Genomic DNA, 71,384 nt, shown 5'->3' with positions numbered 1-71,384 from the left:
AAAACATTGACATAAAAATCTTTTGCCTTTCCAACTGTGTTTAAGCGATGTCTTTGCCCAGCGTATGTCACTATTATCCCAAATGGGACATCCCATCTATACTGGAGCTGCTGGTTTCTTAGTTCATTCACCAAAAAACCAAACTGCTTTCTGTCTCTTAACATTTTAGGAGGAAGCTCTTTCAGGACCACCAGGCATTCCAGGCATTGAGCACTCTGTTGCTGAAGTCGTATTTTCTGCAATTGAGTTTGGAGTGGTTTACCTTGAGTTTGTATCTATTGTGTGCTCGTGTATTATTGTGGTTGAAGCTGAAGTAGTCATTGACAGGTAGGACATTGTAGCAGATAATTTTGTATACTACACTTAGGTCAGACTGAAGGCGGCGTAGTTCTAAATTGTCTAATCCCAAGATTTCGAGCCTGGTAGCATAAGGTATTCTGTTGTGAGCAGAGGAGTGGAGTACTCTTCTCGTGAAATATCTCTGGACTCGCTCAATTGTATTAATGTCTGAAATAAAGTGCGGAGTCCAGGCAGATGAGCTGTATTGAAGAATTGGTCTAGCAAAGGTTTTGTATGCCCTAGATTGCAGTATAACATTACCAGAAATGAAGCTTTGCAAGATTAGATTAACAACTCTTAATGCCTTTTTGGCAATGTTGTTACAGTGAGCTCTGGTGCTTAGATCATTTGAGATGAGTACTCCAAGGTCCTTGACAGAGTGAGGGTTGTCTATGAGGTCGTATATGGTTTTCCTCCTGTAATACTTGATTACATGTAGTTTTAAATATGTACTTTGTCCTGGGGTCTTGTAACCAATAACTTCACTTTAGCAACAATGAAATAATTTGTATGAGAACAGAGTACAATTCCTCTGATTTTCTCTGTCTGAGAATTGAACAGAGCAAGAACGATGTCTGATGAAATGGACATCAAGGAAAAGGAAGGGCTTGCCCTGTTTTTTCTCTTCGCTGTCCAGAGAAGTTCAATGTCTATCCATTAATGCAGAAAAGTCTGATGTGTTTGAGACAAACAGCTCATTAAGACTATTTTGAGTCCTGCTTTATGTGCTCAGGTGAACCAAGATTTGCTGCATTCACACTACAACCTGAGCAGTACGATAAATGTAAAACTGGACAAATTGGGTGGGGTCAAACAGGATGTTAACTGATAGAAACATAAACCAAGGGTAAAAGGAATTGAGTGTCTTTCTACAAGTTGGATTTGGGTTATATGCTGAGGGAAACGGAGGTTGTTATGCAACTGTCTCAAGTAGGACTTCTACTGACTTCTGGAAGCTTCTTTCTCAAACACAGCCAGATTGTTCTTTTGCTCTCAGCTGACATCTACTCCCTGTCATGGTTACCTCCTGAAACTCTGGCAAACATTGAAGCCTCTCAGGACTTTATGAAGGTCTTTCTTCTATGGATCTTATGGACAGCTTATTTGGTTTATATTTCTTCTCCCCCCACCCCCAAACTCTTCCAACAAAACATTATTCTTATTTCATCTCTTTCTAATAATTGCTTTTAATATGTTTTCCTTTCTAAGGAAGCCACAGAAATTACCTGCCATGATTGGACAATTGAGATCCTCTTTCCAAGCTTCATCATGGTCACTTGGGCTCTGGATGCAAACATTGTATGTAAAGTGTGTGCCACAGCAAAAATGGCATTGTAGATATTGTAACTTTCACCTGTCATGCTGGTTTCAAAAGTGTAATTTGGCAGATTCTGCAGATTCTCCTTTCCTGTACATTGTTTTTTCCCCTTTGGAAGGATCTTGCCTGGTTGGTGAATCTTGCAGCCAAGGACTATTTCCCACCATGGAGAGAGAAATACATCCCCTTGTGGGCTCAAGGGGTCTAAAGACAGGAGGAAATGATTGAATTCTGAGACATCCCCGGTGTTGTCCCTGAAATGCAAGACTCCATGGAAAGACTTTAGAAACAGCAAGGTCTCTTCAGATTCCTCCACACTCAGTTTCCAATGGGAGGTTAAGATCCAAACATTCTGAAATGTTGTCTTGCTCAATTTTTCCTGGACAGACAAAAATGCCTGTACACCGGTACTGCAATCAAAGTCTCCAAACAGAATAATCACTTCAGTTTTTCACCAAGTCTGTAAATTGAGAAGTAATTTTTTCATTATAATCCGAATACTATCTAATTTCAACCTTTCAGTGAACGCCAGGCAGATCTCCTTCTCCTGGAGCATTGGCGTCAGAGTTGAGATGAAATGTTCTCCTCTGTCATCTTCAGGGGCCATAAGACCAACCCAGTTCCACTGGAAATACAGGAACAGCTGCACTAAACCCACATACTGAGGAGATTCCTTGGGATTAATCCGGATGAAGGAAGGATACAGTCTTCTCTCCCCCTGAGAAAACTCAAAGCCAACACCGAGCTGGAGAAAAAGAGATTCTTTTTTCAAAAACAAAGTTAGATATTTGACTTTAGGGGTCACCATTGTGTGGTTTGTGGCCCCAGCAGTCAGGTTGTCTCATTTTGAGTGGCAAGATTAATCTCCTCCCCTTTTTAGGAAGATCTCCCAGCAACACTTTTTGATGTCAAGTGTTCGTTATATGCCCCCTCCCAGAAAAATCTCCCTCTGTCGCTTCTGAGTATGCTTCTGGTGTTTGTGTCGAGCCCAGCCATGGCTTGCCACAAGAACGTTCACACACACAATGCTCCTGCAATGATTCCAGGAGGGGATGTGCACTGGGTGGCTAGGTTTCGGTTGTGGTGGAGGCACTAATGGACTACTGGTGATGGTTGAACAGGTGCGAGATGAGGGGATATGTGGCCGACGAATCAACATCATTGTAGCTTTGGGAGTGTCATGATCCCATATCCTGGTTAGAGTGAGAAGGAAGTGGCTGCCAAACAGCTGAGACGCATTACAAGGGTGGGGTGTGGGCGGTGCAGCTTGTTTAAATTGTGCTGAGGTGATTGCTCTCAGTGCCGACATTGTATGGAGCATACTCGTGAACCTGCTTTGATTGTTTCGGTGTTCACATAGATGGGGATTGGAAAGTTGAGAGTTTGTCTACTCCATACTGTATCCAAGAGAGCTCCCTTACCTGTGGGACCTTAAAGATGCTGAAGATGGAGGCCATCTGCCTCGAGGATTTGGCACTGAGACCACCAATGACGGAGAACAGAGTGTCCTGCAGGTCACATTTGTACCCTGGAACCACTTGGCCTCGTGAGGAGAGCATGGAGAGGCTGTTTAAGGAAATAGACCTCTCCCTCTGGAAATGGCCATAGATGTGGAAGCCAAGGGTGATGTTGGGGAGCAGAAGAAAATCCTTATTGACCTGGGAGACAGCAAACATCAATGCAAGGAACTGCTGGTAGTTACCGAGGATGAGGCTGTAGTGAGAAAAACATTGGAGAACATTACAGGAAAGCTTGTGCATGGCTTTAGAATTTGCTTCACTGTTTGGGGGAAAATTTGGGAGCAGAAACTCCCAAATTTTACTGGGTTTGGGTTTTTTTCAAAGGATTTCCCTTGGCTAAACTTGGATGACTTTGGGAGAAATGAGACAAGCCTTTCCATCAATATCATGGACTGTTTTATACTCTCTATCATCCCTGCCATATTCACTTTGCTTCGGTAGCTGAAATCCTTTACAACTGCTCCCATTTCAATGTAATTATTTAAGGTCTCTCTTGGAGCAGCTTCTTCAGGTGGGGTAAGGATTGCTGAGCACAGGACTACAGTGTGGGTCACCTCATAGGTTTCCTGAAGGCCATTGTTCATGAGCAATGCTGATTCCAACACTGAGAGGCATTTTTGTATCCTGGACACTTGAAGAGTGCTGAGCTTTTATTTGAATTTTCTACCTGAAGTTATTGGTCAGATTAATATTATAATTCAACTTCTTCACTAGGCCAGCACAGCTTCCCTCTTCATTTTTGTTGTTTATCATCTTCTTGATGAAGAGATTGAGAATTCTAGCATATTTCAACAGCTTGCTATTTTATTGAGAAAAGCATAAAATGTGCACTGCACCAGGACAGTACAGACTCTAGAAGTATTTCTGATAAAACTCCCTGAATTTAAAGCAAAGAAAACAATTATCTGCATATTTCCCCTCCAGTTGAAACTTACCCACTTTTAATAGGAAAATTCATTGTATCAAAGGCAGGGACAACAGATGTTACAATGGTTCCTAAGGGCAAATTCCCACCAATAATGAGATCACCAGGCCTATAGTAACTTTCCTTTAAGTCGATATAACCCCTGAACACACAGATGGTTTTCAGACTCTTTGCTGTAGTTGGAGCCAGGAGCCAGAAAAGCATCAGCAACAGCAGTAGCATGACTGTCAGTCTCGTCTCCTTCCCTCCTCGAACAGAAATCAAGGTTTATGCAGAAACTGATTTGAAGGTTGCTCCTGAAATCTCACTGGACCTTTAACAGATCAGACACCACCTGTGCCTCCTGGATGGCACTAGGACAAATTTATGTCAACAATGCTTCCTCTTACCTATGTTTGGGCTGTGACCAAAGAGGAAACAAAGGCATGTCAGTCTCTTCAAACCCAGGAGTGAGCTCTTTGCAAGGCAGGCTAACGTGACACGTTCTGCCCCCCAGCTGGTGAATTCAGAGATATTTTTAAAAGCAGGTTTTATCCTTTGTGTCTGGAAATCCACAGGGGATAAATGAAGAATGACTGTTCTTCGGATAATTGCAGGGAAGAGCCATTGTCCTGTCCCCTTAGCAACAGCTTCTCTTCATGCAAGAGAATGGAAAACATCTTTGTGTCTCTTGTAATTCACAGAGCAGATGGAGTCATGGAGAAGTTGGGTTGTTGACCTACATGAAAGTGACCCCTGCAGAGAAGATAATAGGAGTGCTACTTGAGAATAGTGGCACAAGGCATAAATGGAATTTGAGGAAGAATCTCAGGATATTAACTGCATTTTTGGGGGCAAGATTTGTAAAAAAAAATTTTTTTGAAAAAGTTTTATTTTAGATTAAAAATTAAATAAAAAAAATAAAAAAATAAAACACAACAACAATAACATAAAAATATCATCCTTACAAACGATTATAGACAGCATCTCAATTGGTTAAAATCATTTCGTGCTTACAATTCTACAAATCTCCTCATATAACAATTATTCTTTATTTAAACTACAAATACATATTTAAACATTTCATATATGCTATCTCATCTCCATACTTTTTTATCAAACTATTGATAAAATATCTCCCATATCAAATAGTATTGTTTATCTTCCTGTTCTCTTATTTCAAATGTCAATCTACTCATTTCAGCACAGTCCAATATTTTCATAATAATTTCTTCATCGGTAATTATCTTCTCTCCTTTCCAGTTTTTGGCAAATACAATTCTGGCCGCTGTTAAAATGTTCACAATTAAGTATTGTAATTCTTTATTAAATGTCTCTGGTAAAATTCCTAGTAAAAATATTTCTGGTTTAAAGTCAATATGTCTCTTTGTCATTTTTTCTAACCATGTATGTATTTTAGTCCAAAATCTTCTTGCTTCCACGCATGTCCACCACATATGGTAATACGATCCTGGAGTTTGATGACACTTCCAACATTTCTCCGATTTATTCTTAAACATCCTGGCTATTCTCGTCGGGGGTAGATGCCACCTGTAAAACATCTTATACAAATTCTCTTTATATGCTGTTGACATTGTCATTTCATAATTAAGTGACCACAATTTTTGCCATTTCTCTAATTCAATACTATAACCAAAAATTTTTCCCCATGCTATCATTGATTCTTTAACTTGTTCTTCTTCCAGTTTTGCTTCAAGTAAATATCCATATAGCTTTTTAATTATATGGTCATCTGAACCCATTAATATCTTGTCTAAACCAGTCAAAACACTATAAATACCTTCTTGCTTAAAGTCTTCTCGATATCTGGAAAGTATTTGCATGTATGAAAACCAATCTATCTTAATTCCCTGATCTTCTAAGTTTTGTTTCAATTTAAGTTCACCCTTTTCATCCAATAATTCATTATATCTAACAATTTGTTCCCCTTCAAATACCACTGGATAAGAAAAAGCTTCAATTGTAGATACCCAGACTGGAATCTTCAGATAATGGTACTTTTTAATCTTCTCCCATGTCAAAAACAAAGCTTCACGTATCTGGTGCCTTCTAAAATCCTCCTGAATTTTACTTCCTTTATACCATAAGAAAGCATGCCATCCCATCAGCAAATCATGTCCCTCCAAATTTAATAATCTAGTATTTTTCAATATCACCCATTTTTTAATCCACATTAAACAAACCGCTTGATAGTATAATTCAAAATCCGGTAATCCAAAACCACCCCTCATCTTAGCATCTTGTAACAGTTTAAGTTTTATCCTTGCCTTCTTTCCCTGCCAAACATATTTCAAAACCATTTTATTTAAATCTGTAAAGGATTTGTAAATTTCTGTTGCTGTATGCCTAGGGTAGGAATTGTCATCCGGGTGTCTCTTTTGGTCTTTTGGGGTGCTGCTCCCCAAATTTCCATGTCTGAAATTCTTTTTGGAAGATTCCTTCACAGGACCAGTTGGAATCAATACTACTGTACCAGCCTTCTTGCTGCACAGCAACCTCCATGTCTGAGCCTCTGTAGGGCATTTCTCAGTTGACTGTGGGGTTCCTCAGACTTATGGTCTTGAGAGATGTCCATTTGCCATCCCCAGGGCAGGTCTTAGAGGCACTTCAACATGGCCACCATCATTCATGGCTCAACTCAAAACAGACCACTTCCAATGGGATCTGAGGAGGAGCTATCCTTGTCCCCTTTGTCCTGGCCAGATCATGAATTTGAGATTCTATTTTGCTGCCCCTCTCTGCAGGGAGGCTGGATCTCTTTGACCAGTCCATTCTTAGTGACTGATGGGGTTCCAAAGGGAACTGAGGATTATACCCCAGGCTCTGCTGTGTGATCCCTCTGAGGCCTTGGCCACTACCTGGAATAAGACAGCTACTGAGGCCATGTATAAAATCACTTGCATGCAACCTCTCTTGGTCCATTATTCCCAACAGGCCCCAGGATTCAATTGAGGGAGCTGAAAAGGGTCAAGAGACATCCAGAGCTCTGCTGAAGGAACATGACAGATGAAGCTGATTGAACATGACCTGGAGCAGGGGTGTCAAACTCCATTTCACTGAGGGCCAGGATTGTTGTTGCCCTTAGGGGAGCTGGGAGTGGCATGGCTGTGTGGTTGTGGGTGGATGGGTGGGTGTGGACAGGGTGGACATGGCGAGCTAGATGTCCCTCATGTTGGGGGGTGGGACCAGGCTGATCCACCAGAGGAGACTCACTGACCCTCTTGGGCTATGTGAGGGGTACAGATGGCAGCATGAGTCATCTGACCTTTGAGCTCCCAGGGCACCAGGACTCCACAGCCGTGCCCTACTTCCCTGAGGGGCTGCCTGGGCTCACTTGCCTCCTGCTCCAGGCTCACTCTCCTTGCCCAGTCTGGGCTTCCTGGATTGGGAAGAGGGGCTGAGGGACAGTGGGGCTCCTGCTGGAGGGCTCTGCTACTGCTGGTGCCACTGCTTGAAGGCGAGGCAGGGGGTGAGGCCGTGTGGCATGGCTGAGGGGTTCCAAAGTACGCTGGTGTAGGGCATGTAAGTCAGCTCTGGGGCTGGGCTCAGGCAAGGCAGAGTAGGGAGGGGAGTCCTGGCTGCCTCTTGGGGATTGTCTTCCTGCCCTTCCCATATACTGGGGCCATTCCAGGTGGGGAGGTGGGTGGGAGTCTCATCCCACTTGTCTGGTGGAGCTGGAGGAAGAGGTTTGGACAGCAACAGGAGCAGGTGGAAGCAGATGCCTGGGGGGAAGGCATGAGGTTTGTTCTGCAAGGGGGCCACGCAGCTGCCTGCCCTGTTCCAGCTGGGATGGCCGTGGGCAAGAGAAAACAAATGGTGGGACAGAGTGGGTGAATGAGTGGGCAGCCACCTGGTGCATTCAGCAGGCCTGATCACGTGCTGCCCCCCCATGGCTCTGCCTCCCCCTTTTGCTTGGAGGGCCGGCCTAGCAGTCCCAGTGCTTGGACCCACCTGCCCAGCATGGGCTGTGACTACTGCCAGACACTGCTGGACCCTGTGCACTCGTCCCCTCCTGTGTGTGGACTGGGGTGGGAGGGGCCTTGTGTTTGACATATCTGAGCTAGAGCTTCTATTAAGGCCCACCTCATGGCACTACAAGCCTCAAAATGTCAATATTTCTCCATTCTTTTTGCATTTCTTATAACACTGAGTGACACCCGTGGCCTTTTTAAAGATGATCTGGAACCTTCTGGGTAAGGGTCATGTGTAGGTTTTCCTTCAGGCCTCACAGGATGTTATAAAGATGGTGGACCGTAACTTTATATGTTTACAATCTATGAAATAAATGAGCCTCACAAAGATTTTTAAACTAAACTGTTTTATTTACGAAAATAAACAAAGCCTATTCAACAGAATATCCGTTGTCAGTCTCTTCCTTAAGTATCTTGTCAGCTCTTTCTCCAATCGCCCTGCACGATTGGAGTTTGGGCCTTTCTTCCTCAGAAGGGAGAGGCTTTGGTGACTTCAGCTCTGCCTCTGATCCCGAACTGGGTTAGCCTGCTGGCAAGCAGCTCCTTATATGCTGACAGTTAGTGACAGTTAGTGACAGTTAGGGAAGGCATAGGAAAAGCCCCGGAGATTCAAAATCAGGAGCTGCACTCTGATTGGCCTATTCAATTATCTAAGCCAAAGGCCATTAATAGGCACAGCAACTGTGAGGGAATTTTTTTTTCTCACACTCACAGAGGAATTCTGGTTGATAAAATTGCTTGGATCTCTTCCCAGTTGGAGGCCAAGCATGGTGTGGATCCTATGGAGAAGGCTGGGGAAAGGACTTTTGCAGTAATTTAGGAACAGTTTGATCCGGCTGATCCCAAGGATGTCGACAGAGTCCATGGGATGTAGTTGTGACCACCTGTGAACTAGATCCATGCCCCCCTGTTAATGACATGGTTGTTAAATGAATCTGGCTTCCCCATTGACCTGGCTTGTTGGAAGGTCAGAAAAGAGGACCCTGGGACACTGCAACCGTCATAAATATGAGCCAGTTGCCAAGGGCCCAAAATTTGACCACATGCCCATGGGAATGCTGCAATGGTCATAAGTGTGAAAAACGGTCATAAGTCACTTTTTTCAGTGCCTTTGTAACTTTGAACGAGGATGGCCTGTATAATGTCACATACAGTTTTTAAATTCCTTCTGTGTTTAATTTTTATATTGATTGTATAGTTTTTGGTTTTTGGTTTATTTAGATCAATAGGCCAATTTTAAATAGCACATTTTCTCCTTTTATTGTAAGATGTTCTGCACTCGGAAAATAAAATAAATAAATGAAATCACCATTGTTGACCCCCACCTGAAACTTCACCTTCGCTGGAGCTCCAGAGTTTTCTGCAATGCTGCACAAACAGCCAGAGGGAATCAGAAAGAATCACTTTGTCACAAGGCCACATGGTGCAATGACAGAAGCGGCCACCATATTCCAAGAGACCACAACTGAATGAGGCCACTGGTGGCTGCTACCAAAATCATGCTGGAAGTGCTTGCTAAGTGAATCTGTCCCATCACTTATGGAACTACATCATTTTTTATGCTTTATAGACCTGTGAACATTGTCAATGTGTAGTCTAGGACAATTGGCTACATCCACTTCATCCCAGCCCCCTCACACCAGCTGACCCATGGCATTCACCCCTCCCTAGCTGCTATGGTTCATGCAACCCCCTTTGCAAAGTAGACAACCCAGCCAGGCCATGGCAGGAGTGATCATGATGGCCTTTTGACTCCCTGTGAGCTGCTCAACTTTGGTGGAAGTGCATAAAATGAGCATGTAGGCCAGACAGCTCTGCCCCCACCATGCAGCAGCCAATCCAGTACTTCAGTTTGGTGACCAATTCTATGGCCAGGGGTGTCCAGTTTGCAAAGAGAGGCACATAAGATGTAGGCTGCTGTCAATGCAGGGCAGGACTGTGTTCTCTGTATAATTATCTGGGAGGGAAAAAAAATCAATCTCTCCTGGAGTGACAGAGCCTCTAATTTAGGAAGCATCATCTATGGCTCTCCAGTTGGGACCACCGGTTGCATAATGCCTTTGTTGGCCTTGCTGGTGGACAGAATGTCAGGCCTGTCCCAGCTTAGACATTTAGGAAAGAAAAATCCTTGACTCTATCTGTAGAGTTGGGTATATTTTTACTAAAAGTCAAGTGGTTGCAGTGTAAGCAAAGCCAGATCTGAAGATTCCCGCATAAACCATGTGATTTTCCCTTCTCCCAGGACCTTCCCCATATGTCATCTTGTTAGTGTCCAATGAGGTTAAAATGAGCTGTTTTGGTTTCTAAAGTTTGGAGCCTGTTTGGTGGCCCTTTGCATTCTGTTCCCATGCCTCTGTCCTTGGATCGTTCAGTCATTGTCTCTGGGTGCCTCTTCTGCTTCCTATCATTCCCGCCTTCCCTATCTCCCTCCTCTCATCCTTGATGGCAGATCTGACCTAGAGCCTGTCTGCAACCCACATGGCCCCGATCCCTCTTTGCTGAGAGTGATTCTCATGTGGGGGGCAATGAAAAAAATGGGGAATGGGCCCCAATTCCAGGAATCAATAGAGGAAGAGGAGGTTGGTGCAGTGGGAAGGACCTTCTGAGAATGGTTTTTTTCTGGGAACAGTTGAGACACACAGGGCTAATTGTCCGATGTTGCAAATCTGCCAGGGCAATTTGTACTACAATGTATCACCCAGGGTGAGGCAGTGGGGGAGAGTGGCTGGGGAGAATCAGTTGGGGGGCTAATAGGGAGGGGATAGCAGCGAGGGACTGATGGGGAGGGGTGGCCATGGTTGGTTACCTGAAATGGGGAGGCTGGGTGAGGTGGCCGGGGCAAGGTGACTTCAGCCAATTGTCCCATTTCCATCAGTGTGTTGGGTTGCAAAGTTACTATTTCATCATTGTTGCTAAACAAGCACAATCTGTCATGTTTATGCAGCTATTACAACTGCTTAAGCCTTCAGGCTTCAAATGCAGGACCAAAAACCAATAATCAAGTCTCAGAGCAGAATTGCTTGTTAAGGGTATGCCCAGGATACATTTTCTCCAGAGAATAGTGGGAGGAACTCTTGAAGAGCAAAGATTGCACTCATATTATACATTTGAGAAAGAAGGAGAAAATGATTTATGCATAAGATGATGTAAGCCTACCTATTCATAATTAACAAACTATCAATTATGTTGCCACTCTTCTATTGTTATTATCTTCAACAGAGAAATATTGTCTTAATAAAAAAAGTATGTCAGTTAGGTTGCCATAGAAATTTTGATAAAGCTTATTGAAAATCAGAGAATTTGAGTTTGCTATTTTATGGGACAATTTGCACACATTCCTCCACTCTTTCAATTTCCCACATGAGAGACCATTTTATGGAAAGGGAGATGTTATTAAAAAATAACTGAATACTGGTAGAGAACTCTATAAAGCCTCAGGAATCTAAGGAAACAACCATATAGGCCTAAAAGCTCTGATAACAACTCTTTAAAAGACTATTTTAAAACATAATTAAATTAAAAAGAATGGAATGAGAAAATGTCCTCCTTGAAATAATGAATACATCTTTAATAACTAGTTTTCCATCAACATCAGGCACTGGATAACACGAGGATATTTTGAAGACATGATAAACAAAAGGCTGGGTGATTGCTGTTGACCACAGGTAAATTCTAACCAGTTGCAGCATTTGATAAGGAATTTTTTAATGGAGAAATTACTCTTTGATGACATCATATTCTAAACATGCCACAAAGAAAAATATAAATGAGGCAACTCCTTGCATGAGTTAGACATTTTTGTTTCTTACTATATTTTCTCTACAATTCAGATCGGGCCTCAGCAGAATAATGTAGCATTTGGGGAAAAAGATACAAGCCAAGAGAGCAGCTCCAGAGGCCAAAATTGAGAAAATCTCCACAGCCACCATGGACTTCCCTTTGGTGCTCAGATAGGTAGGGAGGAAGGAGATCCAAACACTGCAAAAGACCAGCATGCTAAAAGTAATGAACTTGGCTTCATTAAAACTATCAGGCAGTTTCCTAGCTAGAAATGCCACTGTGAAACTGACTAGGGCCAAAAGTCCTAGGTAAGAAAGGACACCATAAAACATTAAAGTTGAGCCTTGCTTACATTCCAAGATGATCTCTCCAAACAAGGAGTGGAAGTCCAGGTTAAGAAATGGAGGAGAGGTTCCCAGCCAGGTGGCACAAAGAAAGGCTTGGATCAAGGGACAGGCTAGGACAATGGAGTTGGTCAGTGGTTTTCCTAAGAGTTTCCTTGTCTTGTTCCCTGGTTTGGTAGCCATGAAGGCAAGAACTACCATGACAGTTTTTGCCAAGACAGAGGAAACTGCAAGGGAAAAGAGAATGGCAAAGGCAGATTGTTGGAAGAGACAGGTGACCTTCCCAGGTCGACCAATGAAGAGGAAGGAACAGAGGAAGCAGAGCAGGAGGGAGACCAGGAGAATGTAAGTGAGATCTCGGTTGTTGGCCTTGACTATTGGTGTGTCATGATGTTTATAGAAAATCACCAGGACTGCAGAAGTGATCAGAGAGAAAAAGAGAGCAAGAAAAACTAAAATGTATCCCAGGGTGTCCTGATAGGAAAGGAAGTGGATCTTCTTGGCAATGCATTGGTCCTTGTCCTTGTTGGGAAATTGGTCTTCTGGGCAAGGTTCACAGTGAGCAGCATCTGAAATCAAACGTTTTTGTCTAAGGATTTCTTGAGCAACTGCCATGCATATTATCCCTCCCACATAAATCATATGACTTTCTACTGTTGACCTACCCACAAAGGGAGTAGTGAAAGAACTCACTGTGCAATTTATGGGCCATCATAAAGAGCAAATCATCATTCATTTATCATGATCCTGATTAGCCAGAGACAAGGATTCATTCAGTTCCAGCTATCCATTCATTGTGCACCTCCATGAGTAATGTGGCTTTTAGTTTGAGATTCCTGCCTGTTTTCTCCCTCACTTTATAATGGAACTCACACAAGACTGACAGATCTGTTACCCAGGAATGCTTGTTTGTGTGCATATTATCCGTGCCTTAACCTCTCTGCTTTGTACTTCAAATCTGTTCATTCAGACAGTTTTCCTCCCTCCTGCTCCACAAAGAGACATAGATAGATGAATTACCTCTTTCTCTGACAGGTCAATTTCCTCAGACTTTAATAGTCCTGACGGAAGGAACATATTCTGAATAATAAAATTTAAAGCTTGGACCGCAAGCCCCACTTCCTCAGGAAAAGATTAGAAGTAGGTTTTCCCAATTGGATGTTAGAGCGTTCATAAATTCTGTCCTAAATCTATCCTACAAGCAATTACTGAGGATTAGGAAAGGTAGTTTATTTATTTGTTTGTTTGTTTGTTTGTTTGTTTGTTTCCATTTCTATACCGCCCTTCTCCAAATAGGACTCAGGGCGGTGAACAGCCAAAGTAAAAAACAGAGCATATAAAATTTAAAAACAGTATTAAAATAATTAAATATTTTGGCCGTGAATTAAAACAACCCAATTTAAAATCAATTTAAAATTTAACTCAAGCCAGCCCAGCTAGTTGAAATAAATAGGTTTTGGGGGCCCGATGAAAAATCCAGAGGTCTGTTATTGTACGTAACTCTGGGGGGAGGTTGTTCCAGAGGGTGGGCGCCGTCACAGAGAAGGCTCTCCCCCTGGGGGTCGCCAGCCAACATTGTCTGGCGGACGGCACCCTGAGGAGGCCCACTCTGTCCGAGCGTACTGGCCGGTGGGAGGCTATTGGTGGCAGAAGGCGGTCTCGTAAGTACCCCGGCCCTAAGCCATGGAGCACTTTAAAGGTGGTCACCAACACCTTGAAGCGCACCCGGAAGACCACCGGGAGCCAGTGCAGCTCGCGCAGGAGAGGTGTCACATGGGAGAGCCTCGTCGCCCCCATAATCCCCCGCGCGGCCGCGTTCTGGACCAGCTGGAGCCTCCGGGTGCACCCCAGGGGGAGCCCCATGTAGAGAGCATTGCAGTAGTCCAGGTGGGAAAGGTTTACTGAAAGGTTCTGCTGAAATGTTTGAGTGGATGTCTATCTCATCAGAAATGACAACAATTACAAAAATATATTGATTTGACTTCCGGTTTCTCTGCCTTCGGCGACGGCGGTGCCTTTCGGAGCTCCGCCAGCCCGTCGCCCGTAGAGCCGCTTCGTTACTTAGAAGCGGCTTGAAAGCTTCAAAATCCTGAGGATTGAAGAAGTAGAGACCGCAGGGAACAGGTTGAGCCCCCGTTGTCCCCCAGGGAATCGTTTCTGGGGAGAGAACGGGTGTGGCTCCCTTCCACCCCGCGGAAACTCCGGGCGACGTGGGACGATTTTGCCTTCGCAAAACAAGCCGGCCGCAGGAAACGTAATTTGAAAAGAATCAGCTTTAACAAACAGCGAACCTATCTGAACCCTGAAACTTGGAAACGCAAGTATTAGCGCTTTGTTGACTTTTCAAACCGAGACAAATTTGAGTGAGTGAAAGTGCTTTGAAAAAAAAAAAAAAACATGGCGCTTAGCCTCAAAGTTAATGAGCCAATGAATGTGGATTGGTGAAGTTATTTTGTGTTACAAGTTTCCAAGTTGTTGCAAAGTTACTTTGTTTGCTATAAGAGAAGAGAAGCAAGTGGAAAATTTCTCCCTTTTTAATACTGGACTTTGTTTTACTTTAGCTTTTAACTGATTAAATCTGGGGGACTTTTTTAGAAGTCTTTGTGCAGGAGGGAAAGGAAAAGGAACTTCCCCTTTTAGAAAATCCAGACTACGTGGCAAGATGGCTTCAAAGAAGCAGGAAGGGAAGGCAGCAGGGGGGGGGGGTCCCCCACACATAAACAAGAAACGCAGCCTCCCTCTGCACAGCAGTTACAGACCCAGAAAAAAGAATTTGATGTGGGAGATTTAAAACAATTTATTTCTAAAACTCTGGATGATAAATTTTTAAAATGTCAACAGGAGATAGATGATAAACTTCAAAAATCACATCAGGAATTTATGCAGGAAATTAATGAAGTTAAAGATATGGTGAAACAGAATCAAAATAAGGTGACCAAAAAAATTTCAGAAGTGGTGTCTGGCCTGGCAGAATTTATTGGGAAAGTTGATTTTAAAGTTGAAGAATTTAAATCAGAAGTTAATGTCAAGATGAAAGACAATGATTACAAAATTGATGAAGTTGACAATAAAATGCAGAGAATTGAAGATGAGATTGTTATGATACAATTCCGGGCGATGGAATTCGCCATACGGCTTCGGGGAATTCGAGAGGGGGAGAGACAGGATTTGAGACAAGTTTGTTCTGAAGCCTTGGCCAAGATTTTACAAGTTAATCCTGATGTGGTATTTCACAAAATAGATAAAAGTTATAGAGTGAACTCTTGGGTGGCCAGACAAAGACAACTGCCTAGAGATGTGGTCATATATTTTACAGATAGAGGAATTAGAAATGATATCCTGCAAAAATCTTTTCATACTTCTGTACAAGTGGGGGGTTCACGACTTGAAATCTTTAAAGAATTACCTCCTAAAATGTTGAAAGCCAGAAAAGAATTTGGTTTTCTTGTTAAGGAATTGAGAAATTTACAGATACCCTTCCGGTGGGACGCTCCTGCTGGGATAATTTTTAGATATAAGGGAGAAGGATATCGGTTGAATACCGTGGAGAAGGCACAACACTTTTACACTACTATTCTTAAGGAAAGAACACCATCTCCACGTACATCCACAGTTTTGGAGATTAAAGAGAGTGAAGAGAGGCAATTGCAAGAACAGTCTAAGCAGGAATTAGAAGTAGTGCAAGGTGCAGAAGGAGGTTTTCTGAGTGAGCCCCTGTTTGATTCTTCTCCAATTTTGGATTTGATCCAGTTGACTGAAGTTAAAGATCAACGTATAACTAGAGCTCAATCTAAACTACTTAAACAAAAGCAACAACAACAACAGGAAAGACAAGACAAGAAGGCAGTTAAGAGTACTGTACAAGAGAGTGGAGCGATGGGAGGAGCGAGATCGAAGCTTTCGGATGATCTTCAAGCATTTTGCTCTGTGCTCCAGAAAGAGGCTGATGACCTTTAAGTGTTTATCTTGGAACGTCAATGGGTTGAACTCAGCACAGAAAAGGAAGAAACTATTTACATATTTGAAACAATTTAATAATGATATAATATGTCTACAAGAAACGCACATTACAACTCAAGATCAAAAATATTTGATAAACTCAAAACTAGGAACACATTTTATATCTTCAACTTCGCAGAAAAAGAATGGTGTGGTTATTTATGTAAATAAAAAGTTAACAGCTAAAGTTATAGAAGCAGATCAAGATGGTAGGTTTGTAGCAATTGAATTGTTTACAGCAAATGGCCAAATTCTTTTGATTGGAATTTATGCTCCCAATCAACAACAGGACTATTTTTATAAGATGTTACATACTAAAATATTGCAATGGGACTATAGATCTATTTTAATTATGGGAGACTGGAACGGAGTAATTGATTCTAAACTAGATAAAAAGAGTCTGGCAAAGTCTAGAATTAGACTACCACAGACTTTTTTTGATATGAAAGAAGATATGGAATTAAAAGATGTCTGGAGAATACATAACCCAAAAGAATTGGATTACACTTTCTTTTCGGATAGACATAGATCCTTTTCTAGGATTGATTTTATCCTGTTGTCAAATGATTTACTTGTTAAGACAAAAAGAACAAAGATTTTTCCAAGAACTTTGACTGACCATAGCCCTGTATGGATAGAAATTGAGATGGATAAGGTTGAGAGACGTTCTTGGAGATTAAATGAGAACTTGTTTAGATATGAAAAAAATACAATAGAACTTAAAAAGCATTTGAAAGAATTTTTTGAAATAAATTTGAATAAAGGTACCCCAATTGAAATTGTTTGGGATGCAAGTAAAGCTTATATGAGAGGGGTACTTATCTACATGAACTCTAAACATAGACTGTTCCGACAAAAGAAAAGATCTGAATTGGAAACGGAAATAAAGAATAAAGAACAGTTACTTATTAAAAACCCAACAGATGAAAGAATACGAAGTGCTATAAAACTTTTGAAAGACCAATTTCAAATGCTTATGGCGGAACAAGTTGCAACAAATTTACAATATGCGAAGCATAATACATTTTGCAACGCTAACAAACCGGGCAGATGGTTAGCTTACACATTGAGGAAAAAACAAAGTATACGGACTATTGATAGTATTGATATTGGAGGGAAAGAAATTTCTCAACAAAAATTAATTAAAGAAGCTTTTGCGGACTATTATACCAAACTATATGCCAAAGAGGAGGTGCAGAATGGACTTATAGAAAAATATTTAAATGATAAGAGAGTTACAAAAATTACTGATCAACAAAAGGAAAGAATGAATCATCCTATAACAGAGGAGGAGATAATAGCAGCAATTAAACAGTTAAAAACAGCCAAAGCTCCTGGCACGGATGGTTTGACCGCAGTGTATTACAAAACTTTACAAGCTGAAATGGTGGGACAACTTAGAGATTTATTTTGCAATATTCAACAAGGGGGTAAAATACCCCCATCATGGACAACTGCTTATATATCTTTGATACCAAAAGAACAAGTTGGTCCTAAAAAACCAGAGAATTATAGACCAATATCTCTTTTGAATACAGACTATAAAATCTATGCGAAAGTATTAGCCAACAGGTTGATGCCAGTAATTCAAAAGGTGATTCATGAGGATCAAGCGGGATTTATTGAGGGCAGATACATGAAGGACAATGTAAGGCAAGTAATAGATTTATTGGAATATCTTGATAGGAATAAACAGACTCCTGCAGTGCTGGTTTTTTTGGATGCAGAGAAGGCCTTTGATAGAGTGGATTGGAATTTTCTACTAAAGACTTTAAAAAAGATGGACTTTGGGGACCAATTTATACAGGCGATTTCAGCAATTTATCAAGAGCAAAAGGCACAGATTATTATTAATGGAAGTCTGACGACAGAGTTTAAAATTGAAAAAGGAACAAAACAGGGATGTCCGTTGTCCCCACTTTTATTTATTTTAACATTGGAAGTCTTGCTAAATACAATACGGGACTCTAAAATTTTGAAAGGCATAATGATAAGGCAAGAGGATTATAGAATAAAGGCATTTGCAGATGATCTGGTTGTTACCCTATCACAACCAATGGAATCAACAATCCTGATGAAGGACATTATACAAGACTATGGTAGAGTTTCAGGTTTTAGACTGAATTCAAAAAAGACTAAAATGATAGTTAAAAATATGACACAAGATCGCAAACATGAGCTTGAAAGGAGGGCAGGTTTTGAAATTGTACCTAAGGTAAAATATCTTGGAGTTCAGGTTGCAGAATCAAATATGAAATTGTTTCAAAATAATTATGAGGTGTTGTGGCGAGAGGTTCAGAAAGACATGGAGACTTGGAAAAAGCTGCAACTGTCTTTACTTGGAAGAATAGCAGCAGTTAAGATGAACATTTTGCCAAGATTTCTGTTTTTGTTTCAAATGATTCCGGTGCTTAAAAGTGATAAACAACTGAAAGTTTGGCAGTCTGGTGTGAATAAGTTTGTCTGGAACGAGAAGAAGCCGAGAGTGAAATTGAAAATTATGCAAGATGTTCCAGAAAGAGGAGGTCTTAAACTTCCAAACCTACAGTTATATTATGATGCAGCAGCTTTAACTTTAACAAGTGATTGGTTTGGAAGTAAAAAGACTGGAATATTGAATGCAGAAAGTTTTGATCTTGAATTTGGATGGCATGCTTATTTATTTTACGACGACAAAGTAGATAAAGTATTTAAAAGTCATATACTTAGAGACTCCTTGATGAGAGTCTGGAAGAAGCACCGACTCAAATGGGATTATAAAATACCGCTATGGCTGGATCTTGGTCATACTTTGTGGAATACAAATATAATGTCACTCGGGGGGTTTTTATATAAAGAGGTTCTTTTCACAGATGCGGGCAGATGGCAGCTGAAGACATTACAGACACTGTTGGATGAAGGGTTTAACTTAACTTGGTTACAATATAATCAATTACAACTGAGATGGAAAGAGGACCAAAAAACTGGTATTATGTTGCATGAGGAAGAATTGGTTAGACATATAAGAGAGAAAGGTCCAATGCATATTAAAAGGCTTTATAATGTTTTGTTAGAAAGAGACTCAGAAACGGAATTAGTTAAAGATTGTATGATTAAGTGGGCACAGAATTTTGAAGAACCAGTGATGCTGGAAACTTGGGAAAAAATTTGGGTTCAGAATGTTAAATTTACACAGTCGCAAAACCTAAGAGAAAATTTTTATAAAATGTTTTATAGATGGCATTTAGATCCTAAAAAGTTGTCATGTATGTACCCTAATGTTCAGCCAAAATGTTGGAGATGTGAATGTTTAGATGCTACGTATTATCATGTTTGGTGGACCTGTAGGAAAGTTAGGGCTTTTTGGATAAAAATTTGGTGGGTCATGCAGAATGTTTTGAAGAAAAAAATTCAATTTTCTCCACAGTTGTTTTTATTGGGTATAGTTAAGGGTTTTACACGGGGTGAAATAAAATTGATATTGTATATGATAACAGCAGCAAGATTGTTGATAGGTAAATATTGGAAGAATGAAGCTTTGCCCACTATCGAAGAATGGACTTTGAAGATGGCTAGTTTTGCAGAGATGGCGAAGATTTCAGCATATTTAAAAGACTGTCCACAAGAGACTTATGAATGGGAATGGAAAAGGTGGATAGAATATGTTCAGAACAAATACCAAACTAGAAAGTATCAAATAGCTTTTATTTGAAAATAATGTATTAGAAATATTTTAATGTAAAGAGACAAAGAGGAAAAATTACACAGGGGGAGGGATGGGTTCAAGCTTATATATCAGTGTTATTAGTTATGAGTACATAATAGGGAAGTCTGGGGGGGGAGGGTTAGGGAGGGTTAGGGAGGATGGGAAGTTTGGGGAGGGAGGTGGGGGGGTGAAAAAAAGGGGTGAAAATGTAATTGTAAAACTTTTGCAATAAAAAAAAATATATTGATTTAATGAATGTCCTCCTTGATTCTGGAGGATTAAGATTTAAAAGTCTGATCTACCTGTCTGATTAGAAAACGTCCCTTCTGGACAAGGTTCACACAGGTAGCAGCAAACCTGTTTTCCCTCTGGAACTCTTCTCCTCTCTCCTGCATGGCACCTCTTCCTTCCACACCTGGCAAAGGGCACCTTCTGAAAGAGAAAAGAGGAATACTTTCTATTCCACATTCCCGTTTCTATGTTCAGAATCTCTTCTAACAAAATTGTTCACCTTTGTCTATCAAAAACCAGGAACAGCTGCTGGGGGATTCAGGCCAGTAGCACCCCCAACCTACCAACAGATGCTGGAGATTGGAACTGGGATCTCAGCTTGCAGAGAAAGGATTGTGACTGAACTACAGCATTTCTAAAAGACAGAACCAGGAAGGATACAAATGATCAGTAATGGTCCATGGAAATCACTGTTGCTTGCTGTAATTGCATCCTTTGTTTCAAGCAGATGTTGTTCCCAATCCTAACCCTTTGTGGAATGACACAAATCAGATCTCAAATGTGTTACATGCAAAGCTGATTTTTCACCAAATGACTGCCATGATTTCTGACTCAGTTGATTATTTTTCAATTTAGGACGATCTTCTACAACTCAGGAAGAGAATGAATCTTTCTCTGAACTTACAACATTTCCTTGCAGCTCACCTTTGTGGCCCAGATGATTCCATTAGAGTTAATGGTGAAATCTTGACCTGGGGGAGCCTCAAGATTTATTTGCCCAACCTTCATGGGGACAAAAGATCGATTGGAGAAGAGAACCCAATTGAAAAGATCATAATGAGCAGATCCCAGTCCATCTCCTGAGAAGAAGACTTCCTCTCCAGCATTGTTGTTGAACTGCACATTCCTCAAATAGGGAAGAATCTGAAATAAAAGAGACCTTCAGAAATAGGAGTATTTGGTTAGAGCTACATTTTATGGCTTCTATTAGAACATGGTGATCGTATTGAGAAGATGAGTTTATGTCTGAAAAACTAGAGTCTCTTGGTGGAGAACTGAGGAATCTGTAGTAAGACCAAATATTTAACTCTGAAACCAGAAGTGTTTTTTCTTTATCACTGATCCTTTGTATCATGGTTTCTTCAAATCAAGCTTTATCAGAATTTATCTGAATCAAAACATTTAAAGATTTTAGTGCCACATTCCAAAATTAATCATATGCTTTTCCTCCTGTGACACTTGATTACATGTAGTTTTAAATATTTACTTTGTCCTCAGGTCTTGAAACTGATAAATTCACTTCAGCAACAATGAAATAATGTTTATGGCAACAGAGTACAAGTCCTCTGATTTTCTATGTCTGAGAATCAAACAGAGCACAATCCAGGAACCATTTTATTTATTTTTATTTTATTTATTTATTTATTTGTCAAACATGTATAAGATTACAGATATAAGTATAAACATGATTATGAATACAGGATAAGGATACAAATAAATGGAGACATTAGGACAGGGACAGTAGGCGCGCTGGTGCGCTTATGCATGCCCCTTACAGACCTCTTAGGAATGGGGTGAGGTGAACAGTAGACAGTCTAAGGTCTAAAGTTTTGGGGGTTTTGGAATGAGACCACAGAGTCTGGTAGTGCATTCTAGGCATTGACCACTCTGTTGCTGAAGCCATATTTTCTGCAATTGAGTTTGGAGCTGTTTACCTTGAATTTGTATCTATTGGGTGCTTGTGTATTATTGCGGTTGAAGCTGAAGTAGTCATTGACAGGTAGAACATTGTATGAACAAGACACGATTTTTGATTTCATGTTTCATGAAATGAAATCAAGGAAAAGGTAGAGCTTGCCCTGGTTTGTGTCTTCACTGTTCAGAGAAGTTCAACCCATTAAGACTATTTTGAGTCCTGTGTTATGTGCTCAGGTGGATAAAGACTTGCTGCATTCACACAACAAGCTGAGCAGTGCAATAAATGTAAAACTGGACAAATTGGGTGGGGTCACATAGGATGTTAAACTATAGAAACATAAACCAAGGTTAAAACGAATTGAGTGTCTTCCTACAAGTTGGATTTGGGTTCCATGCTGAGGGTAACAGAGGCTGTTCTGCAAATATGCCAGCTAGGACTTCTACTGTCTTCTGGAAGCTTCTTTCTCAAACACAGCCAGATTGTTCTTTTGCTCTCAGCTGACATCTACTCCCTGTCATGGTTACCTCCTGAAACTCTGGCAACCATTGAAGCCTTTCCAGACTCTACGAAGGTCGTTCTTCTATGAATTTTATGGACAGCTCATTTGGTTTATTTCTCTTCTCCCCCCTCTCCAAACTATTCCAACAAAACATTATTCATATCTTTCTAATAATTGCTTTTAATATGTTTTCCTTTCTAAGGAAGCCACAGAAATTACCTGCCATGACTGGACATTGGAGATCCTCTTTCCAAGCCTCATCACGGTCGGTCGCACTCCGGATCCATACATTGCATGTAAAGCATGTGCCAGAGCATAAATAGCATTGTAGATCTTGTAACTTTCACCTGTCATGCTCCTTTCAATAGTGTAATTGGGCAGATTCTGCAGATTCTCCTTTCCTGAACATTGTTTTTTTCCCTTTGGAAGGATCTTTCCTGATTTCTGGAACTTGCAGGCAAAGACTATTTCCCACCATAAAGGGAGAAAGACATCTCCTTGGGGGTTCAAGGGGTCTAAAGACAGGAGGAAGTGGCTGAATTCAGAGACATCCCCGGTGTGGTCCCTGAAATGCAAGGCTCCATGGAAAGGCTTTAGATATTGCAATGCGTATTCAGATTCCTCCAGACTAAGTTTCCAATGAGAGGTTAAGATCCAAACATTCTGAATTATTTTCTTTCTCGATTTTTCATGGGCAAACACAACTGCCTGTACACCGGTACTACAATCAAAGTCTCCAAACAGAATAATCACTTCAGTTTTTGACCAAGTCTGTAAATTGAGAAGTAATTTTTTCATTATCATCCGAAGATCATCTATTTTCAATCTTTCAGTGAAGGCCAGGCAGATCTCCTTCTCCTGGAGCATTGGCATCAGAGTTGAAATGAAATGTTCTCCTCTGTCATCTTCAGGAGCCATAAGACCAACCCAGTTCCACTGGAAATACAGGAGCAGCTGGACTAAACCCACATACTGAGGAGATTCCTTGGGATTAATCCAGAAGAAGGAAGAATAAACTCTTCTCTCTTCCTGAGAGAACTCAAAGCCAACACCGAGCTGGAAAAAATGAGATTCATCTTTCAAAGACAAAGTAAAGTCTTATGGCAACTTTAGGAGTGAGCATTACCAGTCAGGCACTCTCTGTGGCCAGCTTAATGTCCTTCCCTTCTTAGGGAAGCTACACATCTTGACTGGTTGTGGTACATCAGAAGACAAGAGAAGAAACCAACAACCTGATGCAGGGAATAAATGCCACTAAAATGATGGCTACCCTTTTATGAAGAGTACATTAAGAGTCACCCGCTCATGATGTGCCTCCTCCAAATTACCTTTAGTTTCCTCTTGGCTTATGTGTGTGTTTTGATCTTTGTCTACTCCATATTGTATTCAGTGGAGCTCTCTTACCTGTGGGACCTTAAAGATGCTGAAGATGGAGGCCATCTGCCTTGAGGACTTGGCACTGAGACCACCAATGATGGAGAGCAGAGTATCCTGCTGGTCACATTTATAACCTGGAACCACTTGGCCTTGTGAGGAGAGCATGGAAAGGCTGTTTAAGGAAATAAATAACTCATTCTGGAAATGGCCATAGATGTGGAAGCCAAGGGAGATGTTGGGGAGCAGAAGAAAATCTTTATTGACCTTGGAGACAGTAAACATCAATGCAAGGAACTGCTGGTAGTAACTGGTGATGATTCTGTAGTGAGCAAAACATTGTTGAACATTACAGGAAATCTTGTGCATGGCTGTATAATTTTCCTCACTGTTTGTGGGGACTTTTGGGGGCAGAAACTCCAAAATTTCATTGAGTTGGGTTTTCCCCCCCAAAGATTTCCCTTGGCTAAACTTGGATGACTTTGTGAGAAAGGAGACAAACCTTTCCATAGATATCATGGACTGTTTTATACCATCTATCATCCTTGCCATATTCACTTTGCTCCAGTGGCTGTAATCCTTCCCAACTGCTCCCCTTTCAATGTAATTATTTAAGGTCTCCCTTGGAGCAGCTTCTTCAGGTGTGGTAAGTGTTGCTGAGTACAGGACTACAGAGGGGGCCATTTCAGGGATTTACTGAAGGCCATTATTCATCATCAATGCTGACTCCAATGCCGAGAGGAATTTTTGTAACTCCTGAACGCTTGAAGAGTGTTGAACTTTTATTTGAATTTTCTACCAGAAGTTACTGTTCAGATTAATATTATAATTTGACGTCTTCACTAGGCCAGCACAGCTTCCCTCTTCATTTTTGTTGTTTATCATCTTCCTGATCAAGAGATTGAGAATTCCAGCCTATTTTAAGAGCTTCCTAATTTACTGAGAAAAGCACAAAATGTGCACTACACCAGGACAGTACAAATACTAGAAGACGTATTTCTGAGAAAAGTCCCCAAATTTAAAGCAAAGAGAATAATTATCTCCATGTTTCCCTCCAGCTGAAACTTACGCACTAAGTGAAAGATGATTCAGTGTTTTAAAATCAACGACAGGAGACCTTCCTATGATTCCAAAGGGCAAATTCCCACCAATAATGAGATCACCAGGCCTATAGTAGCTTTCATTTAAATTGATATTATCCCTTAAGATCCATATGGTTTGCAGCCTCTTTGCTGTAGTTGGAGCCAGGAGCCAGAAGAGCATCAGCATCAGAAGTAGCATGACTCCTGCCCAGTCAGTCTTATCACCTTCTCTCCTAGGACAGAAATCAAGGTTTAGGTAGAAACTGATTTGAAGGTTGCTCCTGAAACTCACTGGAACTTTAGCAGATTAGATACCACCTGTGCCACCTGGATGGCCCCAGAACAAATTGATATGAGCAATAGTTCCTCTTACCTCTGTTTGGGCTTTAGCCATAGAGGAAACAAAGGCATGTGAGTCTCTTCAAACCCAGGAGTGAGCTCTTTGCAAGACCAGATAAAGTGACATGTTCTGCCCCCATTTGGAGAACTCAGAGATATATTTTAAAGTAGGTTTTATCCTTTAAGATCTTTGTGTCTATAAATCCACAGGGGATACACTAAGAATGACTGTACTTTTGATAATTGCAAGGAAAGCAACCCTTTAACAATAGCTTCTCATACACCAGAATGGAAAAAAAAAACATGTTTGTGTTTCTTGTAATGCACAGAGCAGATGGAAGTTGGTGAAGTTGTGAATTTGACCTCCATGAAACTGACCAGAGAGAGTTTGGCCTGTGCCATAGTTGGTCAGCTAGTATGAGTGCTAATGTGGTTTGGTGGCACATGAGAATCGGTTGTACCCTTGTAGCTGTGAGCAGTCATGCCAATGCTTGGATGGAATAACCAGTTTTAACAAAGACTTGACAGGGTGATGAAATTAGAAACTGGGGTAACAGGCATGGGTGCATACTGTTATGCGAGTCTCTCCTTCACCTGAAGGTGATTCAATTCAGCGTTGGTTGCAGGAGAGAGACTGAGCCAAATCCATTGTCTTTCAGGGTGCATCTGGGCAGCCTTCTCAATTTGAGATCTGGTATCATTCGTATGCTGATGATATTAATTATTTATTTTCTTTCTTTCTTTCTTTCTTTCTTTCTTTCTTTCTTTCTTTCTTTCTTTCTTTCTTTCTTTCTTTCTTTCTTTCTTTCTTTCTTTCTTTCTTTCTTTCTTTCTTTCTTTCTTTCTTTCTTTCTTTCGATTTATATACTGCCCTACTCCCGAAGGACTCAGGGCGGTGAACAGGCACAAAAATGAAATACAAAAATACAAAAATTTAAAAGCAAAAATAAAACCAGATTAAACAATTTAGCCCGAGACAAATTTAAAACATCCCAATAATTTAAAAACAGATTTAAAATTTTCAATTTATAAGAAAAAGAGGGGGAAAGGTTAGGCCAGGCCAGCTTGCTGGAATAGGAAGGTCTTAAGAGCACGGCAGAAAGTGCGCAGATCCAGCATCCTCTCTATCTCCAGGGGGAGCTCGTTCCAGATAGTGGGTGCCCCCACAGAGAAGGTCCTCCCCCTGGGGGCTGCCAGTCAACACTGTTTGGCCGACAGCACCCGGAGGAGCCCCTCTCTATGAGAGCGTACCGGGCGGTGGGAGGCTATTTGTGGTAGTAGGCGGTTCCACAAGTAGTCAGGTCCTAAGCCATGGAGCGCTCTAAAGGTGGTAACCAAAACCTTGAAGCGCACCCGGAAGACCACCGGGAGCCAGTGCAGCTCGCGCAGGAGAGGTGTTACATGGGAGCGCCATGTCACTCCCATAACCACCAGTGTGGCCGCACTCTGCGCCAGGTGGAGCCTCCGGGTGCTCCTCAAGGGGAGCCCCATGTAGCGAGCGTTGCAATAGTCCAGGCGGGAAATGATGAGGGCATGAGTGACTATGTGTAAGTAGTCCCGATCCAGAAAGGGACGCAACCGGTGAATCAGGCGAACCTGATGAAAAACCCTCCTGGTCACGGCCGTCAAATGCTCTTCTAAAGACAGCCGTGAATCCAGGAGGACGCCCAAGTTGCGAGCCCTCTCCATGGGGGCCAGCGATTCGCCCCCAATAGTCAGTGATGGCGTCAACTGACTATATTGGGACATTGGAAACCACAGCCACTCGGTCTTGGATGGGTTGAGCCTGAGCCTGTTTCTCCCCATCCAGATCTGCACGGCCTCCAGATACCAGGACATCACTTCAAGGGCATCATTGGGGTGGTCCGGGGTGGAGATGTACAGCTGGGTGTCATCAGCGTACTGGTGGTACTTCACCCCAAAACCACGGATGATCTCGCCCAGTGGCTTTACATAAATGTTGAACAGGAGGGGCGAGAGGACTGACCCTTGTGGCACCCCACATATGAGGGGCCTTGGGGTCGACCTCTGCCCCCCTGCCAACACAGACTGCCACTGGTAGGAGAGAAAGGAGGAGAACCACCGTAGGAAGGTGCCCCCCACCCCTAACTCTTCCAACCGGTGCAGCATGATACCATGGTCGATGGTATCAAAAGCCGCTGAGAGATCTAATAGGGCCAGGACAGAGGAGCAACCCCTGTCCTGAGCCCTCCAGAGATCATCAACCAATGCAACCAATGCCGTTTCCGTGCTGTACCCAGGCCTGAAGCCCGACTGGAATGGATCCAGATACGTCGTTTCATCCAGGTGCTGGGGGAATTGTCGCGCAACCACACTCTCGACAACCTTCGCCACAAAGCGAAGGTTGGAGACCGGACGATAATTAGCCAACAGTGCCGGGTCCAGGGAAGGCTTCTTGAGGAGAGGCCTCACCACCGCCTCTTTCAAGGCAGCAGGGAAGTCACTCTCACCCAATGAAGCATTTATAATCCCCTGGAGCCAGCCTCGCATCACCTCCTGGGAAGCCAGCACTAACCAGGAAGGGCACGGGTCCAATAAACATGTGGTCGCGTTCAGTCCACTGAGAATCCTGTCCACGTTGTCAGGGGTCACAGGATCAAACTCATCCCAGATAACATTCTCAAGAACTGCCTCAGTCATCCCCCCTGACACTACCCAGTCCGAGTCCAGGCCTTCCCGAATCTGAGTGATTTTGTCATACAGATACTCAACAAAATCCTTGGCTCTACCCTCCAAGGGGTCCTCCCGCGCTTCCTGGTGGAGCAGGGAGTGGGTTACCCTAAACAGGGTGGCCGGGCGATTATCTGATGACACAATAAGAGCGGCAAAATATGTACATTTTGCTGCTTTTATTGCCACTAGGTAATTCTTAATATGAGATCTTACCAGTGTCCAGTCAGATTCAGAAACACTGGCCCTCCAACTACTCTCTAGACATCTTTTCTGGCGCTTCATCTCCCTCAGCTCCTCGGTAAACCAAGGAGCCAGGTGAGATCAGTGCCGGGTCAGAGGCCACAAAGGCATGACCCGATCCAGAGCTCCAGCAGCCACCCTATCCCAGGTGGCCACTAGGTCACTAGTCGAGGCGTGTGCCAGAGCCTCAGGGAATGGCCCAAGCTCCATCTGGAACCTATCAGGTTCCATCAGGTGCCTGGGACGGAACCATCTTACCGCCTCTTCCTCCCTGCGGCGGGGTGCAGCGGTTCGAAGGTCAAGGCAAAGGAGAAAGTGATCCGACCATGACAAGGGCTCGGTGACTATATCCCCTATCTCAAGATCACTCAACCACTGTCCAGAGACAAAAACCAGGTCCAGTGTGTTTCCCCCTGTGTGGGTAGGGCCATGAATTATCTGGGTCAGGTCCATAGCTGTCATGGAAGCCATGAACTCCCGAGCCACCTCCGACGTCTCACCCATGGATGGCAGGTTGAAATCCCCCATGACCATAAGTCTGGGGGTATGAACCACCACCGCGGCGATAACGTTGAGTAGCTCGGGCAGGGCTGCTGCCACATGGCAGGGAGCCAGATACGTGATCAGCAGACCCATCTGAACCCCATGACCCCACTTCACAAGGAGGGACTCACAGCTGGCCGTCTGAGGAACAGTGGTTCGATTTATATGCTGCCCTTCTCCGGAGACTCAGGGCGGCTTACAATGGGTTAAACAATAGCCTTCATACTTTTGTATATACCTGCTTAGTAGGGCTTTTGCCGCCCCCCACCCAAAGTGGTGTTCTTTTTTATACGAAGTCAGCTTATTGCCCCCACAATCTGGGTCCCCATTTTACCTACCTCGAAAGGATGGAAGGCTGAGTCAACCTTGAGTCTGGTGAGATTTGAACTTGCAGTAATTGCAGGCAGCTGGTGCTACTTAACAGCACTTAAGTCTGCTGCGCCACCAAGGCTCATCAATATTCAGTTCTTCAACCACTGATTGACACTGATAGCAACAATGCTATCAAAGTTTTGCATTAGTGCATCAATGTTAGATGGAAAGGAAGAGTCTAAATTTGAAAAAAAAGAAAACCCAGCAAACAGAAGCAGCTGTCCATGATTGGTTTTCCAAGAAGTATTATTTTTCATCTTGGTTCTGCATGACATTGCATTTTAATGCTTAGGACTCTTATTCAGTCTAGGGTCTTCCTGGACTATTAGTTTCTGCTCAAAGAACAGTATGGTAGCTGTATCAGGAAAAGTCTTTGTAAATGTTGCATGCAAAGCATTGAAACCACACATGACGTTCAAATTAGACTGATTAATTCCTAGTCATGCAAACGGGAACCTACTCAACGAATGGTTAGCACTATCTTGGTGTTAGATAAGGGTCAATGGGATTCCTGAAGGATTGAACTTAGTTTATTTGTGGCTACATAGACACTCTAGGCTGATTCCTCTTTTGACTCCATGCCCAGGTTCTGACACTCCTCTAATAGGTTGTCTGTTAAACAGAATGAAATTGAACTGTGGAGAATCTCAGCACCCATGTGAGCAACAAAGAGGATAGAGGCATGAGTGGTGGAAGAGTGGAGGCAGAAAGTCTTCTGTTATTGGGAAAAAACCTATAGTTGACAGGCACCCAGCCTGAATTCATCCTTGAGAGATGGGGTTGTTCACCCAGTTATGAAGGATTACTTGGTTTGGCTCATACTCAAGAAACAATTGTTAGGTCACACTACAATGGACAATTTCGGTGGACTTTGGATAAATCCTCATTTCTGGGAAGGTTCAGGCCTGGGATGGGATGGAAATGGCATTGGTTGCACTTTTAGATGAATTTTGGAAGGAGCAGGATGAGGGCAGCTCAACCTGACCTTTTGGTGGTCTTTAATGTCAACCATCAAGTGTGGGAAGTCAGGAGTCCATGCAATACAAATGAAAATAGGCTTATTGTGTGCTGAGGCTGTCTAGAAGAATCTGATCTCCTAACATCACCATTGTCATCATCAGCCATTCTGTTGTGACCAATCCTTGGCCATTCATACCAAAAGAATGATGGAACTGTTTGCTAAGTAAAACTATCACAACAATGATGGAATGACTTCAGTTTTTGTATGCTCTGCAAACCTGTGAAAGTTGTCAGTGTGTATAGGTTGCAAAGTTACTTTTTCATCATCATTGCTCAACAAGGACCAACTGCAATGTTTGTGTGGCTATCACAGCTGCTTAATCCTTCAGGCTCCCTCCCTCCCAAAACCATTATGGAATGAAATGAAGGACTGAAAACCAATAATCAAATCTCATGACAGTTTTTATTGTTAAGGGTGCAACCTGGATAAATCCTGTCTGGAAATTAGTGGGAGGAACTCTTGAAGACCAAAGGATGCACTCATATTTATCCACATTTCAGAAAAGAGGAGAAAATCATATATGCATCAGTAATAGATGAAGTAAGCATACCTATTCATAATCATCAAATATCTAGTTATTTCCCCACCTTTCTAATGTTATTATCTTCAACAAAGTAGTTTTCTCTTAATAAAAGTATGTATCAGTTACATTGCCATAGACATTTTGTTAAAGCTGATTGAAAACCAGAGAATTCGAGTTTGCTATTCTATGAGCCAATTCACACACATTCCTCCTATCTTTCTATTTCTCATATGAGAGGCCATCTAGTGGAAATGGGGATAATATCATCAACATACCAATTGTGCACTACCCAGGACGGGAGGTTCTGCTCAAAGTCAGTCATGCCTTGGTCACTTCCCATTTGGACTCCTGCAATGTGTTTTTTTTTCTTTTTGGCAGAGGTTTGTTCTCTGAGCTTGCTCTCAGAAGTAGCAGCCAGGCTACTGCAACCCCTGGGAACAATATTAGCTCACAAACCCACATTTACTCAGATAAGAACTAACAAATATGAAAGACAAAACACAGAATGAAGACAGTGCCAACATAATAAATAATTATATTCCAAGATGGCGCTGCCGAAGGCTGCCTTGGTGAAATGCTTACTAATGGTTTATTTATTTTTAATTATTCTCTGTGACTCACTATGGATTTCTTACTCACAAGACCATCTGCTAAAAATTAAGCAACGTTTCTTTAAGGAGCAGCTTTCTGTGATCTCACCTTCCTTGTTTTAACACAGGAAGAAGCAATTTTCCTGGAGCCACAGATTTCCAAAAAAACCAAAGTGAAGAAAGAGAGGTAAAAGGGTGGGGATTTTAAACAGATTAAGGAATAGGAAATTTATTTTTCCTCTGCCTTCAATTTTCCTAACCAACGTATGTTCACTTGCTAATAAGATGGATGAAATACTCCTTTTAAACAAATACAATTCTGACTTTTACAATTCAGCAGCCCTATGCTTCTCTGAAACCTGGTTAAATGAATCAATTGAAGATACCAGCCTGCATATCCCAGGGTTTCAGATTCAACAATCAGACAGAATTGCAGCAATATCTGGTAAAAAGAAGGGAGGAGGCTTATGCTTATATATCAACAACAGCTGGTCTCAGGATATAACTATAATATATAAATTCTGTGATGAAAACTTAGAGACATTAATTATCAACTGCAAACCATACTATTCACCCCATGAATTTTCCTCATTTCTTCTAATTGATGTTTATGTTCCACCACAAGCCTGTGTAAACAAGGCATTATGAACTCTAGCTGACCAAATAATGGAGGCTGAAGCCAAATACCCCGATTCACTGGCCAATATTTTGGGAGATCTAAACAAGGCAAACTTAAGGAAAGAGTTACCAAAATACTTTCAGTATGTCAATTGTCCCACTAGAGGCAAGAATACTTTAGACCATTGCTACACAACTCTAAAAGATGCTTATCGGTCCTTACCAGGAGCAGCTGTGGGACACTGATCATTGCATGATTCACCTTGTACCTGCTTACAGGCAAAGACTTCAAACCACAAAACCAACCATTAAATCAGTGAAGACTTGGACGGAGGAGGCAAAGTTAAAGCTACAGGCCTGCCTTGACTACACTGGTTGGAATGTTTTTGAAAGTACTTCTTAATGAACTCACTTCTGTGAGTTCATTTAAAGACTTAAATGAACTCACAGAGACTGTAACATCATATGTCAGCTTCTGTGTACCCACCAGGAACTTGTAACAACAAACCTTGGTTGACAGCTAAACTTAAGCAGCTACGTCATTCCAAAGAGGAAGCCTACAGAAAAGGTGATAAAATGCTGTACAATTTAGCCAAATAGGTTGTAAAAAAAATGCTTTTAAAAGTAAAAAAAAAGGCTCAGTCGATCATGTGGCTCAGCTGGGCATGGGGTGGGGGAGGGATTTTTACTACCGGTTCTCCGAACCACCTGCTGCCATCGCTACTGGATCAGGTGATCCGGTCGGAACCGGGAACATTTCTCCCCTGACATAAGGCCTATATAAACATAAGAGAAACCTAACAAGACACTTCACACAGAATCCCACTGAAGATGTTACATAGCTGGGTAATGAAATGTCCAGGAGCTAAATGGTAAATTTGGAGAACAAACCACTGTCACAATCTAAATCTGAGCTATGAATATTTTCTACTGTTTCGTGCATCTGGTCCAAGATGAAGACTTGTTCATGATGTTCACAATATTGGGCCCTTCTAAGTTCACCCATATTAGATTTATATTGCATGAGCTGCAGTGGCTCCCAGGTTCCCCCCAAGGTGCTGGTTTTAACCCTTAAATAACTGCATGTCACAGGAATAGGTGATTTGCACATGTTTCCTGACTTTACTTAGGAAGCTGGGCTGAATCTCATGCCCCGGATGACCTTGCTAGGAACATCTACTCATTAAGAAAATTAGATTGAGATCCTGGTCATGGGTTGAATTATTCCTGTGCAGACTCTCTATGCATGCAGATCTCATAGAGCACCATGGTTTACCAAGAAAGCCCAAGAGGTGAACTGTCAGAAGAGATGATAACATACTGCACACAATTATGACATATTTTGTTCATCCAGCTCAGGAAAATTCTGCCTGACATTGACAAGGAAGTATAGCAGATCTGGATGTGAGGGGGATTTAAACTCTACCATTTCAAAAATAATTGAATAATGGTGGGCAATTCTATAAAGCCTCAGATATCTAAGGAAACAACCATATTTGCTTAAAGACACTAATACTGAACCCAGAACCAGTGCACTGGACATCACTGAGGACACTTTTAAAACATGATCAGCAAAGACTGGATGATAGTTGCTGACCAAAGCTAAATTGTAACCAGTTGCAGGACTTGGTAAGGAGTTCTTTAATAAATATGTTCTGCCTTCTTGTCAACATTTTTTTGAAAAAATTATCACTTTCTAAACATGCCTCAAAGAGAAATATAAATAAGGCCAATCCATGCATTACTTAGAAATTCTTGTTCCTTACTATATTTTCTCTACAATTCAGATCTGGCCTCAGTAGAATAATGTAGCATTTGGGGAAAAAAATACAGGCCAAGAGAGCAGCTCCAGAGGCCAAAATGGAGAAGATCTCCACAGCCACCATGGACTTTCCTTTGGTGCTCAGGTAAGTGGGGAGGAAGGAGATCCAAACACTGCAAAAGACCAGCATGCTAAAAGTAATGAACTTGGCTTCGTTGAAACTATCAGGCAATTTCCTAGCTAGAAATGCCACTGTGAAACTGATGAAGGCCAGAAAACCCAGATAGGCAAGGACAGTGTAAAACATTAAAACTGAGCCTTCCTTGCATTCCAAGATGATCTCTCCAAACAAGGAGTGAAAGTCACAGCTGGGAAATGGAGGAGAGGTTCCCAGCCAGGTGGCACAAAGAAGGGCTTGGATCAGGGGACAGGCTATGACAATGGAGTTGGTCAGTGGTTTTCCTAAGAGTTTCCTTGACCTGTTTCCAGGCGTGGTGGCCATGAAAGCCAGAAGCACCATGACAGTTTTTGCCAAGACAGAGGAAACTGCCAAGGAAAAGAGAATGGCAAAGGCAGATTGTTGTATAAGACAAGTGATCTTCCCTGGTTGACCAATGAAGAGGAAGGAGCAGAGGAAGGAGACCAGGAGGGAGACCAGGAGAATGTAAGTGAGGTCTCGGTTGTTGGCCTTGACAATCGGTGTGTCATGATATTTATAGAAAATTACCAAGACTGCAGAAGTGATCACAGAGAGGAAAAGAGCGAGAAAAACTAATGTATATCCCAGGGTGTCTTGATAGGCAAGGAAGTGGAGCTTCTTGGCAATGCATTGGTCCTTGTCCTTGTTGGGAAATTGGTCTTCTGGGCAGGGTTCACAGTGAGCTGAATCTGAAATCAAAAGTCTTTGTCTAAGGATTTCTTGAGCAACTACCATGCATATTATCCCTCCCACATAAAAGATATGTGTGTTGCCTTTCTGCTATTGATCTATGCACAAAGGGAATCAAAATTTATGGGGCATCAAAAAGAGCAAATCATTCTAATCCTGATTAGCCAGTGATGAGGATTTGTTCAGTTCCAGCTATTCATTCACTGTGCACTTCCATGGGTAATGTGGTTTTAAGTTTGAGATTCCTGCCTGTTCCTTCTCCTTACTTTGTAATGGAACCCACAGAAGACCAATAGATCTGTTATTCAGAAATGTTTCTGTTTTGTTCGTGAGTACATTATCCCTGCCTTAACCTCTCTGCTTTGTATCTTAAATCTGTTCATTCAAACTTTTTTGCTCCCTCCTGCTCTATCAAAGAGACATAGATAGATGAATGTCCTCTTTCCCTGGCAGGTCTGTTTTCTCAGAGGTTGATAGTGCTGACAGAAGGAGCATATTCTGAATAATAAAAATTAAAGCTTGGACCACACACCCCACTTCCTCAGGAAAGATTGGAAGGAGGTTCTTGCAATTTGAAGTTAGAGTAGGAGTGGAAATCCTAGTTGGACATTCATAAATTCTGCCCTAAAGCTATCCTGAATGGAACTTCTGAGGACAAAAAATGACAACAATAACAAAAGATGACTTAATGAATGTCTTCTTTGATCCTGGAAGATTAACATTTGAAGTCTTGTCTACCTGTCTGATTAGAAATGGTCCCTTCTGGACAAGCATCACACTGGTAGCAGCAAACCTGCTTGCCCTCTGGAACTCTTCTTCTCTCTCCTGCATGGCACCTCTTCATGCCACACCTGGCAAAGGGCACCTTCTGAAAGAGAAAAGAGAAATACTTGGGATGAGCTAAGCAATAAACTGCATTCATTCTTTCCCCCATTCCTATTTCCCTTCGTTATTCCTACTTCTATGTTCAGATTCTCTTCTAAAGAAATAGATTGCCAATGTCTATCAGAACTCAAGAACAGTCCTGAGGTAATCAGGCCAGGGCATTCCTGACACACCCATGGATGTGGGAGATTGGAACTGGAATCTCAGCCTGCAGAGGAAGGGTTGTGATGGGGCAAGAGAGTTTCTAAAATAAATAACCATGAGAATACAACTTTGTGGAATGACACAAATCAGATCTCAAATGTGTTACACGCAAAGCAGATTTTTCACCAAAGGACTGCCATGGTTTCTGACTCAGTTGATTATTTTTCAATTTAAGACGATCTTCTGCAACTCAGGAAGAGAATGAATCTTTCCCTGAACTTACATTTCCTCTCAGCTCACCTTTGTGGCCCAGGTGATTCCATCAGAGTTAATGGTGAAATCTTGACCTGGGGGAGCCTCAGGATTTACTTGCCCAACCTTCATGGGGACAAAAGATAGATTGGGGAAGAGAACCCAGTTGAGAAGATCATAATGAGCAGATCCCAGTCCATCTTCTGAGAAGGAGACTTCATCTCCAGCACTGTTGTTGAACTGCACATTCCTCAAATAGGGAAGAATCTGAAAGAAAGGAGACGTTCAGAAATCAGAGTTTTTGGGCTACAGCTATAAATGAGACATTGTGGCTTCTATCATAGCATGACAGCCATCTTGAGAAGATGGGTTATTTGTCTGAGAAGCTAGAGGAGTTTTCTTGGTGGAGATCTGAAGAATCAGGAGGAACACCAAATATTTGAAACTGCAAAAGTTTCCCCTTTATCACAGGGCATGGTTTCCAACTCCCGTTTCATCAAAATACAACACACACACAAATTTAATTCCATATTCCAAACTTAATTATAGGCTACACCCAGCTTCAAATAGTTACTTTGGCCCAAGCCTTGTTAATTGACAAATGAATTTTAGAAATGAATAATTTATATCACAACCATGAAAAATTCCACTGACTTTAAAGGCCAATTTGCAACCAAATTGCCAAGCTCGGAGCTCAGGACAACAGCCTAACTACCAACCTCAGCTACTAATTTTCAAATATATTCCACTGACTTTCTCTACCTCTTAGTCAGAGGCAGCAGAATGCAGGAATCAGGTCTGACCAAGTGGGGCCATGTAGAAGGAAGCATCTGCCTTGATTGCTCAGTTCACTGTCCAGAGAGTTCCCACATTTAGCTTGACAATCAAATCAGGATCCAAATACATAAATGGTAAACTAAACAAACAGGATGGGGTAGCACGGGATACTAATCCACTGAAACATAAAACAAGTTTAAAACAAATTGAGTGTATTTTTACAAGTTGGATTTGGGGCACATTCCGAGCAAAACTGATGGATTGATATGGGAGTATGCAGACATTTAATCAGTAACTGAAGAAATTGTTATGGGGAGTTTCCTCTCTAAGTATCTATGCACTGAGTAAAAAACCGCAATAATTACCTGCCATGATTGGACAATTGGGATCCTCTTTCCAAGTCTCATCACGGTTGGTTGGGCTCTGGATCCATACATTGTATGTAAAGCGTGCGCCAGAGCATAAATGGCATTGAAGATATTGTAACTTTCACCTGTCATCCTTGTTTCAAAACTGTAATTTGGCAGATTCTGCAGATTCTCCTTTCCTGTACATTGTTTCCACCCCTTTGGAGGGATCTTGCCTGGTTTGTGGATCTTGCAGTGAAAGGCATATTCCCACCATAGAGGGAGAAAGACATCTCCTTGAGGGCTCAAGGGGTCTAAAGACAGGAGGAAATGGCTGAATCCTGAGACATCCCCAGCGTGGTCCCTAAAATGCAGGGTTCCATGGAAAGGCTTTATAAATAGCAATACATTTTTAGATTGCATTTTACTGAGTTTCCAATGGGAAGTAAATATCCAAACTTTACTAAATGATATCCTTTTGTTTTTTTCATAAATAGCCACAGCCCCTTGGACACTGGTAGTCACAGTGGAATCCCCAAATACGATAAACACTTCTGTTTTAGACCATGTTTGGAAAATGTGAAGTATTTTTTTCACGGTAATACGGAGACTATCCAATTTCAACATTCCAGTGAAGACCAGGCAGATTTCCTTCTCCTTGAGCATTGGAATCACAACTGAGATGAAACGTTCTCCTCTGTCATCTTGAGGGGCCAGAAGACCAACCCAGTTCCACTGGAAATACAGGAGCAGCTGGACTAAACCCACATACTGAGGAGATTCCTTGGGATTAATCCAGAAGAAGGAAGGATAGGCTCTTCTCTCTCTTTGCAAGAACTCAAAGCCAACACCGAGCTGGAGAAAGATTATTTTTTCAGAGACAAAGCTACAAATTACCCATTTTGATTGGTGGTGGTACTTCAGAGTAGAAACCATCAACCTGATACAGAGAATAAATGGCACTAAAATAATGGCTAACCTTTTATCACATATAAATAGTCACAAGCTCATGTCACCCCCCCACAACCCAAAAAAACTATCTTTGGTTTCATCTTTGGTTCCTGAGTAACCTTCTGGTCCCTGTCTATTCCATAGTGTATCCAACAGAGCTGTTTTACCTGTGGGACCTTAAAGATGCTGAAGATGGAGGCCATCTGCCTTGAGAATTTGGCATTGAGACCACCAATGATGGACAGCAGAATGTCCTGCTGGTTGCATTTGTAACCCGGAACCCTTTGACCTTGTGAAGAGAGCATGGAGAGGCATTTTAAGGAAACATCCATCTCCCTCTGGAAATGTCCATAGATGTGGAAGCCAAGGGTGATGTTGGGGAGAAGAAGAAAATCCTTATTGACCTCAGAGACAGCAAACATCAATGCAAGGAACTTCTGGTACTTACTGGTGATGAATCTGTAGTGAGAAAAGCACCCGGGAACATTACAGAAAAACTTGTATGTGCTGGTAGAGTTTGCTTCACTGTTTTTTTGCAGGGGAGGGATTTTGGAGGCAGCAACTCCCCAATTTCATTGGGTGTTTTTTAAAAAGGATCTTTCTTATCTAAACTTGGAGGACTTTGTGAGAAAGGAGACAAGCCTTTCCATCCATATCATGGACTGTTTTCTAGCCCTCGATCATCCCTCCCATTTTCACTTCTCTCCAATTGTTGCAATCCTTCTCACCTGCTCCTCTTTCACGCTAATAATTTTGGGTCTATCTGGGAGAAGATTCTTCAGGTGTGATAAACATTGCTGAGTACTGGAGTACAATGGGGATCACCTCCCAGATTTACTGAAGGCATGATCCATGCCTGATCCATGCTGATTCCAACACTGAGAGGCAGTTTTGTAACTCCTGAACACTTGAAAAGGATTGAGCTTTTATTTCAACTTTCCACCCCAAGTTACTGTCCAGATTAATATTATAATTCAACTACTTCACTATGCCAGCACAGCTTCTAATATACTCTTCATGTCTGCTTTTTATCATCTCCCTGAGGAAAAGATTGAGAATCACACCCTATTTTAAGAGCTTAATACTTTATTGAGAGAAGCACAGAATGTGAACTACACTAGGACAATGCAAAATAGAAAAAGAAGTATTTCTGAAAAGGGTCCCAGAATTTAAAGCAAAGAAATGATTTATCTGTGTGTTTCTCCTTCAGCTGAAACTTACACATTAGTTAAAACAAGATACAATATTTTAAAGTCTAGGCCAGGAGAATTTAAAGTGGTTCCCAAAGGCAAAATCCCTCCCATAATGAGATCACCAGGCCTGTAGTAGCTTTCCTCTAACTTGATATAATCCTTGAACACACATATCTTTTGCATCCTGTAGTTTGCAGCTGTAGTTGGAACCAGGAGCCAGAAGAGCATCAGCATCAGAAGCAGCATGACTCCTGGCCGGTCATTCTTCTCACCTTCCCTCCTAGAACAGAACACAAGGTTTATGCAGAAACTGATCTGAAGGTTTCTCCTGAAATCTCACTGGAGCTTTAGCAGATCAGACACCACCTGTGCCACCTGGATGGCACCAGGACAAATTTATATCAACAATGCTTCCTCTTACCTGTGTTTAGGCTGTGACCATAGAGGAAACAAAGGCATGTGAGTCTCTTCAAACACAGGATTGAGCTCTTTACAAGACAGGCTAAAGTGACACGTTCTGCCCCCCATCTGGTGAACTCAGAGTTTTTTACAGCAAGTTTTATCCTGGAAGTTCTTTGTGTCTGGAAATCCACAGGGGATAAATGAAGAATGAATGTTCTTCTGATAATTGCGGGGAAAAGCCATTGTCCTCTCCCCTTAGCAACAGCTTCTCTTCATGCAGCAGAATGGAAAACATGTTTGTGTCTCGTAATTCACAGAGCAGGTGGAGTCATGGGGAAGTTGTCTAGTTGACCTACATGAAAGTGACCCCTGCACACAAGATGGATTTTGCCCTAGTTTGGTAAGGTAATAGGAGGGCTACTTGGGAATAGTGGGACAAGGCAGCAATGGAATTTGAGGAAGAATCTCAGGATAGTAACTGCATGTTTTTTAGCAAGACTTGGCAAAAATTTCTGTTGCTGTAGCCCAAGAGTAGCAATTGTCATCCGGGTGTCTCTTTTGGTCGTTTGGGGTGCTGCTCCCCATATTTCCAGGTCTGAAATTCTTTTCTTGAAGATTCATTCACAGGACCAGTTGGGATCATTACTACTGTACCAACCTTCCTGCTGCACAGCGACCTCTGTGTCTGAGTCTCTGGGGGACATTTCACAGTTGACTGTGGGGTTCCCCAGACTTATGGTCTTGAGAGATGTCAATTTGCCATCCCTGAGGCTGGCCTTAGAGTCATCTCACCATGGCCACCATCATTCTTGGCTCAACTCAAAACAGATTACTTCCAACTTGATCTAAGGAGGAGCTATCCTGGTCTCCTTTGTCCTGGCCAGATCATAGCCTGATGACTTGAGATTCTTTTATGCTGCCCCTCTCTGCAGATCTATTTGACCAGTCCACTCTTAGTGACTGATGGGGTTCCAAATAGGACTGAGAATTATACCCCGGGCTCTGCTGCATGTCCTTCTGAGGCCTTGGCCACTACCTGGAATAAGAAAGCTACTGTCCTTGGATAGGATCACTCGCATGCAACCTCTCTTGGTCCATGGTTCCCAACATACCTCATGATTCAATTGAGGGAGCTGAAAAGGATTAAGAGACATCCGGAGCTCTGCTGAGGGAACATGAGGGATGAATCTGACTGAATATGAGCTAGAGTATGGGTGTATAACTCCATTTCATTGAGGGACAAATCAGGATTGTTGTTGCCCATCGGGGAGCTTGGGGGAAGCATGGCTGTGTGGTTGCAGTTATATGGGCATGGCCAGATCGATGTCCCTCATGTCAGAGAGTGGGACCAGGATGGGTGGTAGGCCCTGATCTACTGGAGGAGCCTCACCGACCGTCTCTGGCCATATGGGGGGCCCCCTGGATGGCAGCATAGGCCATCTGGTGTTCTGGACAGCAGGCAGCTGACCCTTGAGCTCCAAGGGAGACAGGCAGGGCCAGATTTTCCTATAGGCTAACTAGGCTTCAGCCTAGGGCCTCAAGATCAAGAGGGGCCTACATTCAAATTGTTAGCAAAATTAAAATTACACTTTCACTATAGGTGAAAGGGCCTCATAAGTGGAATAGCCTAGGGCCTCTTTTCATCTAAATCCGGCCCTGGAGACAGGACTCTGTGGCCCAGCCCTACTTCCCTGAGGGGATGCCCGGGGCCACTTGCCTCCTGCTCTAGGCTGATGCTGCTGTGTTCACTCTCCTTGCCCTTGATGAGCTTCCTGGGTTGGGGGGCTGAGGGGCAGTGGGACTCTTTCTGGAGAGTGCTGCAGCTCATGGTGCCACTGCCGAAGGCAAGGCAGGGGGTGAGATGGGGGTGGTCTGACTCTGAGACCCTGAGTTATGCAGTTGCAGGGCATCTGGGTCAGCTCTGGGGCTGGGCTCATGTGGGACAGAGTGAGACGGGAGTCCCGGTGGCCTCTTGGGGATTGGGGGCTCCCCACCCTTCCCATTCACTGGGGCCATTGCGGGTGGGGCAGTGGGGCAGAATATTGTCAATATAGGGTCTACCACAATTTCCTGTAGCTATCTCACCCTGGCTACCTCACCCTGCCACCCACACCAATCAACCTATGGCATCCTCCTTTCCCTGGCTGCCCAAGCCCAGGCTGCCAATCCTGGTGCCCCTTCCCCCATCCCACAATTGCCCTGGCAGATTTGCCATGCAGGGCAATTAACCATGCACATCTCAACTGTTCCCAGACCAAAACCAACGCAGGAAGTGATGGATGGTCCCAGTGGACACACTTAAAGAGTGCTTCCTAGATTAGAGGCTCCTTCCAGAGATTGGGCACCCTTTGACCCCCTGTGAGCTGCCCTGCTTCAGTCTCTTCCCTCCAGAAGTCATTGGGAATTTGCAATTTGCTCCCCCCATACATAGTTGTATGGAGAGCACAGTCCTGCTCTGCACCCACAGAGGGCTACAGTTCACACACCCCTCTTTGCAAACTGTACACCCCAGCCCATGGCAGGAGTGATCATGCTTGCCTTTCAAGTCTCTGTGAGCATCCCCACTTCGGTTGAAGTGCATAGGGTGAGCACATGGGCCAGGCAGCTTCTGTTCTCATCATTCAGCAGCCAATCCAGCGCTTCAGTTTGGTGACCAATTCCATGGCCTGCGGTGCCCAGTTTGCAAAGAGGGGCCCGCAAGCTGTAGCCTCCTGTCAATGCAGGGCAGGATTGTGCTCTCCGTAAAACTATCTGCGGGGAGAAAATTTTCAATCTCTCCTGGAGTGACAGAGCCTCTAATTTAGGAAGCGTCATCTATGGCTCTCCAGTTGGGACCACCGGTTGCATGATGCCTTTGCTGGCCTTGCTGGTGGACAGAATGTCAGGTCTGTCCCAGCTTAGACATTTAGAAAGGAAAATTCCTTGACTCTATTTGTAGAGTTGGGTATACTTTTTCTAAAAGTCAAGTGGTTACTGCGTAAGCAAAGCCAGATCTAAAGATTCCTGCATAAATCATGTAATTTCCCCTACTCCCATATGTCCCATATGTCATCTTGTTAGTGTCCAATGAAGTTAAAATTAGTTGTTTTGGGCGAGAGGTACAGAAAGATATGGAGACCTGGAAAAAACTGCAGCTGTCTTTACTTGGAAGAATAGCAGCAGTTAAGATGAACGTTTTGCCAAGATTTCTTTTTTTTGTTTCAAATGATTCCGGTGCTTTAAAATGATAAACAACTGAGAGAATGGCAAAGTGGAGTGAATAAGTTTGTATGGAATGAGAAAAAGCCAAGAGTTAAGCTGAAAATTATGCATGGTGTTCCAGAAAGGGAAGGCCTTAAACTTCCAAACCTACAATTATACTATGAAGCAGCAGCTTTGACGCAAGCAAGTGATTGGTTTGGAAGGAAAAAAACTGGAATATTGAATATAGAAAGTTATGATCTTGAATTTGGTTGGCATGCATACTTATTTTATGAGAACAAAGTGGATAAAATATTCAAAAGCCACATACTTAGAAACTCTTTGATGAGAGTTTGGAAGAAGCACCGATTCAAATGGGATTATAAAATACCGTTATGGCTGGATCTTGGTCATATCATGTGGAATACAAATATAATGTCACTCGGGGGGGTTTTATATAAAGAAGTTCTTTTTATAGATGCGGGCAGATGGCAACTAAAGACATTAGAAACGCTGTTGGAAGAACGGATTAATTAATTAATTAATTTATTTATTTATTTATTTATTCAATTTATATACCGCCCTTCTCCTAGTGGACTCAGGGCGGTGCACAGCCAAAACTAAAATACATAACAATACAAAATTTAAAATTAATTAAAAGAATTATATACTTTGGCCCGAATTAAAACAGTGCGAATTAAAACCCATTAACAAATTAAAACTAAACAATTAATAACCATTAAAAACTAAAAAAGGGGGGCAGGGTTCACGCCAGCCCTGCTTGCTGGAAAAGAAGTGTTTTCAGGGCTCGGCGAAAGACCCGAAGATCCGATATCCTTCTTATCTCCGGCGGCAAATCGTTCCAGAGGGCGGGGGCTGCCACAGAGAAGGCCCTCCCCCTGGGGGTCGCCAGCTGATATTGCCTGGCCGACGGCACCCTGAGGAGTCCCTCTCTGTGGGAGCGTACTGGACGGTGGGAGGCTATCGGCGGCAGAAGGCGGTCCCGCAAGTACCCAGGTCCTATGCCATGGAGCGCTTTAAAGGTGGTAACCAATACCTTGAAGCGCACCCGGAAGACCACTGGAAGCCAATGCAGCTCACGCAAGAGAGGTGTCACATGGGAGCGACCCCTCGCTCCCATAATCCCCCGCGCGGCCGCTTTCTGCACCAGTTGGAGCCTCCGGGTACTCCTCAAGGGGAGCCCCATGTAGAGAGCATTGCAGTAGTCCAGGCGGGAAGTGACGAGTGCCTGAGTGACTGTGCGTAAGGAATCCCGATCCAGAAAGGGACGCAACTGGCGAATCAGGTGGACCTGATAAAAAGCCCCCCTGGCCACGGCCGTCATATGCTCTTCTAAAGACAGCCGTGCATCCAGGAGGACGCCCAAGTTGCGAACCCTATCCGTGGGGGCCAATAACTCACCCCCAATAGCCAGCGATGGTACCAATTTAACTTGGTTACAGTATAATCAACTCCAATTGAGATGGAAAGAGGACCAAAAAACTGGTATAATGATGCACGAAGAATTGGTTAGACACATAAAAGAGAAAGGTCCAATGCATATTAAAAGGGTTTATAATGTTTTGCTAGAGAGGGACTCAGAAAATGAATTGGTTAAAGATTGTATGATAAAGTGGGCACAAAATTTTGCAGAACCAGTGATGTTGGAAACATGGGAAAAAATATGGGTCCAGAATGTTAAATTTACACAGTCGCAGAACTTGAGGGAAAACTCTTATAAAATGTTTTATAGGTGGCATTTAGATCCTAAGAAATTGTCTTGTATGTATCCTAATGTTCAACCAAGATGCTGGAGATGTGATTGCTTAGATGCCACATATTACCATATGTGGTAGACTTGTAAGAAAGTGAAGGCCTTTTGGATAAAAATTTGGTGGGTCATGCAAATTGTTTTGAAGAAAAAACTTCAGTTCTCTCCACAATTGTTTTTATTGGGTATAGTTAAGGGTTTTACATTGGGTGAAACAAAGCTGATATTGTATATGGTGACAGCAGCGAGATTACTGATAGGTCAATATTGGAAAAATGAAGCTATGCCCACTATTGAAGAATGGACTTTGAAGATGGCCAATTTTGCAGAGATGGCGAAGATTTCAGCATATTTAAAAGACCGAACTCAAGAGACTTATGTATGGGAGTGGAAAAAGTGGATAGATTATGTGCAGAATAAGTACCAAACTAGGAAATATCAGATAGCTTTTAACTGAATGTATTATATAGGGATAGAATAATTGAGTTTTATGAAGGTATAAACAGTATATAGGGGGTGGAGGGGTTCAAGTCTTATAAAATGTGATTTTGATTTGGATTATATTTTGTGGAAGTCACGGGGGGAAGGGAGGGTTGGGGGGGTTAGGGAGGGTTGGGGGGGGAAACTGGGGAGAAAATGTATTTGTAAAACTTTTTCAATAAAAAAAAATTAGTTGTTTTGGTAATAGTTCTAAAATTTGATGCTTATTTGGTGGCCCTTTGCATTCTGTTCCCATGCCTCTTTCCTTGGATCACTCAGTCATTGTCTCTGATTGCCTGTTATGTTTTCTGTCATTCCCCCCTTCCCTATTTCCCTCCTCTCATCCTTTATGGCAGATCTGACATAGAGCCTCTTACTGTCTGCAATCCACCTGGCCCCAATTCCTCTTTTTTTTTTTTTTAATTTGATTTATATGCCGCCCTTCTCCGGAGACTCAGGGCGGCTTACAATGCGTTAAGCAATAGCCTTCATTCTTTTGTATATTTTATACAAAGTCAGCTTATTGCCCCCACAAACTGGGTCCTCATTTCACCTACCTTAGAAAGGATGGAAGACTGAGTCAACCTTGAGCCTTGGAGAGATTCGAACCAGCAGAAATTGCAGGCAGCTGTGTTAATAACAGTGTGCACTAAACCACTGTACTATCAAGGCTCTTTGCTGAGAGAGATTCTCATGTGGGAGGAGATGAAAAAAAATGGGGAATGGGCCCTGTTAGGATATGGTTTGAGCCTAACTAGGTTGTCCAGGTAATATGAGTGTACTGTAACTTTAATCTGTAAATGTATTATGTGACTTTAAAGGTTTTCTTGCTGATTCATTGTAATGCTGAGTTATGCTGTAATTAGGTAATGACTGGTTGTGAGAGTATTTAAGCAAGGTTTTGTAACGTATTCAGTTTGATGATGAAGCTGATGTGATATGCTACCAGAGTATGATATTCTACCATTGAGAGGAGTTGCTATCTGCTAATCATCGTTTGATGGATCTGCTACCGTCGTGGTTTGTGAACCAGAGTGAGTTTGTTATTCTAACCAACTAATGTCTGTTTGGTAAGAAGATATCTGTAACTTTTGGACTGATTTAACTGGCAAAGACTTGGAATTTGTTTAAAGACTATGAGACTGTTTTTCTACTATAAAGTAAGCTTTTGATAAACCAGTTTGTATAACTCTTATTCATTGCTCTCAGCAACGTTTCCTTGTGCATTTACTCTGCTGGTTGGTAACACAACACCAATATCCTTAACAGGCGCCAATTCCAGGAGTCAACAGAGAAGGAGGAGGTTGGTGGAGTGGGAAGGACCTTCTGGGAATGGGTTTGGTTTGGGAACAGTTGAGACATGCAGGGCTAATTGTCCCGCATTGCAAACCTGCTGCAGGCAATTTGTACTGCAGTGAATTACCCAGGGTGAAGCAATGGGGGAGGATGGCTGGAAAGGAGTGCATGTGGCGAATCACCTTGGGGGGGGGAGGTACTGTGGAGGGACTGATGGGGAAGGGTGGCCATGGTGGGTTAGCTGAAATGGGGAGGCTGGGATGAGGTGGCCGGGGCAAGACGACTGCAGCCAATTGTCCCATTTCCATCAATATGATGTGTTGCAAAGTTGCTATTTCATCATTGTCGCTAAATAAGGACTATCTCTCAGGTTTATGCAGCTATTACAACTGCTTAAGCCTTCAGGCTTCAAATGCAGGACCAAATCAAGTCTCACAGCAGAATTGTTTGTTAAGAGTGTGCCCAGGATAAATTCTCCCCAGAGAATAGTGGAAGGAACTCTGGAAGACCAAAGATTGCACTCATATTATATATTTGAGAACGAAGGAGAAGATGATTTGTGCATAAGAAATAGATGGTGTAATTATACCTATTCATAATTAACAAACTATCAATTTTTTTTTTTTTTTTTTTTTTAATTTGATTTATATGCCGCCCTTCTCCGGAGACTCAGGGCGGCTTACAATGCGTTAAGCAATAGCCTTCATTCTTTTGTATATTTATACAAAGTCAGCTTATTGCCCCCACAAACTGGGTCCTCATTTCACCTACCTTAGAAAGGATGGAAGGCTGAGTCAACCTTGAGCCTTGGAGAGATTCGAACCAGCAGTAAATTGCAGGCAGCTGTGTTAATAACAGGGTGCACTAAACCCCTGTACTATCAAGGCTCAATTATGTTGCCACTCTTCTATTGTTATTATCTTCAACAGAGAAATATTCTCTTAATAAAAAAGTATGTCAATTACATTGCCATAGAAATTTTGATAAAGCTTATGGGAAAATCAGAGAATTTGAGTTTGCTATTTTATGGGCCAATTTGCACACATTCCTCCATTGTTTCTATTTCCCACAGGAGAGGCCATCTGATGGAAATGGAGATGTTATCATCAACATATCAATTGTTGATATGTTAGATATGAACCCAGGATTAAATGACTACATGTCACAGGACTCTGTGATTTCTAGGTGCCTCCTGACTTTGATGACTGTCACACCTTGTCACACCTTGAATGACATTACTGGGAACTTGTCCTCATTAAAGAAATTTGATGGTGATGTTGGGCATGGATAGAATGATTCCTGTGGAGACCTTCTGTGCACACAGCGTAGTTTACCACAGAAGTCCATGAGATGAAACGTCAATAGAGATGACTAACATACTCCATACAATTATGACATTCTTTGCTCATTCCTCTCAGGGAGATTCTGCCCAACATTGATGAGGCAGTACTGCAGATCTGGATGTGAGGAAGATTTAAACTCTGCTATTTCAAAAACAATTGAATAGTGGTAGGGAAGTTCTATAAAGTCTCAAACATCTAAAGAAACAGCCATATATGTTTAGAAACACTGATACACAACCTTAAAAATACACTACATAAACTAAGGAACAAAATAAGAAAATTTCCTCCTTGAAATAATAAACACATTTTTTTCCAGTTTAACATTTTTTATTAGGTTATAAGATAAAATACAAAAGTAAATAGGAAGACACAGTGTGTGTGAGGGGAAAACAAGGAGAGAAAAGTGAGGAGAAATTGGGGAAAAGAAAAGAAGAAAAAATGACTTCCTGTAGCCATTCATCCATAATTGGAATCTAAGAGTCCTTCCATTTTTGTGTGTATAATAATCTTGGTGCTGTCAACATATATAAAATCCAAGTTCCAAGTTTTTTCTCCAAGTCCTCTTCCATAAACCCAAAAGAAAAGTTTCTGGTTTCATTTTTATTTTCATTTTAAGAATATTCTGTATTATATTACGAATCTTACTCCAAAATTTCTTCGCTTTATCACATGTCCACCCTAAATGGTAAAAAGTTCCTTCTTTGCTTTTCCACTTCCAACATTCATTTGAAATACCTTTATACATTCTGGATAATTTATCCAGTGTTAAATGCCAGCGATACATTATCTTATAAAAAATTCTTTTAAATTATAGTTCATTTTAAACCATATATTTCATCCATATATTTTCCCATTGTTCAGGCATCACATTGTATCCAAAATTCCTTGCCATTGAATCATACAATGTTTTACATGTTCACTTTCCAAATTTAATTTCAATAACATTTTCTAAATCTTAGCAACAATATGCTCATCACTACCATACAGTAAGGTTTCCAATTTATTCTTATCAAAATCAAACCCACAACTCTTTTTATTTGATTTAAACCATTCTTTCAGTTGTTGATATGTAAACCAATGGCAAACATAACCATCTAATTCAAGTTCTTCCCTCAACTTTAATATAGGTTTACCAGAGTTGAAAGATAATATTTTACCACAATGATTGCATGGGGGGAAAATTTTGATTATGGAATTGATTTAGAGAAATGGCAAAAACTGTGACTGCAAAATTATAAAACGACAATGTCAACAGCATATAAGGAAAATTTGTATAAGATGTTTTACAGGTGGCATCTACCCCCAGCAAGAATATCTAGAATGTTCAAGAACAAATCAGAAAAGTGCTGGAAATGTCATCAGACTTTGGGCTCATATTACTATATGTGATGGACATGTGTAGAAGTTAAAAGATACTGGACTGTAATCCATACATGGTTGGAAAAAGTGATTTAAAAAAACACATAGACTTTAAGCCAGAGATTTTTTTATTAGGAATTGTGCCAGAAATATACAGTAGAGAATTGAGATATTTGATTGTGAATGTTTTAACAGCGGCTAGAATTGTGTTTGCGAAAACCTGGAAAAATGAAAAAATACCAACGCAAGATGAAGTTATTAAGAAAATTATGGAATGTGCTGAAATGAGTAAATTGACATTTGAAATTAGAGAACAAGAAGATAAAAAATATTATAAGATACAGGATTTATTTTACCAATGGCTAGATAAGAAAGCATGGGAATGAAATATGAAACATGAAACATGAAATGAATGTTATAAATATAATACTTGAAAATAATTTTTATGAAGCGGTAAAGCCATTGTTAAATAAATGACAAATGAGGATGTTTATTTGTTTGAAAATATGAGAAACTAAATGACTAGTAAATTTTGAATATGGAGATGAAGCACAAAAGATTTGTAACCGACCGACACACTGTTTGAAATTATAATGGAAGATGGATTTATATTTTATGTTTTGTTTAAAAAAAAATTCAAAAAAAAAAAAAGATAATATTTTACCATACGTCTAGCAGGCTGCCTTCGCCACCATTTCTTTTCTTTAAAAAGCTTCTTGTGGGGACAACCAAAGAGGCAATTTCGTATAGAACCTTGTTTTATATTTATTCCAAACTCTTAGAATAGCATGTCTAGCAAAGTAATTATTAAAATCAACATGAACTTGAACTTTATCATACCATAAATAACCGTGCCATCCAAACCTTAATTCGTGGCCCTCTAATTCAAGTAGCCTCTTATTCTGGAGGTTCACCCACTCTTTTAACCAGGCCAGACAACATGCCTCAGAATACAATTTCAGGTCTGGTAAACCCAAACCCCCTTTTTCCTTAGCATCTTGCAGTAGTTTGTATCAAATTCTTGGTTTTTTCCTTTGCCATATAAACGTACAAAATATCCAAAATAATAAACACATCTTTAACAACAAGTTTTCCTTCCATACAGGGCACTGGACTTCACTAAGGACACTTTGAAAACATGAGAAACAAAAGACTGACCAGAGGAATATTGTAAGCACTTGCAGAACTTGATAAGGAATTCTTTATGGACAAATTCCTCCTTCACATCATCATTTATTAGAAATCTTATCACATTCTAAACATACCACAAAGACAATTATAAATGAGGCAACTCCTTGCATTGGTTAGAAATTCTTGTTCCTTACTATATTTTCTCTACAATTGAGATCCGGCCTCAGCAGAATAATGTAGCATTTGGGGAAAAAGATACAAGCCAAGAGAGCAGCTCCAGAGGCCAAAATGGAGAAGATCTCCACAGCCACCATGGACTTCCCTTTGGTGCTCAGGTAGGTGGGGAGGAAGGAGATCCAAACACTGCAAAAGACCAGCATGCTAAAAGTAATGAACTTGGCTTCATTAAAACTATCAGGCAATTTCCTAGCCAGAAAGGCCACTGTGAAACTGATGACAGCCAAAAGTCCTAGGTAAGAGAGGACAATGTAAAACATTACAGCTGAGCCTTGCTTACATTCCAAGATGATCTCTCCAAACAAGGAGTGGAAGTCCAAGTTAAGAAACGGGGGAGAGGTTCCCAGCCAGGTGGCACAAAGGACTGCTTGGATCAAGGGACCGGCTATGACAATGGAGTTGGTCAGTTGTTTTCTTAAGAGTTTCCTTGTCTTGTTCCCTGGCTTGGTGGCCATGAAGGCCAAAACCACCATGACAGTTTTTGCCAAAACAGAGGAAACTGCAAGGGCAAAGAGGATGGCAAAAGCAGATTGTTGGAAGAGACAGGTGAGCTTCCCTGGTTGACCAATGAAGAGGAAGGAGCAGAGGAAGCAGAGCAGGAGGGAGGTCAAGAGGAGGTAGGTGAGGTCTCGGTTGTTGGCCTTGACTATTGGTGTGTCATGGTGTTTATAAAAAATTACCAGGACAGCAGAAGTGATCACAGAGAGGAAAAGAGCGAGAAAAACTAAAGTGTATCCCAGGGTGTCCTGATAGGCAAGGAAGTGGATCTTCTTGGCAATGCATTGGTCCTTGTCCTTGTTGGGATATTGGTCTTCTGGGCAGGGTTGACAGTGAACAGCATCTGAAATCAAGAGTCTATTTAAGAATTTCCGGGGCATCTACCATGCCCATTATCCCTATTTTAAAGAACATATGAGTGTTGCCTTTCTGCTGTTGGCGTGTTGTGAGAACCCATGTGTAATTTATGGGACATCAAAAAGAGCAAATCATTCTTCATTTACGATGATCCTGGGGATAGATTAGCCAGAGATGAGGATTTATCCAATTCCAGTTATCCATTCACTCTGCAGTTCCATGAGTAACGTGGCTTTCAGTTTAAGGTTGCTGCCTTTTTTTTCTCCCATTTTATAATGGAACCCAGATTTGTTATCCAGAAATGCTGCTGTTTTGTTTGTGTGTATATTATCCCTGTTTCAGTGGTGAAATTCAAAATTTTTTACTACTGGTTCTTTGGGTGTTGCTTGGTAGGTGTGGTGTTGCTTGGTGGGTGTACCAGGGGAAGGATACTGCAAAATCCCCATTCCCACCCCACTCTGGGACCAGCTAGAGCTGGTATTTGCCAGTTCTCTGAACTAATCAAAATTTCCACTACCAGTTCTCCAGAACCTGTCAGAACCTGCTGGATTTCACCCCTGCCCTGCCTTAACCTCTCTACTTCGTATCTCAAATTTGTTCATTTAGATGTTTTTTGCTCCCTCTTGCTCTATCAAAGAGACATAAATAAATGAATGTCCTCTTTCCCTGGCAGGTCTATTTCCTCAGAGGTTGATAGTGCTGACAGAAGGAGCTTATTCTGAATAATAAAAATTAAAGCTTGGACCTCACACCCCACTTCCTCAGGTAAGTTTGGAAGGCAGTTTTTGCAATTGGATGTTAGAGTAGCAATGGAAATCCCAGTTGGGATTCATAAATTCAGCCCTAAAGATATCCTGCATGGAACTGCTGAGGATTGGGAAAGGTGGTCTCTGTGGCCGGGGCTGTTTATATCTGGAAACTGATTTCAGCAAAGGTTTTCCTGGAAGATATGATTTCATGACAATCTCATAAAAATAACAATAACAAAAAAATGACTTAATGAATGTCTTCTTTGATCCTGAATGATTTAAATTTGAAGTATGGTCTACCTGTCTGATTAGAAATGGTCCCTTCTGGACAAGGGTCACACTGGTAGCAGCAAACCTGCTTGCCCTCTGGAACTCTTCTCCTCTCTCCTGCATGGCACCTCTTCATGCCACACCTGGCAAAGGGCACCTTCTGAAAGAGAAAAGAGAAATACTTGAGATGATCTAAGCAATGAACCTGCTGCATTCATGCTTTTCCCCACTCCTACTTCTATGTTCAGATTTTCTTCTAAAGAGATACATTGCTACCATCTATCAGAAATGTGGAACAGCTCCTGGGGGGTTCAGGCCACTGGAATTCCTGAGACATCAACAGATGGTGGAGTTAACTGGGGTTTCAAGCTGCAGAGGAAGGATTGTGACTGAACCAGAGCATTTCTAAAATAAAGAACCATGAGGATACAACTGAGTGACAGTGGTCAATGGAAATCACTGTTACTAGCTGTAATTGCATCCTGCGTTTCAAGCAGAAGTCACTCCCAAGCCTAACTCTTTATGGAATGACACAAATCAGACCACAAATGTGTTACATACAAAGCAGATTTCTCACCAAATAACTGCCATAATTTCTGACTCAATTGATTATTTTTCAACTTAGAAAGATGTTCTGCACCTCAGGAAGAGAATGAATCTTTCTGTGAATTTAGAACATTTCCTTGCAACTCACCTTTGTGGCCCAGATGATTTCATCAGAGTAAACGGTGAAATCCTGGCCTGGAGGAGGCTCAGGATTTACTTGACCAACCTTCCTGTGGACAAAAGATCGATTGGGGAAGAGAACCCAGTTGAGAAGATCATAACAATCAGATCCCAGTCCATCTTCTGAAAAGGAGACTTCCTCTCCAGCACTGTTGTTGAACTGCACATTACTCACATAGGCAAGAATCTGAAATAAAAGAGACATTCAGAAATTCGAATATTTGGGCTAAAGCTACAAATGAGACATCATGGCTTCTATCATCATATAAAGGGCATCTTGAGAAGATGGGTTTATATTTGAGAAGCTAGTTCTGTCTCTTGCTGGAAATCTGAGGAATCAGGTGTATTTAACTCTGAAACTAAAAGTTTTCTCTTCATCACTGGGCATGGTTTCCAACTCCAATTTGAGCAAAACACAAGAATTTTAGTTCCACAATCTAAATTTAATTGTAGGCTTTTCCTCTTGTGATACTTGGCTACATGCACTTTCAAATAGTTACTTTTTCCCATGGTCTTTTTAATTGATAAAGGAATTTTTGGAATGAATAAACCATTCCTAAGAGAATCATGGAAAATTCCACTGGTTTTCTCTAGCTCATTGTCAAAGGCAGCAGAAGGCAGGAACCAGGTTTCATCAATTGGGCCATGTGGAAAGAAGCATCCGACCTGGTTGATCACTTCACTAGTTAGAGAGGTCCAACATTTCAGGCTTTGATGCAGGAAATTCTGATGAATTTCAGACCAGGAGTCCATTAGGACCCCTTTGAATCTTGCTCTGTGCTGTATATTATCATAGAAAGAGAATCAGAGTATTGGAAGGGACATTGGAGGTCTTCTAATCCAACCCCCTGCTCAAGCAACAGATCCTCTACGATTTCAGACAAGTGGCTATCCTGTCTCTTCTTCAATGACTCCAGCAATGAGGCTCCCACAAATTCTAAAGGTAAACCCACCCTTAAGAAATTTCTCCTAAGTTCTAGGTTGCTTCTCTCCTTGGTTAGTTTCCATCCATTCTTAATCAGAAGCTGTTTTCACACAACAAGTTGTGTAGCACAACAAATGGTAAACTAAAAAGACGGGCAGTTTCTCAGATGAATTGGTATGGGAGAACGCAGACATTTAATCAGGAACTGAAGAAATTCATATGGGGAGCATCCAATTTAAGTGTCTGTGGACTGAGTCAAAAACCAAAGAAATTACCTGCCATGACTGGACATCTGAGATCCTCTTTCCAAGCCTCATCATGGTCGGTCGAACTCTGGATCCATCCATTGCATGTAAAACATGTGCCAAAGCATAAACAGCATTGTAGATATTGTAACTTTCACCTGTCATTCTTTTTTCAATAGTGTAATTGGGCACATTCTGCAGATTCTCCTTTCCTGTACATTGTTTTTTCCCCTTTGGAGGGATCTTTCCTGATTTATGGATCTTGCAGCGAAAGACCGCTTCCCACCACGGAGGGAGAAAGACATCTCCTTTGGGGTTCAAGGGATCTAATGATAGGAGGAAGTGGCTGAATTGAGACACATCCCCGGAGTGGTCCCTAAAATGCAAGACTCCATGGAAAACCTTTAAATATCGCAATATGTATTTAGATTCCTCCACACCAAGTTTCCAATGGGAAGTGAAGATACAAACTTTTCTAAATGATACTTTTATGAATTTTTCAAAAAAATTTACTGCCCCTATTAAACTGCTAGTAACAGCTAAGTCAGCAAATAGAATAAACACTTCTGCTTTAGACCAGGTATGGAAATTGAGAATAAACTTGTCCTGAGTGATTAGAATACTATCCAATTCCAGCATTAGAGTGAAGGCCAGGCAGATCTCCTTCTCCTGGAGCATTGGCATCAGAGTTGAGATGAAACGTTCTCCCCTCTCATCTTGAGGGGCCAGTAGTCCAACCCAGTTCCACTGGAAATACAGGAGCAGCTGGACTAAACCCACATACTGAGGAGATTCCTTGGGATTAATCCGGAAGAAGGAAGGATAAACTCTTCTCTCTCCCTGAGAGAACTCAAAGCCAACACCGAGCTGGAGAAAAAGAGATTCTGTTTTCAAAGACAAAGTTTTATGCTGACTTTAGTGGTGACCATTGTGTGGTTGATGGCCCTCAAGTCAAGCTGACTCACTTTGACAGGCAAAGTTCATCTTCTTCCCTTCTTAGCCATTTTTATTGGTTGTCAGAAGACAAGAGAAGAAACCATATAGAAGAAACTAATACAGAGAATAAATGGCACTAAAATGCTGGTTACCCTTTAATAAAGAATAATCTAAGAGTCAAAAGCTCATTATATGCCCCACCCCACAAAAAAACTACTTTTAGTTACATGTTTGGCTTCAGTGTGTGATTTTGATCTTTATCTATTCCATAATGCATCCAAGGAAGTTCTCTTACCTGTGGGACCTTAAAGATGCTGAAGATGGAGGCCATCAGCCTTGAGGACTTGGTACTGAGACCACCAATAATGGAGAGCAGAGTGTCCTGCAGGTGATATTTGTAACCTGGGACCACTTGGCCTCGTGAGGAGAGCATGGAGAGGCTGTTTAAGGAAATAATCTTCTCGCTCTGGAAATGGCCATAGATGTGGAAGCCAAGGGTGATGTTGGGGAGCAGAAGAAAATCCTTATTGACCTCGGAGATAGCAAACATCAGTGCAAGGAACTGCTGGTAGTTACTGATGGCGAATCTGTAGTGAGAAAAATGTTACAGTTTTTTTTCAAAGGATTTCCTTTGGCTGAACTTGGATGACTGTGAGAAAGGACAGAAGCCTTTCCATTGATATCATGGACTCTTTTACACTCTCTATCATTCCTTCCATATTCACTTTGCTGCAGTGGCTGTAATCCTTTCCTACTGCTCCCCCTTCACCGTAATTATTTAAGGTCCCTCTTGGAGCAGCTTCTTCAGGTGTGGTAAGGATTGCTGAGCACAGGACTACAGTGGGAGTCACCTCATAGCTTTACTGAAGGCCATTACACATGAGCAATGCTGATTCCAACGCTGAGAGGGATTTTTGTAACTTCTGAATACTTGAAGAGTGTTGAGCTTTTATTTGAATTTTCTACCAGAAGTTACTGGTCAGATTAATATCATAATTTGACTTTTTCACTAGGCCAGCACAGCTTCCCTCTTCAATGTTGTTGTTTGTCATCTTCCTGATGAGGAGATTGAGAATTCCAGCCTATTTGAAGAGCTTGCTAATTTATTGAGAAAAGCACAAAATGTGCACTACACCAGGACAGTAGAATACACTAGAAGAAGCATTTCTGAAAAAATTCCCTGAGTTTAAAGCAAAGAAAACAATTATCTGCATGTTTCTCCTTCAGCTGAAACTTACACATTATCAAAAATAAGCTTCACTGTATTAAAGTCTGGGACAGGAGACTTTAACGTTGTTCCCAAGGGCAAATGCCCACCAAGAATGAGATCACCAGGCCTATAGTAGTTTTCATTTAACTGGATATAACACCTGAGCACACAAATGGTTTGCAGCCTCTTTGCTGTAGTCGGAGCCAGGAGCCAGAAGAGCATCAGCATCATCAGAAGTAGCATGACTCCTGCCCGGTCATAATTATCACCTTCCCTCCTAGGACAGAAATCAAGGTTTAGGCAGAAACTGATTTGAAAGTTGCTTGCCTCTTGATCCTGGCTGCTGCTGCTGCCACTGCTGCAAGGTGAGGCAGGAAGCAAAGCGGGAGTGGCCTGGCTGTGGGACCCCAAAATCCATGAGTGCAGGGTGTGTGGGTCAGCTCTGGAGCTGGGTTCGGGTGGTGCAGAGTGGGGAGGGGAGTCCCAACTGCTTCTTGGGGATGAGGCCTTCCTGCCCTCCTGGACTCAGAACTCTTTCTAGTTCCGTAACTTCTTATAGTATGCCAGTTGGACCTTTTCCTGGATCGTGATTCCCTGGGCTCAGTCACTCATGCCCTGGTCCTCTTGCATTTGAATTCACACAATGGGCTCTACGTAGGGCTACCTTTGAAGAGCATTTGGAAGCTACAGCTGATGCTGAATGAAGCAGGGTGGACAATGTTATCTACCCCTAGTATGGCTCATGTCATAGCCCTGTTTTACAAGCTGCATTGGTTTCTGCTTTGCATCCATGCCCAACCCAAGGTTATCACATTGAAAGTCCTCCATGGCATCCTCTTTGAAACAATAAACACATCTTTTTGCAGTTTAACGTTTTTTATTAGGTTATTAGATAGAATACAAAATACAAAAGTAAAGAGGAAGACACAGTGTGTGTGAGGGGGAAACAGGGAGAGAAAAGCGAGGAATAGAATAGAATAACAGAGTTGGAAGGGACCTTGGAGGTCTTCTAGTCCAACCCCCTGCCCAGGCAGGAAACCCTACACCAGGAGAAATTGGGGAAAAGAAAAGAAGAAACATTGACTTCTGACTCCCTCTGTTGAAGAAAGAAAAAAAAAGCATTAACTTCAAACCACAACTTTTTGTTTTTCCATAGTAATATAAACTAGCCATTTCTAGAAAAACATATCAATCTAATCGGTAAAATCCAAATCAAAGTTTCATTTTTTTCCACCTCAAGCATAAAGTTCAGAATTTCTGTATGTGGAAATAAACATACTTATATTCTTTCCTTTAACCAAAATGATCAATTTTTTCCACTTCTGCCAACTCCATCAGCTTCCTCCATAGTGGGAATCTAAGTCTCCTTCCACTTTTGTGCGTATAATACTCTTGCTGCTTTCAATATATAAAAGATCAATTTTTTTCTCCAAGTCTTTTTCTATTAAATCCAAAGGAAAAGTTTCTGGTTTCATTTTTATTTTCCTTTGAAGAATATTCTGTATTATAATATGAACCTTACTCCAAAATTTCTTTGCTTTATCACAGGTCCACCATAAATGGTAAAACTTCCTTTTTTCTTTTTCTTTATTTGAAATACCGTTATACATTCTGGATAACTTATCTGGTGTTAAATGCCAGCGATACATCATCTTATCAAATTTTTCTTTGAAATTATACTTTAGTGTAAATTTTAAACATTTCATCCACATATTTTCCCATTGTTCAAGCATCACATTATATCCGAAATTCCTTAGCCAGTGAATCATACAGTGCTTTACATGTTCACTTTCGAAATTCAATTTCAATAACATTTTATAAATCTTAGCAATAATATGGTCATCATTACCACACAGTAATATTTCCAATTCATTCTTAGCAAAATCAAACCCACAACTCTTTTTATTTGATTTAAGCCATTCTTCCAGTTGTTGGTATGTAAACCAATGGCAAACATAACCTTCTAATTCAAATTCTTCCCTCAACTTTAATGTAGGTTCACCAGTTTGAAGATAATATTTTACCACACGTCCAGCCGTCTGGCTTCACCACCATTTATTTTCTTAAAAAAGCTTCTTGTGGGGACACCCAAAGAGGCAACTTCGTATAGAACCTTGTTTTATATTTATTCCAAACTCTAAGTATGGCACATCTAGCAAAGTAATTATTAAAATCAACATTAACTTTAACTTTATCATACCATAAATAACCAAACCTTAATTCGTGGCCCCCTAATCCAAGTAGCCTCTTATTCTGGAGGTTCACCCACTCTTTTAACAAGGCCAGACAACATGTCTCAAAATATAATTTCAAGTCTGGAAAACCCAAGACCCCTTTTTCCTTACAATCTTGCAGTAGTTTGTATCAGATTCTTGGTTTTTTCCTTTGCCATATAAACTTAGAAATATCCAAAATAATAAACACATCTTTAACAAGAAGTTTTCCTTCCATACAGGGCACTGGACCTCACTAAGGACATTTTGAAAACATGAAAAACAAAAGACTGACCAGAGGAATATTGTAAGCAGTTGCAAAATTTGATAAGGAATTCTTTTATGGATAAATTCCTCCTTCATGTCATCATTTATTAGAAATCTTATCACTTTCTAAACATGCCAGAAAGACAAATATAAATGAGGCAACTCCTTGCCTTGGTTAGATATTCTTGTTTCTTACTATATTTTCTCTACAATTGAGATCGGGCCTCAGCAGAATAATGTAGCATTTGGGGAAAAAAATACAAGCCAAGAGACCAGCCCCAGAGGCCAAAATGGAGAAGATCTCCACAGCCACCATGGACTTCCCTTTGGTGCTCAGGTAGGTGGGGAGGAAGCTGATCCAAACACTGCAAAAGACCAGCATGCTAAAAGTAATGAACTTGGCTTCGTTAAAACTATCAGGCAATTTCCTAGCTAGAAATGCCACAGTGAAACTAACAAAAGCCAAAAAAGCTAGATAGATGAGGACAATGTAAAACATTAAAGCTGAACCTTCCTTGCATTCCAAGACGATCTCTCCAAACAAGGAGTGGAAATCCAAGTTAGGAAATGGGGGAGAAGTTGTCAGCCAGGTGGCACAAATTACTGCTTGGACCAGAGGACAGGCTAAAACAATGAAGTTGGTCAGTGGTTTTCCTAAGAGTTTCCTTGTCTTGTTCCCCGGTTTGGTGGCCATGAAGGCCAGAACCACCATGACAGTTTTTGCCAACACAGAGGAAACTGCCAGGGAAAAGAGAATGGCAAAGGCAGATTGTTGGAAGAGACAGGTGACCTTCCCTGGTTGACCAATGAAGAGGAAGGAGCAGAGGAAGCAGAGCAGGAGGGAGACCAGGAGGATGTAGGTGAGTTCTCTGTTGTTGGCCTTAACAATCGGTGTGTCATGATATTTATAGAAAATCACCAGGACTGCAGATGTGCTCACAGAGAGAAAAAGAGTGAGAGAAACTAAAGTGTTTCCAATGGTGTCTTGATAGGCAAGGAAGTGGATCTTCTTGGCAATGCATTGGTCCTTGTCCTTGTTGGAATATTGGTCTTCTGGGCAGGGTTCACATTGAGCTGCATCTGAAATCAAGAATCTTTGTTTAAGAAGATGTTTAAGAAGATGTTCATTCATTCAAGGAAATCATGCTGCACTTATAATGATTCTAGGATAGATTAGCCAGTGACGAGGATTAGTTCAGTTCCAGCTATCCATTCACTGTGGACTTCCACAAGTAATGTAGTTTTCAGTTTGAGATTGCTGCCTGTTTTCTCCCCTACTTTATAATGGAACACACAGAAGATCGATAGACCTGTTATCCAGGAATGTTGCTATTTATCTGTACATGATCCCTGCCTTAACCTCTCTGCTTTGTGCTTCAAATGTGTTCATTCACACTTATTTGATTGCTCCTACTCTATCAAAGAGGCACAGATAGATGAATCTCCTCTTTCTCTGGCAGGTCTATTTCCTCAGAGTTTGATAGCATTGATGGATGAATTAAAGCTTGGACTGAAAACCCCACTTCCTCAGGAAAAGATTAGAATTTGGGTTTCATAATCAGATATTAGAAGAGGAGTTGAAATGCAAGTTGGAGATTCATAAATTCTGCCCTAAAACTATCCTGCATGGAACTGCTGAGGATTGGGAAAGGTGACTTCTGTGGCCAGGGCAATTTAGATCCATCAACTGAAAGGTTCTGCTGAAAAGTATGAGTGCATGTCAATCATATCAAAAATGATCACAATAAACAAAATAGATTCAATGAATGTGCTATGGAGGTTTGTAGACCGCAACCTTATCTCTTTATAATTCACCAAACAGACAAGTCTCAGAAGAGCTTAAACTAAACTGTTTTTATTTACACGAATAAAACAAAGTCTATTAAAAGAACATCAGTAGTCAAGTTTCCTTTTGCAATGTCCGGTCAGCTCTTTCTGCAATCACTCTGTGCGATTGGAGTCCGGGTCTTTCTTCCTCAGAAGGAGGAGGCTTTAGTGACTTCAGCTCTGCCTCAGATCCCGAACTGGTTTAGCCTCCTGGCAAGCAGCTCCTTATATACTGTCTCAGTGGCAGTTAGAAAAGCCCGGGAGATTCAAAACTAGGAGCTGCGCTCGGATTGGCTTATTCAATTATTTAAGCCAAAGGTCATTAATAGGCACAGCAACTGGGAGGGAATTTTTCTCTCACAGAATCTCTTCTTTGATCCTGGAAGATAGCTCAACGCACGTTCCTTCCCCCCTCCCTAGAATGACCTAAGGCACTTTCCTTCCCCACTCCCTTTTCCCCACAAGGTACAGCAAAGCAATGCAAACGAAACCTGCACAACCCCCCCCCAAGCCTCCCCCTCCCACCAGTATGGCAGCATCCCAATAGAGATCTATGGGACCGGACATGTAACCAGTTGCAGCACATGAGAAGGAATTTTTTAATGGACAAGTTCCTCCTTCTTGTCAACTTTTTTTTAAAAAAAATCAGATTCTAAATGTGCCTGAAAGACAAATATAAATGAGGCCAATCTTTGCATTAGTTAGAAATTCTTGTTTCTTACTATATTTTCTATTTCCTCAGAGGCTGATAGTGGGGACGGAAGGAGCTTATCCTGAATAATAAAAATTAAAGCTTGGACCTCAAACCCCACTTCCTCAGGAAAGATTGGAAGGCAGTTTTTCCAATTGGATGTTAGAGTAGCAGTGGACATCCAAGTTGGAGATTCATAAATTCTGCCCTAAAGCTATCCTGCATGGAACTGCTGAGGATCGGGAAAGGTGTCTCTGTGGCCAGGGCAGTTTAGATCTGTAAACTGAAAGGTTTTCCTGAAAAAATATTGTTTCATGTCAATCTTCTTAAAATGACAAACATGACGTAATGAATGTTTTCTTTGATCCTGGAAGATCTATATTTGAAGTCTTGTCTACCTGTCTGATTAGAAAAGGTCCCTTCGGGACAACCCTCACAATGGTAGCAGCAAACCTGCTTTCCCTCTGGAACTCTTCTCCTCTCTCCTGCATGGCACCTCTTGATGCCACACCTGGCAAAGGGCACCTTCTGAAAGAGAAAAGAGAAACACTTGAGATGACCTAAGCAATCAACCTGCTGCATTCATGCTTTTCCCCATTCCTATTTCCCTCCCTTATTCCTTCTTCTGTGTTCAGATTCTCTTCTAAAGAAACATATTGCCACTGTCTGTCAGAAATCAAGAACAGTCCTGAGGGATTCAGGCCAGTGGCATTCCTCACACACCCATGGATGTGGGAGATTGAAACTGGAGTCTCAGCCTGCAGAGGAAGTCTTGTGATGGGACAAGAGAATTTCTAAAAGAAAGAACTGTCAGGATACAACTGAGAGGAAGTGGTTCGTGGAAATCACTGTTGCTTACTTTTAATTGCATCCTGTGTTTCAAGCAGAAGTCAATTCCAAGTCTAATTCTTTATGGAATGACATAAATCAGAGCTCAAAGGTGTTGTGTGCAAAGCAGATTTTTCACCAAATGCCATAATTTCTGATTCAATTGATTATTTTTCAAGTTAGGAACATGTGCTGCATCTCAGGAAGAGAATGACTCTTTCCCTGAACTTACAACATTTCGTTGCAGCTCACCTTTCTGGCCCAGATGATTCCATCAGAGTTAATGGTGAAATCTTGGCCTGGGGGAGCCTTAGGATTTACTTGCCCAACTTTTATGGGAACAAAGGATTGATTTGGGAGGAGAATCCAATTCAAAAGATCATAACGAGCAGATCCCAATCCATCTTCTGAGATGGAGACTTCATCTCCAGCGCTGTTGTTGAATTGCACATTTCTCAAATAGGCAAGAATCTGAAATAAAAGAGACCTTTAGAAATAGGACTATTTAGTTAGAGCTACAGTTATGGCCCTCTTTATGGATTACTGCCGTGTTGTGGCAAAGGGGTTTGCATAGCTCAATGAAGCTATGAGCTATGCCATTCAGGGCCACCCAAGATGGACAGGTCATAGTAGAGAGCGCTGACAAAACGTGATCCACTGGAGAAGGAAATGTCAACCCTCTCGAGTATTTTTGCCATGAAAACCCCATGGACAGTAGTACCAAAAGGCAAAAAGATATGACGCTGGAAGATGAGCCCCTCAGGTTGGAAGGTGTCCAATATGCTACTGGGGAAGAGCAGAGGGCTAGTAGTAGTAGCGCCAGAAAGAATGAAGCGACTGGGCTGAAGCCAAAAGGAAACTCTGCTGTGGATGTATCTGGTGGTGAATGGAAAGTCTGATGCTGAAAAGATTTTTTCTCCATAGGAACCTGGAATGTAAGATCCATAAATCAAGACAAGCTGGACGTGGTCAAACAAGAGATGACAAGACTGAACATCGACATCTTAGGAATCAGCGAACTAAAATGGACAAGAATGGGTGAATTTAATTCAGATGACCATCAGGTATACTACTGTGGGCAAGAATCCCTCAGAAGAAATGGAGTAGCCTTCATAGTCAATAAAAGAGTAGGAAAAGCAATACTGGGACACAATCTCTTTTCATTTTAACTTTAGTAATATTATTAAATAGAATTAGAGCAAACCAAGAGATAAAGGGAATGAAAATTAAAAGAGAAGAATACAAGGCACAGGCCTTTGCTGACGATATGGTATTTATTATTGAGGAACTTCTGGAATCTGGCCCCTCCCTAATACGGGAAATAGAAACATATGGGGAAGTATCAGGACTTAAAATTAATAGAGGGAAAACCAAAATGATAGTTAAAAATCTAACAACAACTCAGAAAAAAAGAATCAGAAAAAGAAATGGACTTACAAATTGTTAAGAAAATTAAATATCTAGGGATATGCTTAAAAGCGAGGTGTTCCTCGTTAAAGGAGGATAACTATATGGTGCTGGTCTAACAAATTAAGAAAGATTTGGAAAAGTGGGAAATGTTACAAATATCGCTTTTAGGTAGGATAGCGACTATTAAGATGAATATCCTATCTAAACTATTACATTTATTTCAAACAATCCCCATCCCATTAGATAGAAATTTTTTTATGGAACTTAATAAAATTATTACTAATCTTTTCTGGTCCGGAAGAAAGGCAAGGATAAAATTACGCTTTCTCCAAGATAGTAGAAGTAGGGGTGGTTTTGGTCTTCCGGCATGGGAACTATACCACAAAGCGGCGACGTTAGTTTGGATAAGGGATTGGGTCAATTTAAGGAATAGAAGAATCTTAATTCTGGAAGGACACAATTTACAAAAGGGGTGGCATGCTTTTATGTGGGACAAAGGGAATAGGATACATTCATACTTTTACAGACATAAAATAAGAGATGTACTGATATGAATTAGGGAAGATATAAAGAAGAAACATTATATGAAAATTCCCGGTTGGCTATCTACCATGGAAGCTATGATCCACCCCAACACATTAGACATTAGTAAAATGCCTAGATACACAGAAATCTTACATAAACAGGGAAAGCTGAAAAGTAACCAGGTATTAAACCAGGTATTAAAAGAACAAGGAATATCCATTGACTGGTGGCCATACTTACAACTACAATCCAGATACAAAAACGATAAGGAGGAATATGGAATAGATTTGGAACCAAGACAATTAGATAAATTGCTGATTGGCCCTGAAAGAAAATTAATATCTAAATTATATAATTATTTATTAGAATTTGATAGAGCAGAGGAGGTGGTAAAAGAACCGATGATCGCATGGGCAAAACATGGGCAAAACCGATGATTGTAGGGCATAACATAAACCTAGATGATTGGGAAACTATTTGGAATAAAAACTATATATTAACAAAATCAGTGGCTTATAAGGAAAATCAGTATAAAATGCTATATCGTTGGCACCTAGCTCCAGCAAGGCTGGCCAAAATGTACTGTGGGAAATTGGGAGGGGGGATTGTATGGAGCATGGGTGATGTATAGTAATACTAACATTCCTTTCTCAAGAAGTCAAGGACAACTTGCCCTGCACCTGGAAGGCTGGAACTGAGAGGCATCTCCAGTTGGAATGATGTTTGATTGGACCATGTGATGGACATGTGGGTGTTGGACAGGGACTTGAACTTTTCTGTGGGTGGAGAAAACTTGGAAACTTTCAGATTCGGGTTTTCCCAGATGTGCCAATATGACATCTCTAATAAAATGCAACTTTAAGGAAACTCAAGCCTTGGAGTTTTCATTAATTGGGGGTGTTACTTGGAACCCTGACAGGCAAGGGAGAAAGAGAAAGATATACCCAATTGAATGCAAAATTCTAGAGAATAGCTAGAAGAGATAAGAACGCCTTCTTAAATGAAGGGTGCAAAGAAGTAGAAGAAAACAATAGAATCGGGAGGACCAGAGATCTCTTCAAGAAAATTGGAGATATGAAGGGAACATTTCATGCAAAGATGGGCATGATAAAGGACCAAAATGGCAGGGACCTAACAGAGGTAGAAGAGATTAAGAAGAGAGGGCAAAATTATACAGAGAGGGCAAAATTATACAAAATTCTTGTATTATTCTTATACAAGAATAAGCTTAGCTTATTCACAATGGGGTGGTCATTGACCTCAAGCCAGACACCCTGGAATGTGAAGTCAAATGGTCCTTAGGAAATCTGAGCAACAACAAAGCAGGTGGAGGTGACAGTATTCCAGCTGAGCTATTCAAAATCTTAAAAGAGGATGCAGTCAAAGTGCTACACTCAATTTGTCAGCAAATTTGAAAAACTCAACAGTGGCCGCAGGATTGGAAAAAGTCAGTTTACATTCCAATTCCAAAGAAGGGCAATGCCAAAGAATGTTCAAACTATCACACCATTGCACTCATTTCACATCCTAGTAAAGTTATGCTCAAAATCCTACAAGCTAGACTCCAGCAGTATGTGGATTGAGAACTACCAGAAGTACAGGCAGGATTTCGAAGAGGCAGAAGAACTAGAGATCACATTGCCAACTGGATTGAGGAGATTCAGCTAGGAAGTTCCAGAAAAACATCTACTTTTGCTTCATAGACTATGCTAAAGCCTTTGATTATGTGGATCACAACAAATTGTGGCAAGTTCTTAAAGAGATGGGAGTACCAGACCATCTTATTTGTCTCTTGAGAAACCTATATGGGGGTCAAGAAGCAACAGTGAGAACTGGACATGGAACCACTGATTGGTTCAAAATTGAGAAAGGAGTTAGGCAAGGCTGTCACCCTGCCTATTTAACTTATATGCAGAGCACGTCATGAGAAAGGCAGGGCTAGATGAATCACAAGTTGGAATTAAGATTGTTGGGAGAAATATCAACAACCTCAGATATGCAGAAGATACCACTCTAATGGCAGAAAGTGAAGAGGAACTACAGAGCCTCTTCATGAGGGTGAAGAAGGAGAGTGCAAAAGTTGGCTTGAAACTGAACATTAAGAAAATTAAGATCATGGCATCTGGCCCTCTCAATTCCTGTCAAATAGATGGGGAAGAAATGGAGATAGTGACATATTTTGTTTTCCTGTGCTCCAAGATCACTGCAGATGGGGACTGCAGCTAAGAAATTAAAAGATGCTTGCTCCTGGGGAGGAAAGCTATGACAAATCTAGATCGCTTACTAAAAAGCAGAGACATCACCCTGCCACCAAAAGTGTGTATAGTCAAGGCTATCTTTTTCCCAGTTGCAATGTGTGGCTGTGAAAGTTGGACCATAAGAAAGGCTGAGCACCAGAGAATTGAGGCCTTTTAACTCTGGTGCTGGAGAAGACTCCTGCAAGTCCCTTGGACTGCAAGGCAATCAAACCAGTCAGTCCTAGAGGAGATCAACCCTGACTGCTCTTTAGAAGGCCAGGTCCTGAAGATGAAACTCAAATACTTTGGCCATCTAATGAGAAGAAAGGACTCCCTGGAGAAGAGCCTAATGCTGGGAAAGATTGAAGGCAAAAGAAGAAGGGGACGACAGAGAATGAGGGGACTGGATGGAGTCACTGAAGCAGGAGGCATGAGCTTAAATGGACTTCAGGGGATGGTAGAGGACAGGAAGAATTAGAACAGTGGGACAAACTATGGACAAGGAACTATAAACTTACAAGAGCAGTCGCCTACAAAGAAAACCTCTATAAAATGTTTTATAGATGGCATTTGCCCTCAGCGAGATTGGCCAAAATGTACTCAAATTTATCCCCCAAATGCTGGCGATGTAACTACAAATTTGGAACATTCCATCACATGTGGTGGATGTGCTCCATCACAAGGAAATATTGGTGCAAAATTCAAAAATGGCTGGAAGAAATTACAGAGCAAAAAACAGATTTGAAACCAGAACTATTTTTATTAGGAATATTGGACCCGAAAATGAATAAAAAACTTCAATACATCACACTACACATACTCAGTGCAGCAAGAATCATATTTGCAGAAAACTGGAAACAAAGTAATATACCCTCAGACAAAATAATAATTAGAAAAATTCTTGAATGACACAGCACTAGCAGCCAGCCAGGCATACCACCCCACCAGGCCCTCACCCCCCGCGGCAGCCCACCTGCAATTTACCAAAAATTAGGAAGGCAACGGCAGTCAAGTGGGCGAGGAGCAAAGCAGCTGGGCCTGGGCCGGGTGGTTTGGGCAAGCAGCAACCGATAGCAAGCAAGGAGAGCAATAAGAAAGCATCCAACAGTTCAGCCTCACACGTGTGGCAAGAGGAGCTGCCCAGTGGGCTTGTGCGCAGCAGGAAACAAACTTTCAGGTTCTGGTGCATGCATGCGCACTGGCCAGCTATTCTGATGATCTGAGCTTCAGGTTGCGAACCCGGAAGAGGAATGGCCGACGCCGCACGAGCCCTCCTCCAGCACTTCTCTGCCACCCCCTTGCCTCTTAGCACCCCCCTGCTGCCCCCCTTGCCTCTTAGCGCTCCCCTAAATCATCCCACTGCCCCCCAGGGGGCAGTACTTTGGTTTATACATTGATGTAAAGTTATTATACTACTATTGAGAAGTAAATAGATACGATAGAATAGAGAACCACAAAAGCAAAATACTTATGTCCATACAGGAAGCTGTAAAATGACCTTAGATGGCATATATTGTTTGCTGTGTTTAGTTTAGTTTTTATGTATTTGTGGTTGTTTTTTAGGTTGTTTTTAAAGACAAAATTGTTTAATAAAAATTATTTTAAAATAACAACAACAATGGGTCTTATGGACAGCTGCTTTGCTTGCATCTCTTCCCCCCCCCTAAACCCTTCCAACAAATTCACATTTTTCTAATAATTGTTTTTAATATGCATTGATATAATAACATGCAGATATTTAATCAGTAATTGAAGAAATGCATATGGGAAGCTTCCTCTCAAAGGAAGCCAAAGAAATTACCTGCCATGACTGGATATTTGAGATCCTCTTTCCAAGCCTCATCATGGTCGATTGGGCTCTGGATCCAAACATTGCATGTAAAGCGTGTGCCACAACATAAATGGCATTGTAGATCTTGTAACTTTCACTTGTCATGCTTGTTTCAAAAACGTAATTTGGCAGATTCTGCAGATTCTCCTTCCCTGTACATTGTTTTGTCCCCATTGGAGGGATCTTGCCTAGTTTGTGGAATTTGCAATGAAAGACATGTTCCCACAATCCTGGGAGAAAGATGGCTTCTTGTGGGTTCCAGGGGTCTAAAGACAGGAGGAAATGGCTGAATTTGGAGACATCCCCGGTGTGGTCCCTAAAATGCAAGGCTCCATGGAAAGACTTTAGAAATAGCAAGGTGTCTTCAGATTCATGTAAACTAAGTTTCCAATGGGAGGTTAAGATCCAAACATTCTGCAATGTTGTGTTGTTCAATTTTTCATGTAAATATAAATGTGACTGTACAGTGTAACCACAACCATAGTCTCCAAACAGAATTAATCACTTCAGTTTTTGACCAAGTCTGTAACTTGAGAAGCATTTTTTCTATTCCAATCTGAAGATCATCTAATTTCAACCTTTCAGTGAAGGCCAGGCAGATCTCCTTCTCCTGGAGCATTGGCGTCAGAATTGAGATGAAATGTTCTCCTCTGTCATCTTCAGGGGCCAGAAGCCCAACCCAGTTCCACTGGAAATACAGGAGCAGCTGCACTAAACCCACATACTGAGGAGATTCCTTGGGATTAATCCGGAAGAAGGAAGGATAAACTCTCCTCTCTCCCTGAGAGAACTCAAAGCCAACACCGAGCTGAAAAACAGTGAAATTCATTTTTCAAAGACAAAGTAAAGTCTTATGGCAACTTTACAAATCACCATTGTGTGGATTTTGCTCCACCAGTCAACCTGGCAAGCTTCATCTCCTTCCCTTCTTAGGGAGAGCCACCACTTCCACATCTTGACTGATTGTCAGAAGACAAGAGAAGAAACCAACAACCTGATGCAGGAAATAAATATCACTAAAATGATGGCTGCCCTTTTATGAAGAATAAACAGAGAGTCACAGGCTCATGTGCCTCCCCCAAACTACCTTCAATTTCCTCTTGGTTTATGTGTGTGTTTTGATCTTTGTCTGTTCCATACTTTATCCAGTGGAGGTCTCTTACCTGTGGGACCTTAAAGATGCTGAAGATGGAGCCCATCTGCCTTGAGAACCTGGCACTGAGATCACCAATGACAGAGAGCAGAGTATCCTGCTGGTCACATTTGTAACCTGGAACCACTTGGCCTCGTGAGGAGAGCATGGAGAGGCTGTTTAAGGAAATAAATATCTCAGTCTGGAAATGTGCATAGATGTGGAAGCCAAGGGAGATGTTGGGGAGCAGAAGAAAATCCTTATTGACCTCGGAGACAGCAAACATCAATGCAAGGAACTGCTGGTAGTTACTGCTGATGAATCTGTAGTGAGCAATACATTGGCAAACATTACAGGAAAGCTTGTACATGGCTGTAGAATTTGCTTCACTGTTTGGGGGGACTTTTGAGGGCAGAAACTCCCAAATTTCAATGGGTTTGGGTTTTTTTTCCAGAGGATTTTCCATGGCTAAACTTGGATGACTTTGTGAGAAAGGAGACAAGTTTTTCCATAGATATCATGGACTGTTTTATACTCTCTATCATCCCTGCCATATTCACTTTGCTGCGGTGGCTGTAATCCTTTCCAACTGCTTCACTTTCAATGTAATTACTTAAAGTCACTCTTGGAGCAGCTTCTTCAGGTGTGGTAAGGATTGCTCAGCACAGAAAAACAGTGAGGGTCACCTCCAAGATTTACTGAAGGCCATTATTCATCAGCAGTGCTGATTCCAACACTGAGAGCGATTTTTGTAACTCCTGAACACTTGAAGAGTGCTGAGCTTTTATTTGAACTTTCTACCAGAAGTTTCTGTTCAGATTAATATTATAATTCAACTTCGTTACTAGGCCAGCACAGCTTCCCTCTTCATTTTTGTTCTTTATCATCTTCCTGATGAAGAGATTGAGAATTCCAGCCTCTTTGAAGAGCTCACTACTTTATGGAGAAAAGAATAAATGTGAACGACACCAGGACAGTACAAATAGTAGAAGTATTTTTGGAAAAAAGTCCCTGAATTTAAAGCAAAGAGAATAAGTATCTTCATGTTTTCCCTCCAGCTGAAACTTACCCAATTTGGAAACGATGATTCACTTTATTAAAGTCTTGGACAACAGACCCGTAAATGGCTCCCAAGGGCAAATTCCCACCAATAATGAGATCACCAGGCCTATAGGAGCTTTCCTTTAACTGGATATAATCCCTGAGCACACAGATGGTTTGCAGCCTCTTTGCTGTAGTTGGAGTCAGGAGCCAGAAGAGCAGCAGAAGCATCAGCAATGACTCCAGCCTGGTCATTCTTCTCACTTTCCCTCCTAGAAGAGAAATCAAGGTTTATGCAGAAACTGATTTGAAGGTTGCTCCTTCAAAGGAGGACATCACCTGTGCCACCTGGATGTCCCCAGGACCAATTTATAGCAACAATGCTTCCTCTTACCTGTATTTGGGCTATGACCATAGAGAAACAAAGGGATGTGAGTCTCTTCAAACCCAGGAGTGAGTTCTTTGCAAGGCAGGTTAAGTTGATATGTTCTTCCCCACATCTGGTGAATTCAGAGATATTTTTAAAGCAGGTTTTATCCTGGAAGATCTTTGTGTCTGGAAATCCACAGGGGATACATGAAGAATGACTGTTTTTTTTTTTTTTTTTAATAATTGCAGGGAAAGCCATTGTCCTCTCCCCTTAGTAACAGCTTCTCTTCATACAGCAGAATGGAAAACATGTTTTTGTCTTCTTGTAATTCACAGAGCAGATGGAGTCATTGGGAAATTGTGTTGTTGACCTACATGAAAGTGACTTCTGCACACAAGATGGATTTTGGCTGGTCCCCTAGTTTGGTCAGATAATAGGAGGGCTACTTGGGAATAGTGGCACAAGGCATAAATGGAATTTGAGGAAGAATCTCAGGATATTAACTGCATTTTTTTGGCTAGATTTGAAAATTTCTCTTGCTGGAGCCTAAGGGTAGGAATTGTCATCCAGGTGTCTCTTTTGGAATTCATTCACAGGACCAGTTGGGATTGTTACTACTGGACCGGGGGTGAAATCTAAAATTTGTTACTACCGGTTCTGTTGCCGTGTCTTGATGTGTGTGGGGGGGTAATGTGATTGGGTGGGCGTGGCCATTTTTTTTTTTACTTTTAAAACCATTTTTTACATGTAAAACCATGTAAAAAAATGCTTTCAAAAGGCTCTGACGATCCCAGCTGAGTTGCCTGATCAGCAGGCGACTCAGCTGGGATCGTCAGAGCTTGGATCGTCAGAGCCATTTAAAAGGGAAAAAAAAGGCTCTGATGATCACGTGGCTCAGCTGGGCATGGGGGAGGGGGTGCAGGGATTTTTGCTACCGGTTCTCCGAACTGCCTGCCGCCATTGCTACCTACTCACCCGAGCCGGTCCGAAC

The 71,384-nt window shown here is 41.7% G+C and overlaps 4 protein-coding genes across 4 annotated transcripts; all 4 read right to left on the bottom strand.

Annotated features, from left to right (window-relative positions):
* Positions 1–11,786: 11,786 nt before the first annotated feature.
* On the bottom strand, positions 11,787–32,712 carry LOC148116308 (vomeronasal type-2 receptor 26-like). Its single transcript, XM_087894449.1, has 4 exons — positions 32,598–32,712; positions 32,431–32,482; positions 20,184–20,296; positions 11,787–12,766 (listed from the first exon to the last, which is right to left on the bottom strand). The coding sequence occupies exons 1-4, from the start codon at positions 32,710–32,712 to the stop codon at positions 11,862–11,864; spliced, it is 1,185 nt and encodes a 394-aa protein (XP_087750575.1). The 3' UTR covers positions 11,787–11,861.
* A 676-nt stretch (positions 32,713–33,388) lies between these two features.
* LOC148116307 (vomeronasal type-2 receptor 26-like) lies at positions 33,389–41,136 on the bottom strand. The gene is made up of 4 exons (XM_087893903.1): positions 41,026–41,136; positions 39,328–39,338; positions 39,029–39,186; positions 33,389–34,356 (listed from the first exon to the last, which is right to left on the bottom strand). Exons 1-4 carry the CDS (start codon positions 41,134–41,136, stop codon positions 33,452–33,454), a joined length of 1,185 nt encoding a protein of 394 aa, XP_087750029.1. The 3' UTR covers positions 33,389–33,451.
* An 8,379-nt stretch (positions 41,137–49,515) lies between these two features.
* LOC148116306 (vomeronasal type-2 receptor 26-like) lies at positions 49,516–56,439 on the bottom strand. Its single transcript, XM_087893454.1, has 7 exons — positions 56,349–56,439; positions 55,510–55,646; positions 55,107–55,277; positions 54,034–54,277; positions 52,752–52,755; positions 52,010–52,122; positions 49,516–50,946 (listed from the first exon to the last, which is right to left on the bottom strand). The coding sequence occupies exons 1-7, from the start codon at positions 56,437–56,439 to the stop codon at positions 50,042–50,044; spliced, it is 1,665 nt and encodes a 554-aa protein (XP_087749580.1). The 3' UTR covers positions 49,516–50,041.
* Positions 56,440–56,878: 439 nt separating this feature from the next.
* LOC148116305 (vomeronasal type-2 receptor 26-like) lies at positions 56,879–61,421 on the bottom strand. The gene has a single exon (XM_087893435.1). It carries the CDS (start codon positions 59,631–59,633, stop codon positions 58,677–58,679), a length of 957 nt encoding a protein of 318 aa, XP_087749561.1. The 5' UTR covers positions 59,634–61,421; the 3' UTR covers positions 56,879–58,676.
* Positions 61,422–71,384: the final 9,963 nt, after the last annotated feature.

The sequence above is a fragment of the Pantherophis guttatus genome, chromosome 1 (genome assembly GCF_059756535.1).
Source record: "Pantherophis guttatus breed Tessera chromosome 1, ASM5975653v1, whole genome shotgun sequence".
Taxonomy (NCBI): domain Eukaryota; kingdom Metazoa; phylum Chordata; class Lepidosauria; order Squamata; family Colubridae; genus Pantherophis; species Pantherophis guttatus.
Note: the sequence above shows the minus strand (reverse complement) of the source record. Positions and strands in the feature narration are given on the sequence as shown.

What these genes read in the sequence shown, in the direction of transcription:
- LOC148116305 (XM_087893435.1), bottom strand. Translation starts at nt 59,633, where the DNA reads ATGAATGAACATCTTCTTAAACATCTTCTTAAACAAAGATTCTTGATT.
- LOC148116306 (XM_087893454.1), bottom strand. Translation starts at nt 56,439, where the DNA reads ATGGATTTTGGGGTCCCACAGCCAGGCCACTCCCGCTTTGCTTCCTGC. An exon ending in TGGAAGGAATGATAGAGAGT is followed by an intron (nt 55,278 to 55,509) that starts GTAAAAGAGTCC and finishes GGCCATTTCCAG; the next exon opens with AGCGAGAAGATTATTTCCTT. An exon ending in GCATCTTTAAGGTCCCACAG is followed by an intron (nt 54,278 to 55,106) that starts GTAAGAGAACTT and finishes CGATATTTAAAG; the next exon opens with GTTTTCCATGGAGTCTTGCA.
- LOC148116307 (XM_087893903.1), bottom strand. Translation starts at nt 41,136, where the DNA reads ATGAGCTGCAGCACTCTCCAGAAAGAGTCCCACTGCCCCTCAGCCCCC. An exon ending in GGAAAGCTACTACAGGCCTG is followed by an intron (nt 34,357 to 39,028) that starts GTGATCTCATTA and finishes TTTTGATTTCAG; the next exon opens with ATTCAGCTCACTGTGAACCC.
- LOC148116308 (XM_087894449.1), bottom strand. Translation starts at nt 32,712, where the DNA reads ATGGGTGAACTTAGAAGGGCCCAATATTGTGAACATCATGAACAAGTC. An exon ending in CGACCGGATCACCTGATCCA is followed by an intron (nt 20,297 to 32,430) that starts GTAGCGATGGCA and finishes GCCCTTTGCCAG; the next exon opens with GTGTGGAAGGAAGAGGTGCC. An exon ending in GACGTTTTCTAATCAGACAG is followed by an intron (nt 12,767 to 20,183) that starts GTAGATCAGACT and finishes GTTTGATTTCAG; the next exon opens with ATGCTGCTCACTGTGAACCT.